The sequence below is a fragment of the Liolophura sinensis genome, chromosome 1 (genome assembly GCF_032854445.1).
Source record: "Liolophura sinensis isolate JHLJ2023 chromosome 1, CUHK_Ljap_v2, whole genome shotgun sequence".
NCBI classification, from domain to species: domain Eukaryota; kingdom Metazoa; phylum Mollusca; class Polyplacophora; order Chitonida; family Chitonidae; genus Liolophura; species Liolophura sinensis.
In genome coordinates this window covers 77,033,357-77,094,304 of record NC_088295.1, presented here as the reverse complement: position 1 = coordinate 77,094,304, position 60,948 = coordinate 77,033,357, and the positions used below count along the sequence as shown (strand labels likewise).

At 39.0% G+C, this 60,948-nt stretch overlaps 2 protein-coding genes across 4 annotated transcripts in view; one reads left to right on the top strand and one right to left on the bottom strand.

The window, feature by feature from the left end:
- Positions 1–239: 239 nt before the first annotated feature.
- Positions 240–32,541, bottom strand: LOC135461560 (methionine--tRNA ligase, cytoplasmic-like). Of its 2 annotated transcripts, none has more exons than XM_064738714.1 (22): positions 32,325–32,541; positions 30,780–30,870; positions 30,138–30,219; positions 29,312–29,440; positions 29,047–29,122; positions 27,364–27,479; positions 26,319–26,432; positions 25,704–25,813; positions 24,071–24,187; positions 21,330–21,533; positions 19,898–19,987; positions 17,794–17,980; positions 16,886–17,056; positions 15,869–15,964; positions 14,513–14,630; positions 13,380–13,513; positions 8,999–9,210; positions 6,194–6,298; positions 5,328–5,511; positions 4,410–4,499; positions 2,158–2,247; positions 240–1,450 (listed from the first exon to the last, which is right to left on the bottom strand). In XM_064738714.1, the coding sequence occupies exons 1-22, from the start codon at positions 32,425–32,427 to the stop codon at positions 1,280–1,282; spliced, it is 2,790 nt and encodes a 929-aa protein (XP_064594784.1). In that variant the 5' UTR covers positions 32,428–32,541; the 3' UTR covers positions 240–1,279. The 2 variants fall into 2 exon arrangements, with proteins under 2 accessions (XP_064594784.1, XP_064594785.1); XM_064738715.1 differs by lacking the exon at positions 32,325–32,541 and adding an exon at positions 31,819–31,992.
- A 14,786-nt stretch (positions 32,542–47,327) lies between these two features.
- Positions 47,328–60,948, top strand: part of LOC135461562 (endoplasmic reticulum membrane sensor NFE2L1-like) — a 22,047-nt gene continuing 8,426 nt past the window's right edge. Inside the window, exon 1 of one of the 2 annotated variants that reach the window (XM_064738719.1) lies at positions 47,328–47,795. In XM_064738719.1, the coding sequence (XP_064594789.1) occupies positions 47,748–47,795 (48 nt within the window). In that variant the 5' untranslated portion in view covers positions 47,328–47,747. Of the gene's footprint in view, positions 47,796–60,476 lie in introns of those variants that run through there. The other variant, XM_064738718.1, reaches the window with a different exon arrangement.

The window sequence follows — 60,948 nt, the reverse complement described above, 5'->3', positions numbered from 1 at the left end:
AAAACCATTAGTAACCTACTATCCAACTAAAGGTCATGCACAAGGCCAGGCATTAAGTTCATAAGTAGCAATAGACAACCTTGTGATCTCTGAAAAGTTTTTAACTTTCTAAACTGAATGCAAATCAAATATGTTTAAAAAGAAAAGAAATACAGAAGATTAAGGCTTCCGGAAAAATTTATTTTCACAAATCCTGCAATAATCTGAAATTCTACAGAGTGCAATGCACTCGAGACAGTAGTCTTGGGTCAGTATTCATATTCAAAATTGCACAATGTTTATTTGTTTGTTTATTTATTTATTTTTTAGCAATATGACTTACCTGTACTGTATTATTTCATACCATATTAAAATGCCTTACATGTATATGGGATGTCTTCCTGGTTTGGTTAATGGTGTCATATTTACACTGTTACTGCTGCTTATACATCCCGTGTATAATACGTTATTTAAACACATTACTTTTACAGCAAAATATATGTATGCAACTGAAAACTAAACACTTCTACCACCACTACATACATCAATAATTCATTATGATACAAAGATAAAACATATCATAGCAGATAAATTTATAAAGCATGAAAGGAAGCACTGGGAAGAACTACAAGTATGTACATATTTCAATATGTAAACCATTTTGAATAGATCTGTACATCTGTTAATGTGAGTAAACAACGATTGTTTTACCTGAGACAAACATGAATCATGGTCACTGATGAGTATACATTTATACACGAAAATGCATTGAAATGCCATCTGTATGTGCTTGTACATTATGAGTGCTCATGAAAAGCTGTTTCCATGCAAACACAAAAAACGACTGCTGATAGTTATAATCATGATAAGCATAATGAGCATTCAACATTTTCAGCACTTTTGTTTGTAAAGTGCTCTGTGTACTCTGGGCTTCATCTGCCACAGCTTCATGCATGAGAAAATATTTTGACATTTACTGAATACACATATTAAGAAATGTTACCTCAATGAACCAAATATATATAACAGTAGAAGCTTTTGTAGAACTGGAGCTGTGGTACACTTTTTCCAGTTCTTCTGAGATTTCTGCGGAAGAAACCACAGCCACGACAACTTACATGATTCTTTAGCAAACTGAAGATGTGCATTCAAAGAAGAATAAAGTTGGACAACCCCTAAAAGGTGTTTCAACATAAATACATATGTTATTTCATTGCGGAAAATGTATCTTAACTTGCACATATATTGGTAAAATATTGTTGTAGTACAGTATAAGTTACACACTAACAGTCATGATGGGTTATTTCTTTTTCCCTTTGCTGCGTTTCTTGCCAGCCCCGGCAGCCAGCTCTAGTGGGTCCTGTCCTTGGGCCAGGGCTAGCTGCTTCTTCAACTGCAACAACCCTGACACAGCTGTGTCAATCTCCGCCTTGTCTTTCTTTTGTGCTTTTAGCTCCCGTACAATATTTCCCTGAAGATTAAGACAAAAAAAAATTCAGAGAATAATCAAGAATTATAATGGACATGACGAGTCGGTAAGGAGGTATGGTTGATTGTCAAAAATCTGATACAAAAACAGAGACAATGCAACGAAACACTCTGTGATTTTATTATTTGATTGGAGATTTATGCCCTTATCATTAACAGCAGGAATTTTTCATTAATATGATAGCAGACTGTTAAAACTGTCTCCAAGAATATTCACACCAAAGGGAGATTTCACCTAGTGATTTCTAACTTCAGTTAAAATTTTGATGCAATCAGTTACCTCAAAAGAAGTTCAAACAGTGATAGATTTCTCTCATTAAAACACCTGAAAACACACAAACCATGATCAAATTTTGACAAAATTCAAAATGGAGTTTGGCACCTTTACTGATTGTGAAATAGCAATGGGTGGAGGGTGGAGGGGGGTGGGGTGGTGGTGTTTGGTTAAGCAACAGTTCTAAAGTTGTGCTTAATGGCAATCTGGGTTTACTGTGAATGCTGCCAAATGTGAACTTCATGAACCTACACATCTATCTGTATTTTATCTGAGAGGACAGAGAACAAGTGTATTCATGTATTAAAACCAGAGTCTACAGAAAAATGTCCCAACTCTTAGCTCATTTAGTGCAATAACCTGACCTATTTCTGTCCCACCCAGTAATTATTTGGGGGTTACATGTAACATGATACCTGTTTTATGACCTCCTCGGTTAATCGCTCCACCTCAGCTGGATTGACAGGCCCATTCACTGCTTGACTAGGCACTGGGGTAGGGGCAGCCTATAACACAGAGTCATACATATACCATGTTCAGCCAGGAAAATCTTATCACAATACCACGCAATTCACCAATGGTCTACAGATGTTATTTTAACAACTTTAACAGTGGGCAACGAAGAGCCGCAAAAATACCACGAAAAACCATAGCCATGCAAAGCCACATTATACCGACCAATTAAGATTGTCTCTTTCATGCAGTCTGCACTAAGCGTGCTGGATTAACATAGGGATCTATCAATCATTTGTTTAATGGAAGAAGTACATAAAAGATCATTAAAACAAGCTATACCAGAGAATTAAGGTAAAAATCTACATTCAACAATTAAATCAGATTTACCAAAAACAGCTCAAATTTTTGCTTTTCAGTAAATATCACATTTGTAATGCACTATTTATAGTGCTAAAATGATTCTACAGTTTGAAAAAGTTAAAATGCGACCCATTTATGAATGTTAGGAATTTATTAACAATTTTGAATGGTAACGTGTGCAGACGAAGACAGTATTTTTTTAAAGGTAATTATTTGGGCTATTCTATGCTAGTAGCCAATACTCAATTAGATTTGCCCTGGAATTGTACAACATGTCTTAATTCACTATATATTGTTTTTGGTTTTTATTTCCTAGGTTTTAGATATTTTAACTCAAAAGTTGTCCTTATGAACCATTTAGATAATCTTTCTGACCGCCTTTGTTATTGATGACTAAAGTTTTTATGCTACTCATCTTTATGTTGCCAACATAGCAAGATCACATCCCTGAGTACACAGCATGTCCAAAAATAGAGTCTTTTTTAGAAAAAAGTCAAATGTTCTTTATTTAACAATTGCTTAATGCCAAAATCCAGAATTTTCCATTTCCATGTATGTAAAAGTAAACAGTGTTAACAGAGGATGACACTTGAGATATAAGCAAATCCTGAACTGTTACTGACAAACTCTAATCTATGTGTGACGTGCATGTACCGACTTGCACGCATTTTTAGTGAAAGACCTCTTATGTAACTGACTCTATGAGGGCCGTCAACTGCTTACTGTTTCTGTGTGCCAGTATTAAAAGCAATGCTCCTTACTTTTTCCTGTCCATTAATTCAGAGACTATGCAGTATTGTCTTTAAACTTAAATGGTAATGTGATAAAAGTCAGTAGAATGTGTTATGGTTTTTGCCTTTCACTCACCAACACCTATATGTATGAGGTGTTGATTTAGACTTTTCATTTGACAGAGAGCTTGTAGATTCCCATACTGTCATTATTCATTGAGCCTTGGCGACAAGTTCTAAATGAGGCACAACTGGCTATTTATACAGTCTAAAAATCATTGAAGACCAACTGTCTTCACTGAATATGGCGTTCATATCTTTATATCATATGTTGGAAAGTTTGCTAGTAAACTGCCAAAGGTGGGTGGTTTACCCCAGTTTCTTCCACCCATAAAACTGACTGTCATGGTATACATTAAAAATTTTTGAGTATAGTATTAAACAGCTAATCAAATAAAAAAATAAATTAACTGTTTTCACAAGGGACACCACCCAAAAATATACACACATAATTGTATAAAAATTTCTGAACATGGAAAAGAATACAAGTCAACAAAAAAGCTTCCTACAGGCAGTACAGACATGCCTCTCGCACATTGGTCCTACGTCATACCCAAACAAAACATTTATCATGTGTCATTACATTCGTACTTATTTTTTTATCTTTGGTTCATTAGCTTTTTCTACAGGACAATGTATATTTCGCAAGAGCAGAGAAATAGCGTTATGATGACGTCAAAAACAGGTAATTCAATTCGGCTACCAATCATTAACTTCAGGATATAAAACCCATTCTCACAATGGTGTGAGAGCAATTAGAGTGTACATTTGGGCATAATGTGTGTCATATTTACCGGGATGGCAGGGATTGCCAACAGTAAATAGACATGTTCTTTGTGTACTAAACCACATAAATGTTGAAAATCTTGCTAGTTAAGATCTGTTAAGACTTGTCGTGTGATCTTGATTCAACTTATCTGACAGTATGTCTCCCACATACAATATCAGCTCTGTTTTCCACAAGTTTGCTCCTCAAAAAATAAGAAAAGAAAAAAAAAAATAACAGTAGAAGAAGTAACACCACAAGAACGTTCATTCAGTGCCATCACACTTTGTCTTACCTGCTGATTTTTGACTTCTGGCTTTCCAGCAAATCTTTTCTTCAGTTCAGTAATAGTCGCTGTTTCTATCTTCTGGAACAGTGGGCTGGGCTGCAAAGCAAATCCACTCTCATGCTAAAGCATGTAAAACTGTATCCTTTAAGCTAAAGTTACTAGAAGTATGAAGAAGACATTGAGGTAAAAAAAAAGTCATTACCACACTGAAAGTACAATTTATAAGCATGCTTTTTATTTCATAATTAAAGGACCTGACAGGTAAAACTAGTCAAAACTACTTTTTGTACTATACAATAATGAAAGGATGAATGCTTGGGGTTTACCATCGTACTTAACAATTTTTCATACGTGTCATATGACAACGAGGAATCATTAGGTGTGTACAGATACATGGGTTTTCTTGTGGTTAGAGCGAGTCCAGGCTGCCAATATAACTCTGCAGCAAGTATCATGCCGGAGACACCAGACATGACACCCCACCCAGTCACATTATACAGTCCTGTTTCCCTGCTCTTACCTCTCAGTGCTGAGCACCAAGTACCATTCTTAACGTGTTTGGGATGACTCAACTTGGGTTTGATCACGGATCTCCTGACTTCGAAAGATGCTATTTGTAGATGATCAACACCCACTGTAGAAACATGTGGCACTACAGTGCAAAACAATCTATATTCACTGTTAATAATCGCCCCATCATTTTTTAAATAAATACAAGTGTGTACCAATTTTCTTTTAGTTTGCCAGTAGTGAACAAATACATGGAGAAAGTACAGTAAATCCCATGTAATTTCATGAAGCATTTCACCACCTAATCACCTTTCTGTACAACAGTGCATACATGGGCAGAATGGTGAATAGTTGGTGAAAATTTCATGAAATTATAGGTGATTTACTGTAGCTCTGTCAGTGCCAATTTCTCACCTTGCCAATCTTGTGACCTGGTGGTAACTGACAGACAAACTGATCACAAATGATGACAGCTTCATCTGGGAGTTGAAGTTGTTCTTGTATTGTCACAGACACAGATGGCATGTAAGGACGAAGCAGCACTGACAGAAGGGCACTGATGTTAGATGCCAGACTGACCACTGTGCCTGCCCGAGACCTGCAAAATGGAAAAATGGATCCAGTATTTTATTCTTCTATGTCTGTATTATAATATAACCCTGCAAAATTATCTGTATTTTGCTACTTTCATAGGCTGTAATGCATTGGTGACAAAAAACAGCCAATGGTGCATGTGCGGCGATATGCACTAATGTCTAATGTTCATTGAATACTGCTTGTCTTCTACCAGTACACTGTCACAGTTCATCAAGAATTTGTAAACTTCAGTGATTTACCACAAGTATGCTGTTTTTATCTTTCAGGATTAATGCCTAAACAAAAATATTCCCATTTATATAGTAGATACAGCTGTATATAGAGGGAAAGTTGCAATCTGGTTTCCATAACAACTGTGTAAACCAATGGAACATCATCACCTCTGTATTTATTATGTACCACCAAAATCAAAACAATCTGAGTTATAGTCCAGGCTTAGACATGGAAAATTGAAATCTGGTTACCATGGAAAATGAGGAAATGAACGAGTGTGAAGCATGACATAATGCCACAGGCATGGAGCCATAGCTGGACACAAATTCATGCCCAATAACATTACTAATCATAGGGAAGATGTCAATCTGTTAAAACAGGTAACAGCAGAAATGGGTGGATGAAAATGCTTGAATATGTCATTTCCCTGTGCTCTCCTTAAACTTTCTCAAGTGAACAGCTGTTCATACTTCTCTTCACTGCTCCCCTTGACCAGGATCCATGGCTTGTTGTACTGCATGTGCTGGTTGCCATAGCGAGAAATTGACAGGATGTTACGGATGGAATCTCTTAACCTGAAATTAATGAAATACGTTTTGATGTTTTTTCATCAGTATGAGATACACATTGATGCATTAAGCTGCATTCACACAGTGCAATTTGCTCTGTTGTGACCTCGAATTCAACAAATGTGTTAATGTTGCATATGAACCTGGCCTGCTCCATCTTCTCTACATACATGTAGGTGTTCAGCTTAGAGCTAACCAGTACCAGGAACTGTCACTCCACCTGTCCACTCACCTGGCCTGCTCCATCTTCTCTACATACATGTAGGTGTTCAGCTTAGAGCTAACCAGTACCAGGAACTGTCACTCCACCTGTCCACTCACCTGGCCTGCTCCATCTTCTCTGCATACATGTAGGTGTTCAGCTCAGAGCTAAAAGTGAATAGGGGCTTTCAGTCCACCTGTACACTCACCTGGCCTGCTCCATCTTCTCTGCATACATGTAGGTGTTCAGCTTAGAGCTAATGAGCACAAGGAGCTGTCAGTCCACCTGTACGCTCACCTGGCCTGCTCCATCTTCTCTACATACATGTAGGTGTTCAGCTCAGAGCTAACCAGCACCAGGAGAAGTCAGTCCACCTGTACACTCACCTGGCCTGCTCCATCTTCTCTGCATACATGTAGGTGTTCAGCTCAGAGTTAAACAGGACTAGGAGCTGTCAGTCCACCTGTACACTCACCTGGCCTGCTCCATCTTCTCTACATACATGTAGGTGTTCAGCTTAGAGCTAACCAGTACCAGGAGAAGTCAGTCCACCTGTACACTCACCTGGCCTGCTCCATCTTCTCTACATACATGTAGGTGTTCAGCTTAGAGCTAACCAGTACCAGGAACTGTCACTCCACCTGTCCACTCACCTGGCCTGCTCCATCTTCTCTGCATACATGTAGGTGTTCAGCTCAGAGCTAAAAGTGACTAGGGGCTTTCAGTCCACCTGTACACTCACCTGGCCTGCTCCATCTTCTCTGCATACATGTAGGTGTTCAGCTTAGAGCTAATGAGCACAAGGAGCTGTCAGTCCACCTGTACGCTCACCTGGCCTGCTCCATCTTCTCTACATACATGTAGGTGTTCAGCTCAGAGCTAACCAGCACCAGGAGAAGTCAGTCCACCTGTACACTCACCTGGCCTGCTCCATCTTCTCTGCATACATGTAGGTGTTCAGCTCAGAGTTAAACAGGACTAGGAGCTGTCAGTCCACCTGTACACTCACCTGGCCTGCTCCATCTTCTCTACATACATGTAGGTGTTCAGCTCAGAGCTAACCAGCACCAGGAGAAGTCAGTCCACCTGTACACTCACCTGGCCTGCTCCATCTTCTCTACATACATGTAGGTGTTCAGCTCAGAGCTAACCAGCACCAGGAGAAGTCAGTCCACCTGTACACTCATCTGGCCTGCTCCATCTTCTCTACATACATGTAGGTGTTCAGCTCAGAGCTAACCAGCACCAGGAGAAGTCAGTCCACCTGTACACTCACCTGGCCTGCTCCATCTTCTCTACATACATGTAGGTGTTCAGCTTAGAGCTAATGAGCACAAGGAGCTGTCAGTCCACCTGTACGCTCACCTGGCCTGCTCCATCTTCTCTACATACATGTAGGTGTTCAGCTCAGAGCTAACCAGCACCAGGAGAAGTCAGTCCACCTGTACACTCACCTGGCCTGCTCCATCTTCTCTACATACATGTAGGTGTTCAGCTCAGAGCTAACCAGCACCGGGAGAAGTCAGTCCACCTGTACACTCACCTGGCCTGCTCCATCTTCTCTACATACATGTAGGTGTTCAGCTTAGAGCTAATGAGCACAAGGAGCTGTCAGTCCACCTGTACACTCACCTGGCCTGCTCCATCTTCTCTGCATACATGTAGGTGTTCAGCTCAGAGTTAACCAGGACTAGGAGCTGTCAGTCCACCTGTACACTCACCTGGCCTGCTCCATCTTCTCTACATACATGTAGGTGTTCAGCTCAGAGCTAACCAGCACCAGGAGAAGTCAGTCCACCTGTACACTCACCTGGCCTGCTCCATCTTCTCTACATACATGTAGGTGTTCAGCTCAGAGCTAACCAGCACCAGGAGAAGTCAGTCCACCTGTACACTCACCTGGCCTGCTCCATCTTCTCTACATACATGTAGGTGTTCAGCTCAGAGCTAACCAGCACCAGGAGAAGTCAGTCCACCTGTACACTCACCTGGCCTGCTCCATCTTCTCTGTATACATGTAGGTGCTCAGCTCAGAGCTAACCATCAACAGGAGCTGTCAGTCCACCTGTACACTCACCTGGCCTGCTCCATCTTCTCTGTATACATGTAGGTGCTCAGCTCAGAGCTAACCATCAACAGGAGCTGCCAGTCCACCTGTACACTCACCTGGCCTGCTCCATCTTCTCTACATAGGTGCTCAGATCAGAGCAAACCAGGACTAGGAGCTGTCAGTCCACCTGTACACTCACCTGGCCTGCTCCATCTTCTCTACATAGGTGCTCAGATCAGAGCTAACCAGCACCAGGAGAAGTCAGTCCACCTGTACACTCACCCGGCCTGCTCCATCTTCTCTACATAGGTGCTCAGATCAGAGCAAACCAAAACCAGGAGAAGTCAGTCCACCTGTACACTCACCTGGCCTGCTCCATCTTCTCTGTATACAAGTAGGTGCTCAGCTTAGAGTTAACCAGCACCAGGAGAAGTCAGTTCACCTCTACACTCACCTGGCCTGCTCCATGTTCTCTACGTAGGTGCTCAGCTCAGAATTAACCAGTGCCAGAAGTTGTTGATCCTCCTCGGTCAAAACCATCTCCTGAACTGTCCCACCAAAGTTGTTACTGAGGAACATCAGGCCTCGGTTGATGAAATTACCCAGATTATTCAACAACTCACTGTTGTTTTTCAGCTGAAAGTCATCCCAACTAAAACTGCTGTCCTAAAATGTGAGAACAGAATTCATTCCACATTAACGAGTTGCTCTACCAAAATTTGTGAGAAATTACAATACAAAATAGAAAGATTTTTTTCTCCTTTTCTTTGTGTGGGTAATTTAAGAAAATACCCTCTAAATAGAAGAAGCTAAAAATGTACAGCTACTATATGTACATGGATATGTACTCATACAGTGAAACAGACCTTGGTAGAAGTGTACTTCATTATTAGTTCATGGACATTCTAAAGGTAAGACATCACTTTGTTTTCCCACTAGTGACTCTGGACGTACATAGAACAGGTACAAGCTGAAAGATGTCTGCCTGTTCTCTTAATTCTGACTCTGGACATACATACAACAGGTAGAATCTGAAGGTGTCAGCCTGTTCTCTTACCCTGACTGTGGACCTACACACAACAGGTAGAAACTGAAGATGTCAGCATGTTCTCTTACATTTGACTCTGGACATGCATGCAACAGGTAAAACCTGAAGACATCAGCATGTTCTCTTACCTGTGACTCTGGACATACACACAACAGTAAAAACTTGAAAGACATCACCATGTTCTCTTACCTGTGACTGTGGACGTACACACAACAGGTAAATCCTGAAGATGTCAGCATGTTCTTTTACATTTGATTCTGGACGTACATACAACAGGTAAAACATGAAGATGTGGGGCTGTTCTCTTACCTGTGACTGTGGACGTACACACAACAGGTAAAACCTGAAGATGCCAGCATGTTCTTTTACCTGTGACTGTGGATGTACACACAACAGGTAAATCCTGAAGATGTCAGTATGTTCTCTTACCTGTGACTGTGGATGTACAGGCAACAGGGAAAACATGAAGATGCCAACACATTCTCTTACCAGTGACTGTGGATGTAATTACAACAGGTAAATCCATACACACAACAGGTAGAAGCTGAATATGTCAGTATGTTCTCTTACCTGTGACTGTGGATGTACACACAACAGGGAAAACATGAAGATGTCAGTATGTTCTCTTACCTGTGACTGTGGACGTACACACAACAGGTAGAAGCTGAATATGTGAGTATGTTCTCTTACCTATGACTGTGGACGTACACACAACAGGTAAAACCTGAAGACGTCAGCATGTTCTCTTACCTGTGACTGTGGATGTACATACAACAGGTAAACCCTAAAGATGTCAGTATGTTCTCTTACCTGTGACTGTGACATACACACAACAGGTAGAAGCTGAAGATGTCAGTATGTTCTCTTACCTATGACTGTGGATGTACATACAACAGGTAAAACCTAAAGATGTCAGTATGTTCTCTTACCTGTGACTGTGGACATACATACAGCAGGCAAAACATGAAGATGTCAGTATGTTCTCTTACCTGTGACTGTGGACATACATACAGCAGGTAAAACATGAAGATGTCAGTAGGTTCTCTTACCTGTGGCTGTGGATGTACATACAACAGGTAAAACCTAAAGATGTCAGCATGTTCTCTTACCTGTGACTGTGGACATACATACAACAGGTAAAACCTAAAGATGTCAGTATGTTCTCTTACCTGTGACTGTGGACATACACACAACAGGTAGAAGCTGAAGATGTCAGCATGTTCTCTTACCTGTGACTGTGGATGTACATACAACAGGTAAAACCTAAAGACGTCAGCATGTTCTCTTACCTGTGACTGTGGATGTACATACAACAGGTAAAACCTAAAGATGTCAGTATGTTCTCTTACCTGTGGCTGTGGACATACACACAACAGGTAGAAGCTGAAGATGTCAGAGTGTTCTCTTACCTGTGACTGTGGATGTACATACAACAGGTAAATCCTGAAGATGTCAATATTTTCTCTTACCTGTGACTGTGGACATACAGTCATGGAAAAAATTATTAGACCACCCTTGCTTTCTCCCATTTCTTGTTCATTTTAAAACCTTGCACAACTGAAGGAACATTTGTTTGGGCAAAGAAAGTGATGAAAACAGAAATAGTTCATAAGGGTTTTATTTAAGAGGTGATATCTATCAGTTCTCTATGACTTTCTTGACAATGACCAAAATCACTTAAGTTCATACATCTGTAGATGTGGCAACTGTATTCTCAAAAACATTTTGGCATTTCATTTTTTCTCCTGTCTCCTAGTCACGCAGTCACATGACTCTCAGTCTCACACGGGAGTTAGTACTTGATTGCATGCCCATTGTTTTTGATGACTGCAGCCATGCGCCCTGGCATGCTCTCCACCAGTTTGTTACATTGCCCTGCGGTCACAGCAGCCCATTCCTGTTGCAAAAATTCGAACAAATTTGCTTTGTTTTTGGGCTTGTGGTTCTCCATTTTGAACTTGATAATATTCCACAGGTTTTCAATTGGATTCAGATCAGGTGACTGAGCAGGCCAATTCATGGTTCGAATGTTCCGGTTCTCTATCCAGGTTTTAACTGACCTTGCCGTGTGGCAAGGGGCATTGTCTTGTTGGAAAATCCAGTCATTCGAGCCAGGAAAGAGTTTAGTAGCTGATGGAAGAAGACTGTTTTCAAGAGTAGCTCTGTATGTGACTTGGTTCATTCTCCCTTCACACAACTGCATCTGTCCTGTTCCACCCATACTGAAACAACCCCAGATCATCACTGATCCACCCCCATGCTTTACAGTAGGAGCAAGGCAGTCTGGTTTGTAGGCTTCCCCAGGCTTCCTCCTAACCAGTGAGTTGGCTGGAGTAGGCATCAACTCAAAATTGGATTCATCACTGAAGAGAACTTTAGCCCAATCATCAACAGTCCAATTCTTGTGATCCCTCGCAAAACGCAAGCGAGCCTTCCGCTGCCTCTCGTTGATGAAGGGCTTCTTCCGTGCCCTGAGCGACTTTAGACCAGCTTCAAGAAGTCGGTTTCGAACTGTTCTTGCTGAACAAGTCACATTTGTTGACAATGCCCCTCATTTCTAAGGTCTCTGGAGGTCTGACGACGATTCTTGATATAGGACCGGATGAGTGCTCGGTCATCTCAAGGGGTAGAAAGACGTTTCCTGCCTCGACCAGCTAGCAGTTTTGTAGTACCATGTTCGGCTTGCTTTTTCTTGGTGTAATGAACTGTTGTCTTAGAGATCTTCAGTTTTTTGGCCACTTGTCGCTCGCTCAATCCAGTATCCAGCTGTGCCAAGATGGCTGCCTTTCTGGCTCCACATAATTCTTTCGTTTTAGGCATTATGAGAGCTGACAACTACCGAGTTGTGCTGCGTCTTAATATATAAACAAGAGACCCCTATTTATGTAAGCCTACATGTAAACAGGAAACCACGCTTTATGTAAGTCTGCATGTAAATGGAAAGCATGAAATTGCCTCACATACACCCTAGGAATACAACTGACCTTAAAGCATATCAAATGCGACAAAGTATTATGGAATCAGCTGGATTTTTGTCGTATTCATTGTAATGTTCGGTTAATACACCTTTAGGGTTGCCAGGCATTAAAATGAACAAGAAACCAAAGAAAATATGAGTGGTCTAATAATTTTTTCCATGACTGTACATACAGCAGGTAAAACATGAAGATGTCAGTATGTTCTCTTACCTATGACTGTGGACATACATACAATAGGTGAAACCTAAAGATGTCAGTATGTTCTCTTACCAGTGACCGTGGACGTACACACAACAGGTAGAAACTGAAGATGTCAGCATGTTCTCTTACATTTGACTCTGGACATACATACAACAGGTAAAACATGAAGATGTCAGCATGTTCTCTTACCTGTGAGTCTGGATGTACATACAACAGGTAAAACATGAAGATGTCGGGCTGTTCTCTTACCTGTGACTCTGGACGTACACACAACAGGTAAAACCTGAAGATGTCAGCATGTTCTCTTACCTGTGACTGTGGACGTACACACAACTGGTAAATCCTGAAGATGTCAGTATGTTCTCTTACCTGTGACTGTGGACGTACATACAACAGGTAAAACCTGAAGATGTCAGTATGTTCTCTTACCTATAACAGTGGACGTACACACAAGAGGTAAAATATGAAGATGTCAGCATGTTCTCTTACCTGTGACTGTGGACGTACACACAACAGGTAAATCCTGAAGATGTCAGTTGTTCTCTTACCTATGACTGTGGACGTACACACAACAGGTAAAACATGAAGATTTCGGGCTGTTCTCTTACCTGTGACTCTGGGCGTACATACAACAGGTAAAACCTGAAGACATCAGCAGGTATTCCCGTCTCTTTGGCATGATTCCCAAACACACCCACACCTCTGCTCTTGGAGAATTTCCCATCCTCGTAATTCAAATACTCTGAACAGTTGAACATACATTCATAAAAACATGTATCTTTCCATAATGCCAAATGACGGGCATGATTCTGTTAGTGAGGGAAGTAGTTAGAGATTAAGGACTGAAAGCAGAACCCTGGAAAGGTGGTCATGCATTCTTCATTGTTTATTTTACAACTCCAAATCCAGCCATTTGTTAATATATCTAGGATGATTTGATGCCAAATTACAGCTTTTCCTGAAACTAGTTGAAAGTTTCTCAAACCCTAGCTGAACTACCTAAATCTACATGTGCTTAAATAGGTCTCCACTGAATTATCTCCCTTGGGCATATAAGAAAGAAGAGTATCTAAGTGAAGCATACTGTTCGTAGTTATGTTGTAACAGCAACAAGTGTTTTCTGGAAAACAAAATGTAGAAATGAGCCACAATAATGGCACAAGTTCTTGGATGAAGTTGATGTCTTAATTTTGGCTCTCATTCAACAGTATGCCAAAGCTGTTTGTGGTATTATTCACACTCTTCATTCTCCAACTGAGGTCAAGTTAAACTGTGCACTGACTGAACAGGTTCTCTCTGCTCATTTACCAGATTTGTAAGAACAGGCACATCTCTATAATGAAGTCTGGTCATCAACTTACATGGCATTTTAACCTTCAAAATGTCACAATTTTCCATTTTCAGAAATCTCACCTGAAGTATACTCTATAAAACATGACAAACATGCCTATATGGGAGAATAACCTCAAGGGAGATAAATCAATAGGGGACTATTGGCTTATGGTTTAGTTGTCGCAGCTTACACATAACACTGGCAATTCACTTTTGAACACATAGTATTTCCAGATTGGGGTATTACAGAGAACAAGTTAATTAAGCTGTTCAATCAGACAGGAGTACAGAAATTACAAAGAATGTGCTTGATCTGTTGTTCTGAAAAATGGAAAATTTTGACTGCTTAGTCCATGAAGGAATTTGTGAGAGATTACCTCAATCTAAAAACAAATCAGGGTTTAAGTACCTGTAGCAACCATGTGACTGACAACTGTGTAGTTATCGTCCGCTCCTAGCAGGGTACAAGGGAAAATCACACTGTGGAATGGCACATTGTCCTTCCCGAGGAAGTTATACATCTCTACCTGAAAAACATACAAACACGTCATTTATAATTTATTTTCGTGACTCGCTTTCTACAAGACAGTCAATGTTATTTTGTCAAGTTTATTGATGTGTATATAAACCCACATGCACATCACCACACCTGATAAAACTTTCTGACGGGGAAAGAAGCACATCTGATGTCTAAGTGGATTAAGTTTTACACAGCAACTTACGCGAATTGTGAAAACATTGCATTTTATTTATTTATTTGATTGGTGTTTTATGTCGTACTCAAGAATATTTCACTTATACGATGGCGGCCAGCATTATGGTGGGCGGAAACCAGCCAGAGCCCAGGGGAAATCCACGACCATCCGCAGGTTGCTGCAGACCTTCCCACGTACGGCCGGAGAGGAAGCCAGCATGAGCTGGACTTGAACTCACATCGACCGCATTGGTGAGAGGCTCCTGGGTCATTACGCTGCGCTAGCGTGCTAACCAACTGAGCCACGGCGGCCCCGGAAACACTGTAAACAGAATGACAAAAATTTACCTGACATACATTTCTACCATTAAATGATATATCTATTAGAACAGCTGCTTCCAGAATATACTTCAGGAACAGATTGTTCATGAAGATTTATTCTGTTGTCTTTTTTGGTTGTTTAAAGGTATAGTGAAGAATTTTTCATTTTACACCTTGGCAGTTTTATGGGTGATGGAAACCCCGGTGTCGTGTTTACTTCATACTGGTGCACAGAAAGGGATCTCCAGTGAAGATCACAAAAGAGAGCACCGTCAAATTCATCTTGTAACCAAGGTCTTGAGAACAATTGAATGCAGGGGAATCTATAAAAAATCCCCTGACTCAGAACTGGGTTTAATCCATGTATCTGGTGACCTGGCTATTTTAGGTTAGCACCTTACAAACCACTGGGTCTTGACACACCCCTTTTATGACTTGAATTTGCTGAATGTTAATGATCAGACAAATTAGGGGAAGTAACTGTGTAACCGTACATGAACTCCTGATGGCATAGGCTGATGGGAAACGTGCACATCATGTGCACGTTCCATTGTCTGTGTTGGTGTGAGCCACATGTACTTGTCTTTGCAGTTGTTGTTTTATGTGATTGAATATAATTGTTCTAGAAATGCACCTTGATGTTGGTGACTTCAGTTTATTGTCTCTAATGGTTGCAAATCCAATATGATGAGGCTAAATGCAGCCAGAACATGTATGTTTTGTGACAAATTCAATGTGGAAATTCCTTACCTTGTTTGGATTTTTCCACCATTTTTTCCACTGGTCAGTGTAATTTGCTGTGATGGAAATATACCCAATAGGAGCATCAAACCACACATAGAATACCTAAAATACAAACAGATAAATTAACATAAATGATCACTTCCTTGGCAAACAAGCTTGGGATGACTAAATGTAACATGGCTTTAGTGTAGGCTCTGTGTGAGAAACCACATGCATAATTATATCATCAAGTTTTCATTTGTGTAGAAAGTGTGATGACCACTGAGCTGTGAATACTATGGATTGTAAAGTGTGTACAGTAGTGTGAACTGCAAATGCATCTTATCAAACAATGGTAATGGTAAATGAGTGCTTGGAGTTTAACGTCGTACTTAACAATTTTTCAGTCATATGACGACGAAGGAATCCTTAGAGTGCATGAAATGTGCCTCCTTGCTGCAGGACGAATTTCCATCTCTATTTTATTTAGTGCTGCTTCACTGAGACGCCTTACCCAAGGCAAGTAAGGTGCCCCGCCCGAGCTCTTACCATTATACCATTGGTTGCACTATCCCTTCCTACTATCTCATTAATGCCAAGCGAGGAAGTCACAACTTCCTCTTTTAAAGTCTCAGTTGTGACTCAATGTTAATGGAGTGTCGCAAAGCACTGTGCTTGTTTGACATCTGACAAGACTTGGAGTGTCTCAGCTACACTGGTGTCTCACAAGAAACTTAGAGGCACAGTAAATCAGATATGCCTGTGAAAAAAAAGCTCTACAAGGCATATTTCATCTTATAAATGCACATTTAGTTAATGCAACACCAGGCTGATAAGGCTCTCACTGCCAACGGACACAATACAACATCATAAACGCAAGTCATTTATTTATTGTATGAAGAGAAACTATTACAGTATTAGGTTGAGAAGATTTATCTTTGAAGACTAAAAAAATATCTGTGACATTTTCACTCACTAGATAAACCCTCTCCCAATCAGGCGACCATTTGCAATGGACATACACATAACTCCATATTATATTACCTTGTCAGTGTATCCCTCCAGCGGCACAGGTGTGCCCCACTTGAGGTCACGACTGATACACCGCGGCTTTAGACCATCTCGTATCCAAGAGTTCGTTATTGTCTTGGAATTAGAAGTCCAAGTACCAGATGTGAATACACGATTAAGATGTCTGCTCAATTCTGGCTCAATCTGTAAAGTACCATGTGCCAAACTCCAGCATTAATGATGTGTAGAACTTCCAAATAATACCTAAACAGTAGACACAGTGACTCACCATGCTGAGGAGAAATTTTAAAATGTAAATAATTTTCTTCCATCACCTACAGATAAAACAATGGCTTAATAACTGTGTGTTCCATGCGTATTTAGAAATGTCATATTACAGCCACTTCAGAGACTAAAAAAGCTACTTTTCAGCGTGTTAATGTCCAAGTTGATGTGTGGATTTTATGGAAATTGACATTTAAGATAAAGCTAGGTTTGCTATACTCTATGTCCCAAAACCCTTCAAAATGTTCCCATGAAAGTATGAACCATAGAGTGATGGATAGTATGAAAGACTTACATGTTGATGTAAGCTGCACAGACTTGGCCAAGCTGACATCTTAGTTTACCTTAAGGTAGAAGCTATTAAAGCTGTAAAGTACCTAAAAATTCACTATTGCCCACATGTACACACAACTGAGATGTTTAACAACATCAGCAGAGCTAACTAAAGAAGCCCTGATTTTTTGCGTTGTGTTATGCTATGGAAGTCACAGGTATTTACATGTACAGGTATCTTGTGTGTGTATGTTGAAATTGTAAAACATATAAAAATACATGCAGCAATCTGAGACTTGAAATGAATTAACTACTTTTTGTTTCTGCATTGAATTTTCTAGAGGTGAGGTCAACACTATGATTTGAAGTAGGGTGCATTTTACCTTAGGCAAATCCAGGAAGAGATGCTGTGTAGATTTTACTGAAGGACTTGCGCTGCACATCTTACATCTGGGTGTCTTAAGTTCCACAGCATTGATCAGTTTACCACATTTATCACACTGGTCACCCCTGGCATCTTCATAACCACATAAAGGGCAAGTTCCTTCCACAAAACGGTCAGCCAAAAACCTGGAAGAAGTCACCGACGTGTACTTTTCAATAATGATTTATACCACTAGTCACCAGACATCTTCATAACTATATTGTTATAAAACTCATTGCAGCATGTAACCTCACCCTATATTGTTATAAAACTCACTGCAGCATGTAACCTGACCCTATATTGTTATAAAACTCATTGCAGCATGTAACCTGACCCTATATTGTTATAAAACTCGCTGCAGCAAGTAACCTGACCCTATATTGTTATAAAACTCACTGCAGTATGTAATCTGACCCTATATTGTTATAAAACTCGCTGCAGCAAGTAACCTGACCCTATATTGTTATAAAACTCACTGCAGCATGTAACCTGACTCTATATTGTTATAAAACTCACTGCAGCAAGTAACCTGACTCTATATTGTTATAAAACTCGCTGCAGCAAGTAACCTGACTCTATATTGTTATAAAACTTGTTGCAGCATGTAACCTGACCCTATATTGTTATAAAACTTGTTGCAGCATGTAACCTGACCCTATATTGTTACAAAACTCGCTGCAGCAAGTAACCTGACTCTATATTGTTAAAAAACTCGCTGCAGCAAGTAACCTGACTCTATATTGTTATAAAATTTTTTGCAGCATGTAACCTGACCCTATATTGTTATAAAACTCGTTGCAGCATGTAACCTGACCCTATATTGTTATAAAACTTGTTGCAGCAAGTAACCTGACCCTATATTGTTATAAAACTTGTTGCAGCATGTAACCTGACCCTATATCGTTATAAAACTTGTTGCAGCATGTAACCTGACCCTATATTGTTACAAAACTCACATGTAACCTGACCCTATATTGTTATAAAACTTGTTGCAGCATGTAACCTGACCCTATATTGTTATAAAACTTGTTGCAGCATGTAACCTGACCCTATATTGTTATAAAACTTGTTGCAGCATGTAACCTGACCCTATATTGTTATAAAACTTGTTGCAGCATGTAACCTGACCCTATTTAAGAAATAATAGGGATTGTTAGTTGGTAATTGTTTTCTTATTTTTTTCTCTGGCCTATGAAAAAGATGGGGAATGTGAAGATATTAACAATGAAACAAAACAAATCATTGTAAATCTTGAACCTTTTCAACCACTAAAGAACTTTTTTCGGTAGGAGTTATACATATACATGTAATTATCAAGATAATTGCACTAATTAACGATTTGTTCAGGCCATTAATAATGCAAGCTTCATTTAACTGTGGGGGCCTCCGTGGCTCAGTCGGTTAAAGCGCTAGCGCAGCGTAATGACCCAGGAGTCTCTCATCAATGCAATGAGTTCAAGTCCAGCTCATGCTGGCTTCCTCTCTGGCCGTACGTGAGAAGGTCTGCAGCAACCTGCGGATGGTCGTGGGTTTCCCCCGGGGGTTTCCACCCACCATAATGCTGACCGCCATCGTATAAGTGAAATATTCTTGAGTACGGCGTAAAACACCAATCAAAAAAAAAAAAAAAAAAATCATTTAACTGTGCAAATTACTGCTCTTCACCCCACAGTTATCTCAGAATGTTTCAAAATATTGGTTGCAGAGGCAGTTGAAAAAGTTGAAGAATTAGAGAATATTAAAACAATGAAAACTTTAGAACAGGGCTCTTTTTTGCACGATTGTTTAAGTTTCACCACACAAACACATTTTTAATGACTATACTAATGACAGATTCCCTCTGCAAAACAGTGAACATAAACTTAAGCAAAAAATAAAGCTGTTAAAACTATCTGATCCAAAAAGTTCATGTGTGAGTCTAAAACAATGTAATGGTGAGACAATTTCAGAGAACAGTGATTACTGAATATTCTTAAAATATTTCTAGGTATTTTTAATTACTTACCACTTACTAGTGGGAGTTACCATGTGAGCCAGTTTCAGTTTGTTTTAATAACTCTTACCTTTCACATATATTACAGAAGAGCTGCTCAATGCTGTCCTTTATAATCAGTTGTCTATTGTACAACTTCCAGAATATATCCTGAGCAATCCTGAAATAAACAAAAACAAAAATAAACCACATTGAGTCCATTAGATATTGTTGTATGACACCAGTCAGGATTATGGGTTGAGGGAATAGGAGTCCCTGTAGTAAACCACTGAGCTCCATTAGATATTGTTGTATGACACCAGTCAGGATTATGGGTTGAGGAAATAGGAGTCCCTGTAGTAAACCACTGAGCTCCATTAGATATTGTTGTATGACACCAGTCAGGTTTATGGGTTGAGGGAATAGGAGTCCCTGTAGTAAACCACTGAGCTCCATTAGATATTGTTGTATGACACCAGTCAGGATTATGGGTTGAGGGAATAGGAGTCCCTGTAGTAAACCACTGAGCTCCATTAGATATTGTTGTATGACACCAGTCAGGATTATGGGTTGAGGAAATAGGAGTCCCTGTAGTAAACCACTGAGCTCCATTAGATATTGTTGTATGACACCAGTCAGGTTTATGGGTTGAGGAAATAGGAGTCCCTGTAGTAAACCACTGAGCTCCATTAGATATTGTTGTATGACACCAGTCAGGATTATGGGTTGAGGAAATAGGAGTCCCTGTAGTAAACCACTGAGCTCCATTAGATATTGTTGTATGACACCAGTCAGGATTATGGGTTGAGGAAATAGGAGTCCCTGTAGTAAACCACTGAGCTCCATTAGATATTGTTGTATGACACCAGTCAGGATTATGGGTTGAGGAAATAGGAGTCCCTGTAGTAAACCACTGAGCTCCAGCAGCTACAAGTCATACTGTACCTCCTGATTTACATCTGCAGTCATGACAGCAAGAGCAATTAACCAATGGAGTGCATCACCAAATTTCATGCTATAATGCTATAATGCAATAATGTTCTTACTACAGATGGCTTGCTTAAAAGAGAAATCTAGATAACAAACTCTCATCAAATATCCAAAGAACCTACTGTTAGTAAGGATTATTAGGTTGGTGTCACTATCACTGATGGCCATACAAGTGAAAAATTTTCTTTTGTATTTCTTCTATAGCTGAGTACATTTTATTTATTCACTTATTTATTTATTTGATTGGTAATTTACGCCATACTCAAATACATTTCACTTATATGACTTCAGCCTGCATTATGGTGGGAGGAAACCGAGCAGACCCAGGGGGAAACCCAGGGACAGGGTACAGTTTAAAAAGCTTTCTCTGGATATCATTGTGCTTTACACTTCCTGTATTACTCTGACTGATAATTTACTGATAAGTTTTGTCACAGATGGCTAGAGCTACTGGTATATACTCTAAAAATGGCCAGGCCACTTGAAAATGCCTGTTTCAATACCACAAGAGGATCTGACTTGTGCCTACTCACTCTGTTTGCTGATTTGTTGATGTTCTGCCAAAATAATCAAAGCCAATGTTGAACCACTCGTAAATCTCCTTATGAAGCTTATTATATTTGTCACAGATTTCTTGCGGAGTTATCCCCTCTTCCATGGCCTTTGTCTCTGTGGCTGTTCCGTACTCATCTGTTCCACAGATATACAGTGAGTTGTAGTTCCGTAATTTACAGTATCTGTGGATTAAAGATTTAAGACGTAATCACAGTTATTTTACCACCTCACAACATTTCAGCCAATGACAGCAGTCTGCAGAATAAAATTCCTTATATAGCAGTCACCAGAAGTCACCCAACTATAATGGAAGGAATCCCTGCCTGTATGTATGTAACTATATATGTGAATGTATGCATGAATACATGTATATGCATAAATGAATGTATGTATGTAACTGCATGTATGTATGTCTACAGGGTGTTTTGAAGTTTTGAAGTAGCAGGCTGCTGCCCAAAAGTAGGCAGATGTTTGATGATCCATCATTTGCTGCGGTCCGGGGGCAGCCTAGATGTTCTGAGATGCTATCTGAGTTTATTTTAGAGCCTATATATATATATATATATATACACAATTCTAATTAGTAAATGAGCGCATAAGCAAGTTTCAGATATAGTAATGACATTTTTACTTGTGTGTTTCTTTTTTCTTCCTCATAAACAGTATAGATGTACATGTCCATCTCTTATGTGCTGACATTCAATAATTAACAGCAAAAAACTGTCTATGCAGTAAATGCAGCCATCGCATTTCAGCAATTCAAAAGTTCCAACTTAAGTACAAGCATGTGAGTGCATACAATACCATAACCACTAAATGAACAAAGTTAACAATGAAACACTTTCTCATAAAACATTTCAGTCATGGCATATCGCTCATTTCTGTCCAAATGTCAGATTACAGTATCTTAAATCACAGAAACAGCTTTGTCACCAGAGATTATATATTACTCTTCAATACTTATGTACCTGTAATGTATTCCACTGATAAGCTAAAGAACCCATGTCAGTGAGTGCACTGCAGTGAAGCACTTCATTTCAAAGCGCTGACACTGAGGATGGGAGTCAATAGTGAAAAATAGCTGCATATGATTTAGCACTGCACTGCACCAGCAAATGATAATAAAAAATGCCCATCGTTGTAATTTTAGACATTGCCAGAAAAGACAAGCTTCATAAATCACAACCGTGTCACAGAAAAAGTGCTATTCACAAAATGTATCTGGCTTGTATGTTTCTAAAAGTTAACAAAGCAGGAGCAGAAGTACTGGCCTCCTCCATTCCACTAGTGACTGATATGAACAGCAGAAAGAACCACAATGTGAGTAAAGATTTAAGCACAGTTCACATGCATGGAAATAGTTAAGAGTATTGGTAACTTATGTACATCTTCTAAAAGAAAATAGTCTGTTTAAATGCATTATTGATATAGTGAAGTGGAAAACTTGTATTGTAAGCACTACCAAGCTATGTATTTGATTTCGTACGTAGATGTTCAACTCACCACTATTCCCTAAAATTAAAGCAATAGTCAGATTCCCACAATGCGACAGATTAACAAATTACATATGCTAAACATATTGCAAATTGTACTCTTGTTTTTTTGTTGTTTTTTTTGGATTTTTTTTTTGGGGGGGGGGGGTAGGGTTGCATTACCGTAAACTCCAAAGGTAAACCACATTTCAAATTCACATCATTCCTAATTTTCACGCCTAAATTTTTAATCCTTGAAATAAAAAAAGATGGACAAAAGTTAACATTAACATTTAAAACTGGTTTTTAGTCAGTGTTTGTAATGCACATAGTGAGAAATCCGTCTCTGGAGTGCATTATTTTGAGTTTTACATACATGTACATATATGTATGTAAATATCTACATGTATGTAAATACCAGAACCTTGTGTTCGAGTAGATATCCAAAATTCATTTCTGTTGGTCATTCCATCAATTTTTGTAAAAAGATACAAAAACGTACAAATCTTGTCTCTTGGTCCCGAAGCCGAAGCGAAGAGGTGATGTTTGATTCATGATTTCTTGTTGGGTGTTTGTTTGTCGAGTAAACCTCGTCGGTGTTCTGTCAGAAACATGTGATTCAAGCTTGCCATGAAGATGTGAGGTGCGATGGGACAAGTCATCGTCGGAAATGGGCACTGCATATCACATAGTACAACACTTCCCAAACCTTACAGTGCTCAGAGAGGTCACAGGCACCTGCTAGGGTTACAGATTGCCATAAACTAGGTCAGCGATACCAGCACTGATCTCTTACACCAGCTGACCAAGACCAGCTTTGAAATGACACCCAGCTGCCCAATGACAATTAAGAGCAGTTGACAACTTTACTTTGCTGTGGTTAAGCTTGATAAGATGGTAGTAGCTGGCGGTATGTGAACAAATCCCCGTTGGAGCTCCGCCGGCTACGAGCTTGAAATGAAAACCCTCTGTCAGTAACTTGCTGGATGTCCTGCTAAAAAATCAACTAACTGCAGTGTCAAGTGTCAAATAATTGTGTGTGCAAATTAGGCAATAATGACTCCACCTATCATGCCAATCTTTTCACATGGCGTTGCCTTTGATTCCAGCAAACGATATCAGTGGTCATATAGCTCCTAGCCAACAAATGGGAACAGGTAAGAATAAATGTACATACTGGAATATACGAATATTAACTGAAATAATAGTTAACCGATATGAATAGTTTATCCCTCTGCTAAGCTTACCTGGAGAAAACATCAGCACTGAGAACACAACCAATGATATTACCAAGGTGAGGAACGTTGTTCACATAAGGGAGAGCACTTGTGATCAAAATGTTTCTCTTCCCTTCCTGAGGTAAGCTGGAAAAACAAAACAAAAATCATTATTAGAACAAGTCATCTCATCATTGGTATTCACGAACTTTTCACTTATATGAGATCTGTCAGGTGGAGGAAACCAGAGTACCTGGAGTGAACCATTGCCTAACTTAAAGCCGCTGTGCCCGAGATAGCTGGATCCACAGGTGTACCTTTACTGATCAGGTGACACTCGGCTGCAGGTGGAACAATCTTTAGTTGCCTGAGGCCACAATTATTCTGAAAGAAATGGTTCTGCCCTTTAAATGAGAGCATTTAATCACACAAAGTTCTGCCTGTTCACTGTTAGTCATTTGCCCACTGTCAAGGTTACAAGACTTGGTAGTCAATATCTCAGACGTGTAATAAATACACTTTTGTTGCATAATACTCTCTTGCAATGGAAACCCTGAAAGGTCTCCCAAACCACATATCCTATATATACACACTGAAAAGATAGGTTCAACGGACTAAGGCCATTTGGTTCAGGTTAAAATAATAAATGACAGGATGCTTTGCTATTTATCCCTCATTTACAGAATTTGGCAAAGACAATATTCCCAGCCTGCATGCATGAATTACTGGCAAAATGATCTGTTTCATTTTTTGGTTAGATCTAACTTGATTGCATGAACATAAGTTTGTTAGGGATAGACATAAGTCTAAAGGAATTGAAGCTTATGAAATTCAACATTTGCCTGGAGTAGACCTACTGATGTCAAAAACAAGGCCAAACATGATCATGGAGAGAATCATCAAAGCAAAGTTTTGATACTTATCTTTGGGTTGTGTTCTAACAAGGTATGCCATGGACCAAACAATATGCAGGTTTTACTAAGTATAAATGTAGGAGTGAATGAGTGCTTGGGGTTTTAACGTCGTACTTAAACAATTTTACATCATATGACGATGAAGAAATCCTTAGACTGCATGTAATGTGCCTCCTTGTTGCAGAACTCATTTCCACCTCTCTTTTATCTACTGCGGCTTCACTGAGACGCCTTACCGAAGGCAAGTAAGCTGACCCGCCTGACCCATTATACTGCTACCGGTCAACCAGTCGTTGCACTATCCCCTTCATGCTGAATGCCAAACGATATGGTCTTAGGTGTGACCCTGGATCTACCGCTCCCGAAGCAGACACTCTCCCAACTGTGCTATCGGGGCAGGTATATAAATGTAGGAAGACTCAGGGCTTAACCTTAATAGAGCGATGCAAGCGCTTCAATAAGATCTAATCTTCTGCCTGGTTAAAGGATGACGAGTTGGTAGGTAGGGTTAGCCTGTTAAGAATTGTATTTCCCTATGACTGATTGCTCCCTTATGTATCAAACACAGGTTATCAAACAAACTCACTACATTTAGATCCCAGATCTATGAAGGTAGCAAGAAGGCAGAGAAAACTGACAAGACTATTTCCCACTGCGTTCATATAAATAGTGGGTATGATTATCCCATAAGAAATATAAGAGTAGTCATCAGAAACTAGACGCTCTATTCAACAACACATATCACTTACATTGGGTGTTGAATTTTCAGAGGTTTTGGGCAAGTTTTCTTCCCTTGTTCCCAGGTCTTGATGGCTGCCTCTACTTCAGCTTCTGTTGCTTCTTTGGTCCCAAATATTGACTACAGCAAGACAAGGTAACTGTATTACATTACTCCTGTAACAGTTCAGCCTAATACATTACCTTTCAATCTCTCCTACATCATAAGTCACAGAGAATACAAGTGCAGGTGTGTACCATGGGAAAGCTGGTGGAATATGTACAACACATACACTGGATCCACAACACTCCTAAGCATTTTACAAATTCAAAAAAAACAAAAAAACAAATAGAATAAATTACAACTAATAAACTTCAAATTTTCATTCTTACAAATATCTAGACACAGCTAGTACCCTGTTTTGGTTATTTTATGTGAATTTCGTTTTAGGGGTACGAAATAAGTAGCATGTATTTTACTTACAGCATAGCTCTGCCAACAGAATTTGACAATCTTCCATTCCCACATTAACCGTTGAAAACATCATACATTTATCTGTAAAGTTTGTCCTACTACACTGTACATTACAAATTAGTATATAATGTACTTTCAAATTGTAAATTATATTATCAAACACAGAATGTACCTGTGATTCTCCAGTGTGGGATGTTGACACCACTGACATGGCTTTAACACCTGCTGACAACCCAGAATTTGCAGATTTCAAGCTCAGGGGCACAGGCTGGGACAAAAGTGATGTCTAAAAGAAAACGAGAAATGTCAGATTTATGTCATCAAGCCATTATGTGTCTGGTAAGAACAACACAAAGTGTGAGACAACTACAAATATGTACAACTCATGGCTTGCAACATTCACTGCAGGTGGTGAAATATTTAAGGATGTTCAGTGAAAAGAAAGTGAATCATGGGCACAATTCAGCACAAAGCTGGTCAATGCACGCACATTTAAGAATTACTGGTTACAACGTTTTACGACTTTTTACTTGAGTAAGACATTTTAAAGGTACTGGAACACCACATGGACACGACAGGAATAAAATCTGTCACATTACTGTAATCACATTACTGTAATCACATTACACTGAATCAGCAGTGAAGTCTCCTTCCACACCTTCGTCAGCCGAGCAGTGCAGCAACTGGCATGCCACATTTGAGCTCAATATCATTATGACAGGTAAAGCCAGATAGTAATACTGTTCAAATTTAGGAAATGAATGGATGTTCTTTTGTTTTTGTATTTTTCGCTCTCTCTTTCCCACAACTGTTCCACTACCACTCTGCGTTATGATTAACATAGTAAATTATTAATGCCCCCCATTCGTAAGAGGTTTGCAAGATGTGTCATGCCACCATTTCTCAAGGATGTAAAATTGACAAGTATCAAAACTCAGAGATCAGATGGAGGGTCATCCTTGTTTAACATATGAATGAATGATGATGGCAAGTCAGCAATCTACATGTACAGCGGCCATAAGTGGGAAGGTCTGGCCGCAACCTGCGGATGGTCATGGGTTTCCCCCAGGCTGTGCCCGGTTTCCACCCACCATAATACTGGCTGCCGTCGTATAAGTGAAATATTCTTGAGTACGGCGTAAAACACCAATCAAATAAATAAATACATGTACAGCAGATGCCAACTGTAAGATCCAAAATATGCTGTCAGTAAATACCTTGAATGCAGAAACACCTTTTCCTTTCGTTACTGTTTCAACTGCAGTTGAAAATGCAGGTAACTGAAGGAGCCTGTCAAACCACTGTTTCACTGACTTGAACTCACTCTCCCAGCCTGTGACATACACAACAAGATTTCAGGTGAGCGCAACACATGCCCCAACAAATGGAATTGTTTGAAATGTATAAAACAATACCAGCAGTATTGTGGTGAGTATAACCCCTGAGAAGAATCTTCATGGGTGTTGATGATAGGTATGTGGTTACTATGACAACCGTACAAGTGGACGATGGTGTCCATCAGAAATGAAAACTTTATGCTGAAAACGGTTGGAGTTATAGCCCTGACACAAATCATTTCTATTTATATAGTATATGTAAGTAAAACGGCTATCTGGCCACCATGACAGCCATGAAAATGGACAAATGTGAGGAGCGACACAGTCACCTGTGTATCTATCTATCCACCAAAAATTACAACTCAATGTGCAATACTGGTGGACTTAGTGCCCAGGCACAAATACGGACATTGTGCATTGTGTACATGTGTACATTGAAATCCAAAATTAGGAAGTTATGTCAGTCAAAACATTGGTTTTTTTTCTTGATATGGATAAAATCAGTTTATATTTAAACCTCAATAAATATATTTGCATTTAATGATATATATATATTTACAATAAATCTAACATAAAATGTAAATTCACAGTTTGGCTGATGCCTGCAAAGATGTATATGTAGTATGGTCATGATCAACTCAACATCCATTCTTAGTCTAGCAGTTTACACCTCATCTCACCATATTTATTTGCAAATCACATACATGTACATGTAAATAACAAAAAAATTCATAAATTCATATTCTAATGAGACAGTTTAAATGTCCTTATTTACACAGCATATTTGAACCAATGACGAGCCTGGTTCCCAGTACCATGAACATGGGTCCAATTTGAACCAGTAATTTGTTCATAAATATGATTTTTGTACTCAGTGCAGTAAATGAATTCTGCTGATCTTATAAAGGTGTGTCTGGAAGTTAGCAATGGGAAATTTTAGGAGTTTCAGGATGAAAACCAATAAATATACTATAAAAATGTAATTTTTGGCAACACTTTAGGTAATTCACCATTAATGGAAATGTAACTGGATGTACTATATCAAAAACTGACATTTTATTCAGGCAACATTTCTGAACATAAAGAGGTAATTTAAGATACAAAATATGTATAAGCAGCAACGGATGACTGGGTAATGTGGCATGGTGACATTTGTACTTTTCAGATATGTTTTTAAACAGAAAAAAAATGATTTCCACATGTACAGTTCAGTAAGATGCTAAATGTAACTAGAGACCTTTCAAAACATGTGTCCCATTCTCAACATGAATTCTGAGAAATACACTCACGGCTTAGTTCAGGCACAGTGTAACATTGAAAACCTTTAAAAATGGTAAAAATCGTTAATGGTTAAAATATTAAGAAATCTTCAACGAAAATTCATTTGATTGAAAACACAGTGTTACAAAAGTGTGCACCAAATTTGAGTTTTTGAGATCTTGCTCACACACCACACACACACAAAATCAGGCAGACAAATCTAGAATCACCACAACCTCTTCCATCCAGGTCCTTTTTAGATGGGGTATAGAAAAACATGGTATGAACATGGTCAGAACTTACCTGCAAAAGCTCCCTTAGGGCAGAGAGCTGGGTACAGTGAACTCCAAATGACTATATCAGCACCAGTTATCTCCCCCTGAGTAAGACAACATGACAATGGTTTAACAGCAGATGTTACAGTATATCCTGGAAAACAAGCCATACATGTTCAACCAGCTACACCTGAGTCAGTGATTCATCAAGCAACTTCCGAGGAGAAAACATAAGTAATACATATGTGAACGATGCAATTATACCAATGACGAAACTAGAGAACATTACATACCTCAACAACAAATTGTTTTCCATGAAGTTGCTGGTCAAGCTTCTTTATTAGCTGACCTAAAGATGTCTTCAGACTCTCATCTGGTTTACCATGTCCTATGGCACTCACAAGGTAGGGAAATAATACTGGCTGAAATTACAAAGTAAACTATGTGATTCCAAAACATACCTGCATAGGTTTAGTCTTAGTGTCTTTAAGACATCCTATTCTTACAAAATCAACATACCAAAGACAGGAAAAATAGGCGAAAAGTGGAAATAAAACGTGTATTTCAAATTCTGGCAGAATCTATACATATAACATGAAGATCTATTCCAGTTTTTGATGTGGTGTGTTGATTTGTACATGTTCAGGTTACCCTCTTCATCTCACCTTAAAATTATGCTAAGCACATACAGGTATTAAAATTAGCAATGAATACTCTTATACAATACAGTAAGTCACTGATACTAGTAGAGCCATATTCCCAAGCTGAAAATGTCCTATTGACACTTTTCTGCTGGACATCCATGTAGTATGTAAAATATTCTTACAGTCATTCTTATGTCATAATAATGTTGCTGTACCCCTCCCCAACACCCCACACACCAACCCCCACCCCAGTCCTCCACTACATCTGCCACCCACACCCACCACCACACCACAACCAACCCTCTTTCAACTAAAGATGATTATTTTCAGTTTCAGTAAGTCAACTGAACAGCACATAGTAGGTTAATGGAGTTACACACCATTAAAATACAGCCCTTACATTGGTCCATACTGTAGGTAGAGGTTACCATTACCCGCTGCACTACCACTGTAATAGGTGTACAAATATACTAACCTGCAGTTGTGAGGATTCCCATTCCATCCATTCATCTACTGAGCACACTTCAGCTACCTTTCCACAGTTTGATAGAATAAACCTGAAACCAGGAAAAGTTGCTTTGGATATTTCCAACACTATTGTTTACTTCCACGCTGTTGTTTACTTCCACACTGTTGTTTACTTCCACACTGTTGTTTACTTCTTTGGTTGTATGTGATACAGAATATTTCACAGCCATTAGGCTGATATGAGTAAAAAAAAAAAACAAGCAAAACATCAGAACCCACTAGACAATTTAGCCAGCGACAGCCTACCCACATACAAGCCATCCCCATTCTTTACTTATCTGATTTATATATTGATATTTAATGCTTTACTCATTTTTCATGGTGCGGTGGGTGGTTGTGGGGTTGGTTGGGGGAGAAGATGTGCAAGTCTACAAATTCCTGGACTGTTCCCCTACCTTGTGAATACTTGAGATTGAAAGGCGAGCACCTAGGCCACTGCACTCAGCTTAAAATGTTAACAAAGCCAGCTTTTAGGGACAGAATCTGCTTGTTAAAAGAGATTAATACTTTTTAATGACTTACAACTGTTTAATGCCAAATTTAACCAATTGCACTGTTTGTTAAGGTTTAGCAAATTTGATTTTCTTACTTAACAGCAGAGTTGACGACAAATAGATAATCTCCTGTGGTCAGCTGTAAAACTGGCAGTTTGTTCCTTGTCAGGTAAGGCACAACTTTGGCTGAAACAGAAATACACAAGGCTTATTGTGCTATTCCTGCAACAGGCTATGAGCAGAATGCCATATTCATCACGTACCCACATTCCATAACCTTTTCCCGTATGAAAGAGCTATTTTCATTGTGATTCACACACATTTTTACATTTGCTTTTGGAGACAAAAGAACATTGGTTGGGTTGTCCAATGTCAGGCTTCACAAAAAGTAGAATTTTATCCCCCTACACAAAAAGATGCCCTTAGACTATGTTTGAATAAAAATCTTGCAAACAAGCAAAAAGATTAAACACCTACAGTATGTATATTATGTGTATAATATACATATATTTATGTGTATAAATATTTCTTAACATGGTAGAATAGGGTTTATTTTGAATTTGAGGTTAAGTTGTACATCTTTTCAAGCTAATGTCAACCAGAGTGATTCAATGTCGACGTAAGTAGAACATCATTTTCTCTCATTAAGGATTTTTATAAGCTATGATTTCAAACTTAGATACTAAGTATACATTTCCTGATATTTATACTATTCTGATAATGTGCTACTATAATATATTCACCATAATGATTAGAACCATAGAGCATTAGCCTAACGTTTGTTTTTATTTTAACAAATTCAGAGCTTCTTCCAATACTGTCCATGTTGGGGGTATGGTCCAAGAGCAAAATCGTACAAGACTAATCATCTAAGAAAGTTGGTTAAATTGTGCAAGATATGGAGTTATATCATCCAAGATATTTAATTATACCATACATTCCATCATGCCAAGTTATAATCAGTGTCAATCCTTTTCCCTTGAGTAGGGCTGGTTCATAGAGTTTTGGGTAAGCTGAAGTGACAGGTAATATTACTGTCATTCGTTTTTCTGTAGTAAGGGAGCATTCATTATAACAATATAGTTCTGTTATTCATCATTTGCTTTCTTTGACATTCACTTTACGGACATTCACCTGAGAATGTGGAAGGGCTCTGCTGGAATGTAAGATTGATTTTTTTTACCCAAGTAGATCACAGTGCAATAAAAGATCGACATTATTATAACATATCAGCTCTAGAGCACAATCGCAGACACATGTAGTAATTTGAACCAGCACTTTCAACAAAATATTGGAATATTCATAGTTTTCCAGTGATGTCAATAGTTGCTCTGAACCAATCATCAGCACACACAAAAAAATGAACATTTCGCCCATTTGGCTCCTTGTTATTCATCACCTCCTGCTCGTTGCGAGGAACCCGGGTACCGGTACTCAAAACTATGAATCTCTTGTAGACTTTAGCAGTTCGGATCTTGTGGTTAATCACACCATTAATGGGTTTCCCTCCCTGTTAAATTACAAATATCACTCCATACAGGATTAAAAAAGAAAATTTATAACACAGTGTGTAACAGTTTCGATATGATGAAATCGCCAACACTTTACCATTGTGTCGTTGTTGTTTTCCCTAACTTTACCTTCGTGAGCTACCTCTTCTTTGGCTATCTCCAAGTCCGTTTTTAACAAAGCAATTTCGAGTTTAAGAGTCTGAAAATTCCCCGCATCGCTGAAGACTTTCATTGTTATTACAACTTTGAAAAACCAGGGAATGAACCTTTCTTATGAATAAATGTCATCAACCATCGGGTTTCAATATGTCAGCCTTCATGCGACACATGGATCGAGTCGCCAGACTGGCTTATCTCCCCTGTTTCAAAAGGCGTGTCACGTATTACGCAGTGCGAGTGGAGTTCCGGAGTACATAAGAGTCCCTGTGATACAATTTAATTTGATGTATGTAATATTGCACGACTCAAGATTATACAGAATTTATCAAATACATGTACACTGTAGATCATGTGTATGTATTTAGAACAGGCATACCGCTTTAAAATGAAAAACTAATATAGTAAAATGAAACTAATGTAGTAGTCCCAGATATTGGTAAAAACGCTAAGCATTCAGAAGAATGCATTTGCCACACATGTATCTGGAAAATGTACGCCCAGTATCATTTGAATTTAGGCCTAATAGGCCTACTATATTAATTTATATATTACATATCTGGGCTATAGGCAAAGTGTGGGCCTACATAGAACAGACTACAGCATGTATAGTAAGACCAGAGCAGTGACGACTGTGTGATAGTTGGTAAATGGTCACACCTACAGACCTAACCAGTGTGGTCGCCATTTGGCTGTGAGTTATCCTCTCTAAATAAACAAAGAATTAAATTAAATTAAACCAGTGAGATCTGGCCTCTCCTCAGTTTATCTCAATTAATGTTTTATTTATTTATTTATTTTTGCAGATGCTGTAAATGCTTAAATAGTACAGTAGCGGCTTATAGCCCCCTAGCGCCATGACAGAACAGTTAGGTAAAAAAAAAATGCAGCTGTCAAGTTAATAACAATTTATTACACTGGTCTACAATTACCGGTACTCAAAATTTTGCGTTCTCATCATATTTAATAAACAATAACATGAAAACATTGTGATAAGCCAATGGACTGTATATAGGCGTAACCATGTGTATTCATGTGATGATTTTCTATACCGGTAACCTATCTGCGACTATACATGTGTATAGTCCTACATGTAGAATGTTTTCCCAGGACTTACATGTGGGGAGACGCACAGAGTGCTCGGCTCAGTCCCACGAAGCCAATGTTCTGCATTTGTGCTATATTACAGCCAGAAAGTGTATACTTCGATGAACTACAACGGGCATACATATTGTTTATAACTGAATCCGCAGCATGTCTTTAATTGTGTTTATGTGCCTGCATGCTTAGTTTATTTATGAAGCTTACAGCGCCCACCATCACTCCCCCAACCCCCACCCCACCCACTTAACCACTTCCCAATGTCTGATACAAGTGAATGCACTTATACTACCGTATCATTTTGTTGTGTTTGTTATTTTTTTCTATTATGAGATGCCTTTATTGACATACGGGGATGGGGAGGGGGGGGGGGCATGCGCCACATAGGCCTACAGGAGCACCATAGGTCTGCCTTATGCAGAAGGTATATATGGAAATTTATCACAGAGCAGCCATTTGTAGAGAAATAAAAACCACTTCCCTTTTATGCTGCTTTCAGACAAAAGAAAGATTGTCATTTCCCATAGCACAAATTGTTCCTCCGTGATAACTGCCGTGTATGACTCATAGTCCTATGCATTAGCTTAACGGTGTAGAGAGCACATCATCTGTTTCTGTCTATGTCATCCCATTTATCTTTTTTAAATTTACCACAAGTTAGATCTTTAAGTGGTGAAATCGACGTGCCGAAATTCATATGCACAACACCATATATAAGAAATGCAAAATGCCGCTTCATAAATAGAGCCTTGTATGACTAATACTTAAATACGCAAAAGTTTATAACGGAATGATAGTACAGCATCATTTTCAGTGTGTACGTTTTTCTACATGAACACGTGTATATATCGTTTTAATTTTAGTGGTGAATTCGATATACTCCAAATCATGTGCTCAACACTTTGTTTAACATTCTAGGGCCATCGCTGGCTCAGTTTAATATGTAGCGCTGGCTCGCCGCGAGAGTCAGGTCCTTGATCAGTGAGGTTGCGTGTTCGAATCCAGCGGTGATTTACTCTTGAAACTCCGGTTTCCACCATCCATAAACCTGTCCAGCATCATACTATCCGTGAACAGGTCTTGAAGACGTCGTTGGGCACCATAATCCTTCAAATATACATTAATAACTCTAACAATGTACTATAGATCCTATATCATCGCCTAACTACATGTTTACGGCCAATGCCGCTTTATTAGCTACCGTATATAGGCTAAAATGTCCACTATATTCGACATAAATTACATAAACATTTTATTCAGTTCCATCCACAGCACAGCCTTATGCTGTGGAGTTGGCCTATATGTATACATAGATGTATGTGTTCTTATATACGAAAGCCTGCTAAATGAGATACATCTTCGTACATGCATTTGTATATATACCGGTTAATTCTACATTTACAATCACAATGTCACTGTGCAAAGATTTAGATGTTCAACTATGGTCGGATCATATGCCTATAACAATAAAAAAAAATCACAATACTCCCTCGCTGGACGCTAAGCTTTTATGAGGACAGGCGATGTGCTGTGTGGGCTAGTATATTTACTGCTTTGACTTGAAATTGACTTTTCACGAAGCAGTCGTATACATATATGTAAAGGCTATATAGATTCACCCAATCATCTCTCTTTTCATTGTAAACGATATAGACTGACAAACACCGGATTATCGTCTCCTTATCATGTCAGACAGGAAGTTCTCAAGGCTTATATAAAGTTTAAGTAAAATGGCGTCATTGGACGAGGCAAGAAAACTTAATGTGGTACATAATTTCCCCATCCAGTGTGTTCATGAAACCTGCATTGGGCCCGTTCTACTAAGCATGCACAGATCTTCACAAACGAAATTGTCATGGAAACTCAGACTGGAAAGATACGTCGCTAAAACAGTCCAGCTTGTTGCAAAGTGATGCATGTTTTACAAGTATGGGGCCCCTGGAGCTCTGGTTTAGAAAGGGGCTAGATAACCAAGCTCTGTCTCTTCAAAGACATCTCATTGGCCGACAGAGATGTAAACGACAAAACACGGATGTAAAAATTAACACGTGATTTTCGCCCAAAGCCATGGTAATTATAATAAAATACTGTTGTCTATAAATTGGATCAAGGTACAAGCTGTGGGGCTAATTGTTCAAACACCAAATGGCAAAACAGTTTTTAACGAATAATTAACAAAATCATTTTGCAACTTACAAGCTCAATTGTGTGTATCCATGCACACCATTTACATGCAGTTTTCATTTAAAATGCGATGTTGTCATTGTTATCTATTTATAGGTATATATTGACGGACCATTTCCCTTTGTGTTCTCATATATCGAGTTTTACGTGACTGCAGCTGAGATGTAATGTTTAATTATTTGTTACAGATATTTCTGTGTGTATAATTATACATGTTCTATAAATATACCAACTGCAGAAGAAAATTTACTAAAAAAGCAGAAATGCATATCACAGCTTTTTCAATAACTTACCCAGAATTTACGTTGTCAAGCAATATTTTGACCTTGTTACGTAAGAAATAACAATTTTAAAGTCATCTGAAATTTCTACTTAAGTCTAAGATACCTTTCGTGACCCTGTGGCCAGGGCTTGTACGCACTGCTCTTGTGCTCTTAACATTGATCTAGTGCTCAGGGCTCGTATTTATTAAGCAACATAAGACTTAAGTCATAAACTGCAAGTTTTTCCATTATACTATATTAAACTTGTTAGAGCAAAACATTTTATTTGTAGTTCTGTTTGGTTATTTGACTTAACTCTTAAGGCATTTCATAAATACGGGCCCTCTACGGGCATAAATGGGGTAAACATTTCTTGTGCACTCAACCAGACATGTTTGATCTCCAAAAGATCTTAGACTTAAGTCAAAATTTCAAATGACTGTAAAATTCTTGTTTCTTATGCTACAAATATCAAAAGTTTGCTTGACAACGTAAATTCTTGGTAAGTTATTTTACAAGAAATTTCAGCTAAAATAAAGGAAAAGAAGAAACCAAATTTTATGATTGAATTTTGAGTTCAGTCTTCGTGTTTCCGGGCCTGGAGTCTATATCTAGTGCTGTCATATCTTATAGGCCTACCAATGCGCCTTTGCCTTCAACCATCCACCTTCCATTCATAAATTGTCCCCATTCTATCAACCAATCAAATCATATCCAGAGGATACACACGCTGAGCATTGCACTCAACATAGGCAGCATTTCGGTCCGGTCGTACGTAGGAAGGTGTGCCAACAACCTGCGTTCGTGAGTTTCCTCCCACCACAGTGCTGGTCGCCATCGTATAAGTGAAATATTGTTTAGTACGGCGTGAAACACCAATCAATAAATAAATAAAATACGTGTTAAATATATCCTGATATGCAAGAAGGACCCTTTAGAATATAACCATATTTTTTTTGTCATTATAACAATATTGTGATGTTTTATTATCACATCTTGGCAGAAAAGCCACTTGATATATGATCTAATAATGGAGCGGCTCAGTTCGTGGTACAGATCCCAATCCTTCATTTATACGTATCTGTTCCTGCTATAAGTAGGCCTATAGTCTGGACAAACCCAATCAAGGTTATTTTTAGAGCCATTCTTTTATTATAGTCAGATAGGTATGTTGTTCATGTTGTGTGCAGTAGGCGTGGTAACAATTCCAGTTCGTGTCTGTTCGTTGTCTGTCCGAAGAGAAGGAAGACACCATACGGACACAGACCCCCATTAGAACTTCCGTTTTTCAGTAGGGACGATTGTAGTTCTGTGTATTTTAGGGTGTAAAGTCTTTTTTTGCTGCCAGCCTGCCGTTTTCGGTGTACAGGTGCATGCTTGGTATCAAAATGATGGAAATTGTCTAAGCTTTGGGCAGGTATGAGTTTTAATGGTGAAAGTTTGAAATTCTGGGCGAGAGGACACAAGGAGACAGGTGGTGATGAGGCTGCGAGTGACGTCCCCTTGGCGTTGCTATGCACCCCTCCCAGCTGCCGGCATGGAAAGGTCCAGATTTTGACGGTCAACCTATGTCAAGATTTTTACAGCTTCTTTCTCACAGGCTGGGCCAGGTATGCACCAAAGCTTATTGGCCTCGGAATGTTTGGGACTGAGCTACAGCGCTAAACGTTAACATTGTCGCTTATGGAAAACTAATGGGGGTCTGTGGCCATACTCCTCGACAGCGCACGCGCCGCTCTCTATACTTTTCGCTTTACGAAAGTTAAGAGAGCAACGCATGCGCTGTTGAGGAGTATGGGAAGACATAAACAATGGCGCATCTGTCCGTAAACTAGGAACCTTTCATGTGTATAGCTTTCATTCATGATCTCATTTCTGGTTATTGTAAGTCAATATATCAACCAGTACGGACATGCAAATTTCCGTGTCAACAAAAACACAGAAAACAATGATCATTTGTATATGTGCTTTAAGCACAGACCTTATAGAGTTTGGCAAATTTAAAACTCGGTAGTCAAATCCTGGTGTCAGCAACAGTGTACAATCATGTTTTATGTATACATAAAACTTACAAGACTTACAAGAAAATATTATAACTGAGGTAAATTAACTGAGGCCATATTTTATCGGTTAAGTGTGACCAGTTGCTCATTATCATACTGTGGACACTGCTTTCGTTTTGCTCCCCTTTCTGTGAGCGTTTTATTATATTAACAGAGAACGTCTGTATTCACAACGAGTGGATGCATGTGGGCTGATTTCTGGAAATGGTGGTATCCTAAAATTGACTAAAATATGGATTGAGTGGAACAAAACTTGGTTTTAACTGGCGATCAGCATGTAATGTTTAAAAGACAGTGTTCATCTAGTGTTTTACTACTCTTATCGAAGTACCCATCAGGCCTTCCTGGCCATATGGTGCAATGTCTTCAACCAGCTGGTAGAATCCGGGAAGATCTAAGATATTCACTTCCTCGTGAATGTTACAGTCTGGTGTGACAGACGAGAGTGATTGTCACGAAACACGTAAGTCTATACACATGAGTTTTTACTTCACCAGTGAGCAACAGCAAGTCTTTGTTACCGTCATATTTCCCTGACAATTCATGACACTGGCCATATCGTATGTTGACCAGTCTCTGCCATAATTACGTCCTTCGGTATACACGGGTTTTCAATGGCCCCTCGTTAGACACAATGGACTGGTGTTGTATGTCTTTAAAAAGTCGTGACTACAATTGTAAGTCCGCAGATCTGTAGCAATTATGTCTTTAGGAAGATATATACCGTGTAGTGCACACACCGTGTATAGGAGTTTATATATTATACATGTATGTGGATTATGTATGGAGCGTCCAAACATGAGCTGTAATTGATCAGTCAGATCAAAGATAACATGGAGAGAATATTATTGAGATCCACCTGTGACAAATCAGTTAGCTGATTAGTTTAGCACTGTATGTAATGTGTAGCTTTGATCTGCGGCTCCTAAGAGCCAAAAACTAATAACAGATTCAGTGGTAATATACATATAACTTTGGTTGTATATTCAATCGACATATTGATGCTCTGTGGAAAAGCATCTTTGCATACTCTAATATTTCATATTTTATAAAACTTATTGTAAAACTAGATAAGCTGCGTGTATACCCCCTTGCACCACACGCACCACAAATGAATGCAAATGGTCTGATGAGTTTAGACAAATTCACTTTCCACCATGAGAAACAAGCATTGGAAAAATATAAACAGGGCATAGATCGCACACAACAATTACATCCGAGCATCTTGCATTAAATACGCCAAAAGTCGTTCAACATGAAGGGAATAGTACAAGGACTGGTTGACCTGTATCAGTATAATGGCTCGGGCGGTGCAGCTTACTTACCTTCGGTAAGTCGTCTCAGTGAAGCAGCACTAGAAAAAAAAAGCGGTGGAAATCCGTCCTGCAACAAGGAGGTACATTCTTATCCCCTAAGGTTTCCTTCATTGTCATATGACTGAAAAATTGTTGAGCACGACGTTAAACCCCAAGCACTCACTCACTCAAATACGCCAAAAGTATCTATCGTATGCAGTAACACAATCCTTAGTGGAAGGAAGCTATGCACAATAGTTCTGAAACTGCCGCACCAGGTACAAATTTCCTCATGCAAAGCTACAGCCGCATTAAAGGATCGGTTTCCAATGTGTCATGAGCAATTGATTTTACATATTAAGTAGAACATGTAATTATTTTCTGTGAACATACCTGCAGACTGTATGTATGTGAAACAATGAACATTGCTGTCACAGGTGCTGAAACGTGTCTCGATTTACATTTACTGAGTGTTCTTAGAGAGGTAACTGTATACCTAGGTTAATGTCGGCACCTAATGGTCAAAGGGAATATTTACTAATGTCAATTTTACCTGTAAATAAAGTGAGATGGGAAATATAAAGTATGCCAAATGAGTAAATTAACACAGAAGCCTCAGGACTCTCTTTGATAATTATGCTTGTAATTAAAGGAGCAGCACAATATGGGAGTTGCCTAGTACGGATGAAATGTATACATTTAGCCCAAATGTTCTATCAAGCGAATCAAATGTAATTTTAGGATATGTTTATCTCGTTTCATATGGGTAACAACAATGCAATAAAGTTTAAAATTTCTCCACTTCGTATCCCTGATTTTAGTTATTTTAGGTAGGTGGGGATGTCTGCCAGCAATGTGCGGAGGCTCGTGAGTTTCCCTCGGGCTCCGCCCCCTTTCCTCCTACCATGTAATGCTGGCCCCATCGTAAAACAACAATCAAAAAAAATATATATATATTTATATTAGGGTGAAATATTCAGCCTTCTGTATGGGAAATTGCGGTATTTCTGACTGTGTAATAAAAGATACCGTGCATGTCATTACACGACACCAGTGAAGTAAATATTACACGATATGGCAAAGTAATGGTGTGAATATGGTGAAGCGGGATAAAACTAGACAAATAAACAAGTCCATTCCTACAAAGTTGCTTGGCCGATGTCTCAGCTAATTCGAGTCTGTTGAGTGAAGTATATACTCTCTTGCCATGTGTAAATACAGAGTTTTGTATTGGGCATCTTGAGTGTGTATTAATGTATGACCTTTTGCTTGGTCACAGTTTGTTTGATTCTGCAATGAATAAACATTTCGATTTTCAAAATCCGTGCGATCCAAAATAACATATACGTTGTTTTACACAAACAAATGAACCATAATTTTTTTTATAATCCTCAATCAAACTATAAGAAAGATAAAACAATTTAAGAAAATGTCATAACCATCTCAGCTAGATCAGCCTAGGACTCTATTAGGTCTCGATCTCCCACCATAACGCTGGTCGGCGTTGTGAGAGTGAAATATTTTTGAAAACGGCGTAAAACATCAATCAAGTAACATAGACGTATTCATAATTGCCAATATAATAATTAACGGTATAATCTTGGCACCACGCAGAAAACATTTCCTACATGTTTGTGGTAATTTATGATAACAGAGACGCTTGTCAGCTTGATATCGTCAAACAATCTACCGGATGTTCTGCTAACAATTAACCCATGTATCATGTGGAAGACGCCCAGACATGACACCACTCCGAGTCACATTATACTGACACCGGATCGACCAACCAGTCATCATTCCTTGCTCTAATCTCTCAGTTCTGAGCGACAAGCGAAGCAACAAGAAGTACCATTTTTAAAGTTTTTGGTGTGACCAGGTGCGAGTTCGGGGCGGGCGCTCTAGCCGTCAGAACACCGAAGCGATCTCAGGACCAGAATGTAATAGATTTGTGTTTAAGCCGATGCCATTGTGTGTAAAGCGTAATCAAAATAACAATTTGTGTGTCATTTGAGAAGTTTGAAGTTGTAAATCAAAGATTTGGATGATAGGCAATCCGAATCTGTTTCTATTTAGTATCTGATCTGTATTTTGATGATTAAGGCTTCCAGAGACGTTAGCAATAGAAACAAAATGCATGGTAATATGGTGAGTGAAAAAAAAAAAATCTTACGGTTCCTAAATTTGTTCTTTGGGAGCATAACATTGACTAACTGAAACACTATTGTAAAACTATTAATAATTTTTTTATTAATAAGAGTTTGCTATGAGCAAACTGTTGAGTATAAATGACGCAGGAGTATAAATGACGCAGGATATATATATATATATATATATATATATATATATATATATATATATATATATATATATATATATATATATATACCAGTAGCAGTGAATTTTCACAGACCGTTGAAGAGGACTTATGTTTCTACTGTAAGTCACTTTTACCCAGTTGTGTTAAGAGATTTCAAGTACTCCTGTTATATACCCCAGTACACTCACGCCGGTGGTATTTTGGTACACACTACCAAACAATTAAGACTTGGTCTTCACACACATCAGCTTATTGACCACCAGACCTAGATCGTGTGCTCCCTAGTCTGACCCGGCCTACAGGTAAGTAGGGCTGCCGGGGTATTTCACAATATTTGAAGAACATTAACATAGGCCAAGGTAATGTAAACGTTGAGAGCGTACTGCTTGAACTGTGTATATATAGGTTTGTGTGAAAGTGTATACGATGGTTGTCAATTAAACCAGAACATCTGAACATCTTATATGAAGCGACACTGAAGAAATATTTACCAGCACAACATAGGAATTTTGATAAATTTTGAGAGGCTACACACGTCTCAACACCTGACGTTTCTCGCTAAGTTGTCTGCTTTTATGACCCCCTGAAGACCTTGTGGCTTCCACTTTATTTCAAATAAACCATATGTTTATGTTATATGTATAAGCTCGTTTATTGTTATTTTGGTTCGTTCTTAATATTTTGCACGAGCAAACTGTGCGAACACAGATCTTAATGAATGCTGATAACTATTCAGGCGTCACTTACTGCTGATATATGCTCGTCACTGAGAGCTGGTGTTCACTGACAGCTGATAACGCTACAGTGTAGCTAATAGCTCTGTGACACCTCAGCGTATCTTACTGCTGATGGAACCTCAGTAAGTGTATCTGCTGGCGCGATCTTGGTGTATGTGTCTGCCCGTGATATCTCAGCGTATGTGGTGTAACCGACTCAGTGTAACGAGCTGTTGGTGACATGCCGGTGTATCTGTCTACTAGTTATGTCTCATTGTAACCAACTAGCTGTTGGTGACAACTCAGTGTATATGTCTGCTTGTGACACCTCAGTCTGGCTGGGGTATATAGCATTTGGTTATATCACGGGGTAACCGGCAGTGCAACTGGCTTATGGTGATACCTCATTGTATGATCACTGCTGACACCTCAGTGCAGCTTATTGCTGTTGAGCATGCCACCGCAACACAATAACCCACCAATGTGGTCGCTGTGAGTTTTAGTCCAGTTCAGGCTTCTTTCCGGCCGTACATGTTAAGATCTTCCAGCAAATTGCCCGGTTTCTTCCCACAACAATTCTGCCCGCCATGGAATAACTGAAATATTCTTGAGTACGACATAAAACACCAATCGAATAAATAAATAAATATTGCTGATGACCATTTGTCAGCCTAGCTGACGACTGGTGACTCGTCACTCTAATTGGTCAGCATTGCTATATCATTGTTACTGACTATTACTGACACCTCAATGTAACTGAAGATGTCACAAGCAATTAGTTGAGCTGAGTGCTGGTGAGATCTCGTCTATGTCAAGGCACATACCTAAAGGTCCGGAGTTGCTCGTCACTATATGGAGGTATTCATGCAGGAGCAATCGACTTATCAGGAACGCAAAATATACAGTGAAACATCAGAGACAACACCGGTGTTGTGGTCGTACATGTACATGGTTGAAATCTACCAATACATACCGATGATGTTTAGACCACCCTATGGCACATCTTGCAGGAGACAGATCCACTCATCTTCATTGTTCTTCATCAACCGCAATTCCCAGCACTCTTTTCTCCATGTCCGCGTACCAATGTGCAAAATTCTATGGTTTCAAAAATGTGTACAACACAATATGCGGAAGCGAGATATACAACTTGGGTTTGACCATAGAGACAAAGATGCAAGGACATCTCTCTGGGTCTACTTTCACAAAACTTAGTAAATCAGTTTTCTCGAAGACAACATCTTTTACGAGCAAGGTTAAGAGAAGTATGATTTACGACGGATTCATGAGCTCTCATGCCAAGAGTCCCTCTTTTAATGGCCTTCAGTGTGGTTGGTCTTAGAAAAAAATATTAATTCCGTTTTCATGCCAACTTAAACAGAAACCGGAGTATAAATGTAACAACCCAAATAAAAAAAGATCGGTTGTTCATGACTATACATACCAACAGGCTCAAATGTCTTTTGACTGTATTTTGACGTAAGAATAAGCGATACTGTCTAAGAAGTATGCATATAATTGTCTTAGAAGGAGACCCTCACTGGATCTATATTTACGACAACATTCGTTGATGAAACCAGAAGTCTTCTACTACGCTCAGACTCTGCGAGTTCGCGGGTTCAGCTGCATGCGTCTTTGTGTCGACAGGTTGATACCTGAAGAGATGGCTTTGTCTCCGCTCGGGTCGTTTCCACGGCTCCTAAATCTTAATGCAGACATACACTAAGAAAGTAAATGAATTTAAAAGCTGCTAAGTTATCTCACCGCATATGGTGTAACCGACTCAGTGTAACGAGCTGTTGGTGACACGCCGGTGTAGGTGTCTACTAGTTATATCTCAGTCTAACAAATTGTCTGCTTGCGACACCTAAGTCTCGTATGTACACCATATGTATCATGCATTCACCATATATTTTGAATTAAATTTTGAAATCAACAGGTGTTAGAATTTTTGGTGAATTATGTACAAGGAGGGATAATTCAGGATGTAAATGAGTATACCATTCTTGATATTTTCACGCTAATATAGATTTCAAAGTAATCTCACTCAAGATAGCTATTATTCGCATTCATGTCGTTAAACAGATCTCAAGAAAAATCTACTCTCAGCCCACCCTTTGTTCGTCCAATCGAATTTTTGCTTCCGGCATTTTTTTTGTGTGAACTGAATAAACGATTCAGATTGGCTGCGCTAAGGTTTCACCTCTTTATAACCAAAGGTGATCTGGCGGTTTGGTGTAGTTCTTTTTTCAGATCTAGGTAGGAAAATATGCCAATAGGAAACTGCAACTACATGTGCATTTGACTTTGACTTAATTTAGTGATACTGAAATAAAAGTAAGTATCAAGAAACACTTTAGCGTCGAGCTAATAGCTGACAAGGAGGAAACCCCTATTTGGCAGTGTGAAGACCTCGACAATGAAGAAATGTGACGATATCGAGATCTAAAGGGGTAGTCAAATTGCAGAGGGTCATGACGGTTACACTCACGTTTTGACAGGAAGTCTGTAGTGTGAGTGGTGCTAGAGTATATTCTGTTATACCAACAGGTTATCCTGTTAAATATAACACACGTTCTAATAAGACAACATAAAAATTCTATTAGGCTAACAGGATATTTTGTGGAATATGACATAATATTGTGTTATAATAACAGAGTACATTATACAACATCACTCAGACGATAGACTTTCTGTTCAAATTAACAGATGATTGTACGTTAATATAGTTGGTATGTACTACAGTTGTTTATTACGTACACATTATGCGTCCAAACCTTCTGCTACTTGTAACTCTAAAATCATACAGACAAGTCTACTAACAAACAATTAAGTAACATGCCATATGTAAACATTTAACATCGCTCTGTGATGCAGAACATAACCTGTATATAAATAGTAATTTTTTTTATTTAATTCGCCATGGAGAATTCAGCACCGTATAGCATGCACGAAAACGACAGACTTGCATCATTCATTCGACAGCTAGTCCACCTGACCCGGTCCATCACGATTCATGAGGACGAATGGATCGGAATGGTTCATCCAGCAGACGATAAAAAGTCAAGATCCAGCCTTTTTAACGGAAAGTTCTTGATTAAAGCAGATTAATAAATTCTAAAGTCATGTCAAGCATGTGACATCATTCATTTCTGCGGTGACCTGATTGCATGGCACGCTGTTTGAGTTTACCCGGGAAAATTTTTCGTCACTTAGGTCATTGTCAGTCATAAAACCTAGTCAGCACTTTGCTCTGTAATGATAATAATAATGAAAAGCAACGATATTTATGTATATGTGTTTTGCCATTGTACCTCGCACCATGCAGACGGTGGCCTAATGGTTACAGTGTCCGACTCGAAGTCGGGAGACCTGGGATTAGTTCTTACCCCAAACTTTAAAAATGGCACGTGCTGCTTCGCTTAGCCCTCAGCACTGAGAGGTTAGAGCAAGTAAACAGGACTTGTTGGCCCGGTGTCAGTATAATATGACTTGTTGGAGTACATGTCTCCTTGGTGTTTTCGACATGACTACTCGCCGTTATCTGACTAAAAAATTGTTAAGAAAAATGTAAAACCCGTGCATTCATACACACTGAATTCATATCATACAGAATTACTTGAAGACAAAAATTCTGATAACGGATCAGGTTTTCTTTGATTTGAATTTACTTGAATAGATTTGATTAACCGGCAGTCACCCTCTTGATTATAACAAAATTGACTTGATTAACCGACCTGATTATAAATAGAATTGTCGTAATTAAAGCACCGCCTCCCGCTAGGCGCCAGTGAAACCCTCTGACTTGGAGGCGCTGCCGAAAAAGCGGTAACTGCGTTCGAGACGACTTGAGAGGTCATTGGTCAAGGGCACGTAAATTCCAGTTGATTCAAACTAGTAGTTGGGTCTGCAATCATACGCTCAGTGATCTGCTTTATGATAAACAAATATGCGTTAACCTTCTTTTCAAACTGTAGCTCAATTTCCTTCCACCATAGTGCGGGCCGCCGTCGTACAAGTGAAATATTCTATTCTGCCGAGTAAAACATCAGTCAAATTAATAAATAAATAAAATGTAACTCTGGAATTTGTTTGCATTTAACTCTACTTTCAAACACAAGAAAATTTAAGCAAAGAAGAGCTAAGGACGAACAGACATGCGAACTGACTATGTAGTTACAAAACTGGCGTATAAAAATAAATTTAATTACAGACGCCATTTCAGACGCCATTCAGACATGGTCTATAGATGCATTATTTTACTCGAATGGTTAACACAGTTAAAGCATCAATGAATTATAAGTCACGAAGAAGTTATACGTCAAACAATGAAGGCTTAATTTTTTCTACATGAGCATAAAGTAAACACAGACAATACTGAAAACTTTTGACAATATTCCTTTAAGCAGAGAGAACTGTTAACAGTAATTGCACATGCGCCCGTGTGTACCTTTGGAATCACGTTTTAGTTCATGTGTTCCACTCGGACTGGTTTTTCGAGCTCTTGATCCGCTCCGATGATCACATTCTGTAGGTCAGTGCGTTTGTCAGCTGATAGTGTAGGTGTATTTACAAACACAAACTGGACATCATGCACAAACGAAAGCTGAAAGTAGACAATCCACATTTATACTAATTGCGCATGTATATTTCCTTGAAAAAAAATTCATGTATAGGTCAAAAACATGTACAAATATGGAATTTTAACCAACAGAAAAATATTCTGTGGAAAACTATTACAGTCATACACATGGACTTCTCTTGGGATGTCTAGAAATTTACAAACCGGCAGCAATTCAATACTAACTCTCTTTAGTTGCGAACCAAACGACTATATATAAACACGGTAAGTTTGTGAGGTTCGGTGCACTAGAGAGCCTCACCAACACGTGAGTATCCGCCTAGAAGCTCCTTCTATGTTAACCTTATCAACATGTGATAGTAAGATAGCCTGCCATTGGGTATAGGCTGACCTTAATTTTCTATGCATCTGACCTAGAACATAGCCGATAGATGGATTGTAGTCAATTCGTATAGACGGCGTAACGCGGTGAGATCCGTGTACACAGCCTATAGGTCTCTTAAATTTCGAGTGTCGACGAGATTTTAATGTTAAACCTCTTCGCTAATCCTATACTGTTAATACAGACAACATCCTGGAGAGGTTTAATGGTGAAATAGCTCGGATATCCTCGTACTGCGTGACTGTAACATAGCTCTGCGGTGACAGCCATACTGTGCGGCCATTCATAACACCACAAGGCATAGCAGAGCTCGTTTCAGTCTAAACTCGGATATAGGCCATCTGGCCCGCTGGGATAGGACTAGTGAAACCCAAGCGTTTCTTCCCATGGACATATCGTCCTCAAAGTCGTCACTGAATTTTCAGACTACGATTTGACACTTTTTGGTGAATTTTGTCGAAGACATTAACGGATATTTTACCTGTTTTGTATAATGATGGAAGTGGAAACAAGTTTAGGCGATCCTACCCATATCGTCCAGGTGAGTTTTATGTTAACACAGAGTTCATCTACACCTAAGTTTAGGGCTGACTCCCCGCAGGCTAGCTTAACAGCTTGACATTTCTAACTTAAGCAGAGGAGTAGTCTGAGTGTATTAGATGTGTAACAGCCTCTCATACCACAGGGTGAATGTACATAAGTTTTGTATTACAAGCCACCACTATGTATGTGGATATCACATTTGAAATGACATTGTTGGTAACATCATGGTTGACATTACATCAATAACATAATATAACTTGTATATCGCGGGTGAGTTAACAACAGTGAAATAAGACTTGAATATCACGGAGTGATGACAGAGATATATGTAACAATATATGACTTAAAAAGCATGGGTGATATGTCAGTAATAACAATATAACTTGAATACCCTGGATGAGATAACAGTGATAACAATATAACTTGAACAACCTGGATGAGATGTCAGGAATAACAATATAACTTGAATACCCGAGATGAGATGACAGGGATAACAGTATAACTTGAATACCCTGGATGAGACGACAGTGATAACAATATAAATTGAATACCTGGATGAGATGACAGTGATAACAATATAACTTGAATACCCTGGATGAGATGACAGTGATAACAATATAACTTGAATACCCTGGATGAGATGTCAGGAATAAACAATATAACTTGAATACCGTAGATGAGATGACAGTGATAACAACATAACTTGAATACCATGGATGAGATAACAGTGATAACAATATAACTTGAATACCCTGGATGAGATGACAGTGATAACAATATAACTTGAATACCCTGGATGAGATGACAGTGATAACAATATAACTTGAATACCCTGGATGAGATAACAGTTGATAACAATATAACTTGGAATACCCTGGATGATGACAGTGATAACAATATAACCTGAATATCACAAATGAGATGGCAGAGATTCAAGCAGCAGTATGGGTTGCATATCACGGAATAGAAGACATATCAGTCCAAACTGAATATCAGGAAAAAACTCATAGTTATAGAAATTTAACTTGAATATCATATGAGAGACAACAAAGATAACAATATACGCTGAATATCATGGTTTGAGAATACAGATTACCGCAATATAGCTTGAAAACAAAACTGATGACAGCGAGCAATTGAACCTGAAAATGAGATAACAGTGCAATTTGGATATCTGAAATGAGAATTTATACAACTATCATCTCTGATAATAGTGATATAAATGTCATGGAAGTACGTATAAGGCACCGTCTGGGTATAACAAATGAGATGACAGCAAATGCACTTATAACCTGAAGACCACATTTATACTCAAGAGACAGTACTAGCAAGCCAATGCCTCAGTCAGGATAACTGCACTGTCTACACACAATTGTTAGAACAACATTAAAAGTCAGATTTGGTGGGTAAGATGTGTGATGATGCCTTACATTTAACATATATGTGTGGAACAACTGAATATGGCCATAAATCATAACTGAGATTGCAATGACAGAAGTGCATAGAAGTACAGATGCCAGAACACTGGAATCAATAAAACTCGGATACCACAGTTGAAATTGTTGATAAAGAAGATGAAACACCTTGATATCACAGTTGCAAATGTGCCATTCCAATATCACAGTTAATACAGTGATACAGTGAATAATACCACAATTGCGGTTGAAAAGATAGAAATGTGGCACCTGAATACAACAGGTTAGATCATAGGGATAGAATCATGAAAGTGCCATCTCAGTGTAATATGAAATTACATGAGTGATAGAAATGCCATCTCAATATCACAGATGAGATTACAGTGATGGAAATGCCATTTCAGTATTACAGATGAGATTAGGCTACAGTGATAGAAATGCCATCTTAGTATTACAGATGAAATTACAGTGATAGAAATGCCATCTCAATATCACAGATGAGATTACAGTGATTGGAAATGCCATTTCAGTATTACAGATGAGATTAGGCTACAGTGATAGAAATGCCATCTTAGTATTACAGATGAAATTACAGTGATAGAAATGCCATCTTAGTATTACAGATGAAATTACAGTGATAGAAATGCCATCTCAATATCACAGATTAGATTAGTGATGGAAATACTACCTGAATATCACAGATGAGTATAACAGTGATTGAAATCATAGAAATGCATCTCAGTATCACCGATGAAATTACAGTGATAAAAATACCATCTCAATACCACAGATGAACTTACAGTGATGGATTCCCCTCTCAATATTGTATATCAGATAACAATGATATAAATGACACTGTGATATCACAGTTAAGACTGCATTGGATACACGCGCCACCTTAATAACACAGATCCACAGTACAGTGATGACACGTGCCACCTTAATAACACAGATCACAGTACAGTGATACACGTGCCACCTTAATAACACAGATCACAGTATAGTGATACACGCGCCACCTTAATAACACAGATCACAGTACAGTGATACACGTGCCACCTTAATAACACAGATCATAGTACAGTGATACAATTGCCACCTTAATAACACAGATCACTGTACAGTGATACACGTGCCACCATTAATAACACAGATCACAGTACAGTGATACACGTGCCACCTTAATAACACAGATCACAGTACAGTGATACACGTGCCACCTTAATAACACAGATCACAGTACAGTGATACACGTGCCACCTTAATAACACAGATCACAGTACAGTGATACATGTGCCACTTAATAACACAGATCATAGTACAGTGATACATGTGCCAACTTAATAACACAGATCACAGTACAGTGGTACACGCGCCACCTTAATAACACAAAATCACAGTACAGTGATACAAGTGCCACATTAATAAACACAGATCACAGTACAGTGATACACGCGCCCACCTTAATAACACAGATCACAGTACAGTGATACACGTGCCACCTTAATAACACAGATCATAGTACAGTGATACATGTGCCACCTTAATAACACAGATCACAGTACAGTGATACACGTGCCACCTTAATAACACAGATCACAGTACAGTGATACACGTGCCACCTTAATAACACAGATCACAGTACAGTGGTACACGCGCCACCTTAATAACACAAATCACAGTACAGTGATACAAGTGCCACCTTAATAACACAGATCACAGTACAGTGATACACGCGCCACCTTAATAACACAGATCACAGTACAGTGATACACGTTCCGCCTTAATAACACAGATCACAGTACAGTGATACACGTGCCACCTTAATAACACAGATCATAGTACAGTGATACAAGTGCCACCTTAATAACACAGATCATAGTACAGTGATACAAGTGCCACCCTTAATAACACAGATCATAGTACAGTGATACAAGTGCCACCTTAATAACACAGATCATAGTACAGTGATACAAGTGCCACCTTAATAACACAGATAATAGTACAGTGATACAAGTGCCACCTTAATCCACCTTAATACACAGATCATAGTACAGTGGTACACGTGCCACTGGAATTCCACAGTTAATATGACGATAGATGTCGTTTGATATTACATGAGAAAAAAGAAGCAGTGGAATTTTCAGCTCGATGTTATCTTAAATATATAGTTCATTGATCAAATTACTCTGACAGAATTTATCAAATTACGAACGAAGTAACCTCAGTCAGTCTGTTTCCATTAAATCTTTCTATAAATACCTCATATAAAAATATCAGAGCAAGTATCACGTGGCACGTTACAGCGATATCGAATAAACACGCAGGGGGCAAGGCTGTGGAAGAATTGGTACCTTGGCATCCGAGGAAGCTTGGTCGTGATTTGGCACATGGATATCGAGGATAGTTGATGGTAAAAAATGTAACTGAGCATCAATGAAGAAAGGGATATGATTAAAGTCTCCATCCAGTGCGACAAGTGTAACATATGACATCTGGGATATCATATAAAAGAATCAAACGGCAGCCATGAATGTAAAAATCGTAAAGTAACTACATGTTCCAGTTATCTCATAATCCTATGTAAACTGAATGTGACGGGACATTTACATTTTCTACTCAGACTAATCTTGATGGGGTAGAATTTCATTCCAAACTGTATGGGAGAAAATTATCTTCCTCTTCTTCACTACGTGTCAGATCCGTATCCCTTTGAACAATTGGAAGAACAATTGGAACACGCACCATAAGAGATATGAAGAATTTGAAGATATATGGGCCTGTGATTGACGGAGAGCTATATGTGGCAACTTATGAAAACGTTTTTACCTTACACATGTCGAAAGCTTTTAGGCTGTAGCCTAATATAAAAGGGATATGTTCGGAAAGTTCGTCAGTAACCTGCCAAGCGTGGACGGTTTATCGGGGGCACCCTGGTGTTCTCCACTCATAAAAGTAACCTTTGTTTTCAATGAACGGCCAATCGAACGTTGTAAGTCTAACAAATGTATGTCTCTGAACACATATAAGGCACAATGAGCAACTGAAGATTTCCTATGGATAGATAAAAAAGAAAGAAAAATTATGTAATTGCATGTAAGTTATTATTTATTGAACTCTATATCAGTTAACCCAAGGATGATAGTGGGCCTTCTTCTATCGGAAAGAACACCTGAGGTCAACCCATGTTGCATTACGTAACCCAGATGTATTTACACAATATCAAAACCTGTAAACAGGACCACCCAGGGAGAGCTATCATCATATAGCCCCATATCTGATATGATTTCTGCTCTAGGCAAAATAACTGTGACTGGAAGATCTTCATCGCTGTGTAACTGGAACGGCCATTTTGCATGTATTATGATTGAATATATGATCCACAGATTAGAGGGTTTTGTATTATCAAAGAAAAACTGATAATGACAACGTACTTATGCCCAACTACATTGACAGAATTGTAACCTAGACGGAGATCAGTCTCGACTAACCAATTGTAAGCTTCATGATAGAATAATGATCGAAGTGAGGGCTTAGCATGTGTTAAAAATTTCATTTAAAAAAGAAATAATCATTCATGACTAAATGCCAAATTTATTTATGGAATTGTTTTTGACATAAAAGTCAATCATGGCTGCGTTTTGAAACTTTTTCAAGTTTACAAAATTGTGATCGAATGACAGAATCAATCATGATTATGTGTTGTAAACTTCATTTATAGCGTTATATTTGAATCAATTATGACTACGTTTGAAACATAGCAAAAAATGTGTGAATGTGTTGATAATACATTATCGGTTTAAGTTTGAAAATTTTTGAAAAAAAAAAGATACTGCTTTCTAATAAAGCAGGAAAATATAACCATTTAGTGTGTGTGTGAATTTGCGTGAAGTTTTGTTATTAATGTGTGCGGCAATACGACATGTAAGCCTCGTTCACATAAAACTAGTAAGCCTATGAAAATGTCGTCAAAGAGACACTGAAACTTCCTTATGGCTTAGGCTATTGTGGTACGAAACTGAATTTGATAGCGATCTATGCTATAGTAATATATCAACTCCACAAAACAGGACAGCCGAACTGAGATTTACTGCAGGATAGAGCGATTGTCGTTCGACATAGATCCGTGCATGTATATGTGTGTTGACCTTTTTCCTTTGAAGCAGGACTCTCTATACACGTACATTTCGTATGACGTGTAGGATACATAGGACGTGAAGCACAAATGACTAAACAGTGGACGGAAACAAGGAAGTGGGGGCGTGCTCACCACAAATAAGGAAAATTGATTCCAATGTTACTACAATGCTTGCTAAACGCATAACGTTTCCTGCTTGTCGTCTGGTGATAACATTTTCTGTGAACATTGTTGTGGGCTAAGTTTATACGATACCTCAGGGGCAATGCCCATGAGACTCTTTTAATGGGATTCATATCCCAGCATTTCTTTTTTTTTCAGTGTTTATGTCGCAATACGTCTGAGTATTCAATATACTCTTAATATATACATTTATATAACTGTTTTTCATTTAAACCTATTCAGTCTATGTGCACTAAAGCCAGGCGCACACGAGAGGATTTGGCTGAGCTACAAGTTTTTCGAGGCAGGCAGCTCAGCCAAATTCTCACCTGTAGTTTCACCGCAAAAGGAGAGCCCATGGCCGCTACCTGTGTGAGCATCTCTTCACAAGACAGCGTAACAAAATAAAAAAACAGTCGTTCAGGTGAATCCATGTATGTTCAGTGGAAATTATCAGGATATGACGGTATTTCTACCTCTCAGTGATATATAACAATTGATCTATTCATGTGGTATATTATACATACAAAAAGTACTTTAACTTAACACCCACGCGGGGAGCGAGTTCGGGGTGGGTGGTGGTGGCTGCGTTTAGAGCAGCGTGGTCAAAATGTTTGTCTTTCAGTCTCTGGTACAAGAGATGTTGGCTCATTCTCAGCCAGGGATTGGTACATGTAATTCCCCTGTGCCCCCTTCTGTTGTCATGCCCTTGGTTGCAGTAAAGTGCATGGTTAACGTCGCTATTGTGGCCGTTTATATGACCTTATGGTCGTATGGCGACCACATTGGATCCACGCTCTGCGGATGGAAATCTATGCACCCTTTGGAACAAGTTTAGCAGTTACTTACCAAAGCCTGGTACAGTAAACGTCCGACATTTTAGTTTCCCCTTCCACGAAAATTCCCGCCGTTGCATCGTGAAATGTACAGCCAATGGCAAACTTTCTTACGTGTGATGTGCAGACTTGCGCACTGTATTAGTATATGAAACAAATTACCTTCAACGAACGTAATATCGCGCAAACACTTCAAATATCGCTGTCGAGAGCACCTGTCCATGTCAGGGATTAAATCCTCATCTTGTGTGTCCCGATTTTTTTCTTCACATGTATGTTGAATTTTGATTGAAGAAATTGCAGTAAATTTGAATTACGTTTGTCGGTATAAATTTGTAAATCTCGGAGTCATTTCAAGCATTGAGACAGTATACAGTGAGATTCGGATTGTAAAGTTTGCAATTGTATAAGAGGTTCTTCAATTATCCGCATATTGCTCAGTGCACGCAAGGGTTGGGGCACAATAAAACCTGAAGCTGAAAACTGGAGAAACGTCTGACCTCAAAGCGAGTTGGCTGTGACTTTTGAAACTTTGTGGGGTCTAGAACTGTACAGTTGATGTACTGGCAACATGGAGTTCATTCGTTGTCATCCTTGTCAGTGGATGAAACAAGGTGAAGGATGCGAATACGCCATTGGGCATAAATGTGAACAAAACACCTCAACAGAATTGATGTCTTGGCAGCATGTGGTTAATCTGTTGTCACCCTTGTCAGTGGATGAAACAAGGTGAAGGATGCAAATACGTCATTGGGCATAAATGTGAACAAAACATCTCAACAAAACGTTGTGTGTGACAGCATGCAGTGACCCATTCAACTGCCGGATGGTTTCCCTCACTCTTCACATACATGCTGTTTAATCGTTTCGGACAATAACAAAATGTACTGGGACATATGAAAGATTCCCTCGTCTACTCCAGTGTTTCACGTAATAGTCTTCGCTGTAATGGCTTCTAGAAAAGCAGCTGGCGATACGCTTTATTACTTAATCGCGTGCAGATTATGCACCACACATGAATAGTCGCAGTGTTAGCCTCTAGTCCCAGTGTTGCAATGAATTCCGGGAGAGCCCCAGTTTTTTTAAAATGGTCTTGCATTTTGGAATAGAACAGAATATTTAGTTTGTAATTTTTCGTGTATATCTGTGATATTTCAACACGAGATTAAGCACGGACTAAAGGCCACAAAAATGCATTGGTGTCCTACATTAAACGATAATTTGGTGTTGGCATATAGCTGTAAAACTGATCAGTTCATACGTTGTTGGAATTCATGTGTGTGGATATGATGTTTTGACAATTGGTCTTGATTGCTTATTGCGTAAAATGGTCATGTTGTGTACTGTAACTTGCATGTTATGCCACGGTAAAAGGTTGCAGCAGCAAATCTTGCATGGTGGAGTAAAGGGCCCTTTAGGAATCAAGGCTATTCAGATCTACGTGCAGAACAAAAGGCATACACACGCACTGAAGTCACGCACATCCGTCACATTTGTGAACGTGACAAACAGACTCCGTTCAGATTTTATGTGTAATTATCACCTCTTGGCAGTACATGTACATTGGGCTTATTCGCGACAATTGTTAAAATATTGCCTAGGCGGCATAAAGCCATAAACCAGGACTACAGTTAAAATGCTCTAAATATATTTTAAAAATATGGGATACGAGGGGATAAAAACAGACTAAAAATTCAAATCTGATTTAATTAGCACTAATAATTTCGACAAAGCTGTTAAGCAGAACTGTTTAACGGATGTGCCTGAACATGTCGTCTGTACAGGGAAATCCGCTTTACTTTTGGTTAAAAGTTCTCACCTGTTGCAAACTTTATTTAAACAAGGATTTACACAGAATATAATTTACTCAGTTATTACCGGTATTAACTTTTCTTGGAAGTTGGATTACTTTTGGCCAGCCGTGTTCCTATAGACGTTAACTTTGTGTAGTTATGAGTGGTAAAGGGAGTTGAGGGTTGGGAATGCTTTAACTTCTTATGTATGAGTATCATCATGTGCATTTAGTCAAACTAAAATTAAAGCTAACAATGACATAGTATGCCATGCACACGGTCTTGTGGATGCACACTGATTGGTGGAACAGATACCGTTATTAAGTGCAAAGAAAGAGTACGCAAGACTTAAATATTTGTTGAACTGTTGATAACCGACCTATCTTAAAAGGAATTCCTGATCAGACGATCTGGTCAAACAGCGGGGGATTATTTGTCAATTCTATCCCTTGTAATTATAGGCAGTAGAATACTCTGTTAGTTGCTGAATGGACTACGGGATACTATATTACTCTGATTTACCGGACAACAGAACACATGTATAGGCTACTTTGTTCTTTACTGGGCAAGAAAATACTGTGTAATACAACCTACTACAACATAGGACATTAAAGACTATAGGGCATTAGTAATCGAGCTCTGTGTATATCAGTCAATGTCACTCTATGATTTATTGCACAACAGAATATGCTGTCGGTTACCTGACACACATACAAATGGTTTTACGAGTCTGTGAAATGGTTCAGTTTTTCAAGATGACAAGAACGTGAAACATGTAACACTAGATGGCGCTGCTATAAATGTGTTTGTGGATCAGGTCCCGTGACACATGTCAATAGATCGAGTGACCTTATACCAATATATGTTGTGTATATATCTAAGTGTAGTTTGTGGACAGTGAACTGTACAATACGCTATGTTACGGTATCGCTGACCTACATGGGAGTCTCTTGATTTGTGTGTATATCTGCTTTTACAAGAACATATAATCCATAAATATAATTTTCCTTTATAGCAAGGAACAATAAAAAGGCATGGTCGGAGAATGTTCGCCATTTCTTGTATCCTCTGCACAGTCACATACCAGTGGCACTTTAGAAACGGGGACTACATGCAGTGTGCATACTCTGCTGCATGACTGATTCACCGTATAATAGTATTCAGTACAAATGGCGAGAAAACTGACAATCGTCAGAAAACTTAGAGCGAGACTGAAGAGGTGATTAATGGACATTCTATGACCAATAAGTTACCTCTATCCACATATCTATCCATCAGTTTTCTCGTCTTTTGTACCGAATATGATGCCGTCGCTGTGAGTTCAAGTCCAACTCATGTTGGCTTCCGCTCTGCATGAAAGGCCTGTCAGCAATATGGTCGTGGATTTCCCCCAACCTGTGTCCGGTTTCCTCCCACCATAATGATAGCCCCTGTCGTATAAGTAAAATATTCTTGTGTACGTCGTATATCCATATCGAATACTTCAAGAAATTCATTCTCCAGTACGGTGAAGCGGTGCAATGTCAAATTGCTTTCTACCAAATTGAAGGGTAGGGAATGGAGTATACTGTACATATACTTGTGCAATGGTATGTATAGCACGATACAAACAGTTAGATGGCGGTACTAGGAACATTGGAATCTTTAAAGAGTGCATGCATGTATCTTATACAAAACAGTCCCTTACAGAAGAAATTTTGCTCTCGTGAGAAAATATTATGTTATAATAATAGAACACATTCTAGCATTACTCAGACAATAGACCTGTGTTGAAATTATCAGAATAGTTTTTTGAGTGTGCAAACATCCTAATCACACTTCAGTGCTATTCAATGTAAAGATTTGTTCACTGAGCGTTGCTGCAAACTATTTTAAATAACTACAGTAATACAAAACTATAATTTGTTTTATAATCAAGTTAATTAAACAAAATTAAAGAATATCGCATACTGAACGATCAGACTGAGCGTATGTATCCGCATTATATTAATTGATCATTACCTGGCTGTAGTATCGTGTTGTGTTAAAGCGTTGTTTAACACGACCTTCGTTGTCCGGGTCAAACCACAGAAGGAGACCCCCTAAAGTGCCTCATTCCTTTACCTGTCAACAAGGCACGCAGTGTCGGGCCCCTCAAGGAAAAGATACCTGGCTATTCATGACTCAAGACGTCGTCCATAATCTGCATTCTAGACATTTCTGCTTAGACTGACCAGGAATTATCGCTCTGTGCCGTTTAATATAACTCAGACTTATCTATTTCTGCTCCCCTCCATTTGCCACAGAGATACATGTCTGAGCCATTGGAGGATTATAAGATAACAAAACACGTATATATTGTGCCGTTATGACATGTATGGTTTAAATTTATAGCAAATTATCTTTGTTGGCATGTTCGGTTTATAGCAGCCAAGTTTTTAATATAGCCATAAATTGGTGTGAAACTTTCCTTTAAATTATTTATTTGAATATCATTGTGCCGGTAATTAACGCGCGCGTTTTAGGACGTGGAGTTGTCCACTATACTAAGTCTAGTGATTTGTGCACGCTAGCGAGCTCAACCCCATGGCTCAACCGTATATAACGAAATTTTCTGTCATCACTTAAGTATTTGTTTTTGGGTTCCCCTTTGTGCACTGACTGTGGAAACGCACTTTTGCGTATATGGAAGCGTGTTCCTATTTGTGTACAGCTTTATATACACCTACCACTATTTTTTGTCGATTGTTTCGACTTTCCGTAAGAAAACAGGTGGGTTGATTGTTCCTCCTAACACCCTATACTCTAACATATTTTCCCTGTTGACAGCAGTAGTTACATGGATGGCATTGTCAATATTTAGATATCCTATAATGCTACTACCGATGTACATGTGGTGTAAAGCAACCCGTGATGAAGCTCTTTTTGTTCGCTCTGCTAACATAGAGTTAGTGCACGTCATCTGCATAAGTTTACCTCCTGTATACATTCATACGCCTTTCTCATACATAAACAAAACACAATGCATGCCAAAAACTTGGAAAATAAAGCTCAGGTAGGCCAGTGTTACCGTTTTAATGGTATGTAACTTCTTCAGTTACGTCTGGTCACGCGTGGGAAAGTTCGTCACTAACTTGCCAAAGTTCATCGTTTTAACCCGGTTGTAGCGCATAACTGACAGCCGTTGTACAAGTGATAAAGTCTTGAGTATGGCATTAAAAAGCAATCAAGCAGAAGAACAACTATTTGGATGTTGTATAAATAAGCACTCTTCGTAAATCTAGGCATACGCACACCTAGCCTTTTGAGTCAGAATTTCTTCTAAAATAAAACAGTTATAGGACTTAAGTGTATTTTTTAACTTCCTCTGGAAAGGAGGAAATGGCCTCCATTGGACATCCGTGTTGGTCCTTACGCATATATATGCGAAACTTATTCTAAAGAACAAAAAGCAATGAATCGCCTGGGTCCACAATTAACAATTAACCCAACATGTGGCGTCATTAGCAAGTAAGAAATGGAAAGGATTCCTAGAAAATCATACCCTAACTCAGTGAACCATTGTAACTTCATAACTTCCGTTAAAAAGGTAAAATATCTAAGTAGCCTGTGTGTTATCACATGTATAGGCCTATACCGTTGGCGGATTCAGAAGTGTTGGGTGGGGGTGGGGTCTGCCGGGTCTCTCCTCCTGTGCGCTAGACGTTTCGCTGGACATCCGCGCAACTCTCTCTCTCTCTCCCTCCCCCTCACTCTCGAAAGCGGTACCTCTGGATCCGCCACTGTATACGTATGGGTCTAGGCTTACAAGTTAATTATGTGTCACAAAATCTGATTCCTTATAACAGCCTATACCCATACTTAACAATTCTGCAAGCACATGTAATTCCTCCATTAAATTAGCTACAACAGGGCTGTAGGAGGCCTATATATGCCAATACATGTAGGCCTATATTTGGTGAGGGGGGGGGGGGGGAGGGGGGCTGTTACATCGATGCCAACCGGTAAAATGGATGTCCTATAGCTTGGTATAATACTGGGCGGAGTTGGCTATTGCATATCTCATATGCTACGACTGTGGAGTTCAGTCAGGTCATACCCGAGTATAGCGTGTGACGTGAGCTTGCATTTTGTATCCGGGTTGAGTCGAGCCGATCTTCATGTCGGGGTTGATCCTAATGTGTGTATAATTGTACAAAGAAGTGCAATTCTTTTTAACTCCTTAAACTTGGAATAAACAGTCATAAAATAATTATAACACTTTGATCGTTTTATCACGTGACGTCTCAGCTTTGGACTGGACTGACAATCGTCTTTAACCGTAGAGAGCCTCGAAGATGGAAGCCCTCGAAAGTTCGAACAGACATGCGCTCCAGCTAATACCTGTCTGCGCAACTGCGACAAATACAAACTTCTGCTGATTCACAGCCTGGCGTTTAGGAAATAGTGTTTCATTTTTTTCGTTACGAAAACAGCGACGTTTCGTAAGCTTTGACGTGGGGTGTATTCTTCTGGAATCTGTTGGTGGAATGAGCGGTTTAAATATACCTGAAGGTGCACAGAAAGCTTATATTCTATCCTGTCTTTGAAACCAAGGTACCGAAAGCAGACGAGACATCCTCCACGAGACAGGACATAGCTATTTATAGTAACAGTGACGTATGGTTTGGGAAACTCCCGTTGAGTTCAGGATAAACAAAGAACCCAAGATCTGCACGATTGGAAAGCTATCGGAAATCATGCTGTTACGGAACTGATTTGTTATTGAACACAGTCCTTGGAGATATTTCTGTTCTGCTGTAAACGATACTTCACATGGAAGGATAAA

What these genes read in the sequence shown, in the direction of transcription:
- LOC135461560 (XM_064738714.1), bottom strand. Translation starts at nt 32,427, where the DNA reads ATGAAAGTCTTCAGCGATGCGGGGAATTTTCAGACTCTTAAACTCGAA. An exon ending in AGAAGAGGTAGCTCACGAAG is followed by an intron (nt 30,871 to 32,324) that starts GTAAAGTTAGGG and finishes TTTCTGTTTCAG; the next exon opens with CCAAAGTTGTGCCTTACCTG. An exon ending in CCCACACTGGAGAATCACAG is followed by an intron (nt 25,814 to 26,318) that starts GTACATTCTGTG and finishes GTCTTGCTGTAG; the next exon opens with TCAATATTTGGGACCAAAGA.